The 58,267-nt window shown below is 46.6% G+C and overlaps 2 protein-coding genes across 2 annotated transcripts; both read left to right on the top strand.

The window, feature by feature from the left end:
- The first annotated feature begins 6,786 nt into the window (after window positions 1-6,786).
- On the top strand, window positions 6,787-43,189 carry ATP1A4 (ATPase Na+/K+ transporting subunit alpha 4). Its single transcript, XM_032154002.2, has 22 exons — window positions 6,787-7,382; window positions 8,373-8,432; window positions 10,555-10,758; window positions 11,554-11,667; window positions 14,517-14,651; window positions 14,924-15,041; window positions 19,692-19,960; window positions 22,084-22,282; window positions 22,524-22,633; window positions 22,834-22,968; window positions 26,796-26,985; window positions 27,128-27,300; window positions 29,442-29,578; window positions 29,972-30,122; window positions 30,441-30,609; window positions 31,968-32,122; window positions 32,355-32,478; window positions 33,398-33,543; window positions 37,864-37,994; window positions 38,111-38,212; window positions 42,487-42,578; window positions 42,882-43,189. Exons 1-22 carry the CDS (start codon window positions 7,236-7,238, stop codon window positions 42,908-42,910), a joined length of 3,090 nt encoding a protein of 1,029 aa, XP_032009893.1. The 5' UTR covers window positions 6,787-7,235; the 3' UTR covers window positions 42,911-43,189.
- Window positions 43,190-46,445: 3,256 nt separating this feature from the next.
- On the top strand, window positions 46,446-57,705 carry CASQ1 (calsequestrin 1). Its single transcript, XM_032154001.2, has 11 exons — window positions 46,446-47,243; window positions 49,032-49,116; window positions 49,985-50,085; window positions 50,793-50,904; window positions 51,241-51,314; window positions 51,672-51,802; window positions 53,346-53,391; window positions 54,434-54,488; window positions 54,710-54,810; window positions 55,601-55,675; window positions 56,983-57,705. The coding sequence occupies exons 1-11, from the start codon at window positions 46,965-46,967 to the stop codon at window positions 57,124-57,126; spliced, it is 1,203 nt and encodes a 400-aa protein (XP_032009892.1). The 5' UTR covers window positions 46,446-46,964; the 3' UTR covers window positions 57,127-57,705.
- Window positions 57,706-58,267: the final 562 nt, after the last annotated feature.

Genomic DNA, 58,267 nt, shown 5'->3' with positions numbered 1-58,267 from the left:
CGGAGCTTGCAGTGAGCCGAGATTGCGCCACTGCACTCTAGCCTGGGCGACAGAGCGAGACTCCGACTCGAAAAAAAAAAAAAAGAAAAGGAAGAAAGAAAAAGATCCAAAGAGATTTGATGGTCTGCTAGAGGATTTTAGCAAAAAGAAGAATCTTACTATTGAATGTAATCTGAGAAGCTAAGGCCAACTTTTGACCCGGGCAGACCCATGGCATTTTCTTTTTATCTGCAGAATAGGAAATGCGATCATGCATCAGAGATAATCAGAGATAGTCACTAAATATTCATAATGCTAAGAACGCAGTAAAAAATAGGAAGAAAGTGGTTAGATCAATATCAAAGGAAGACATTTAATACAAAGTGAGTCTTTCAAAAATATCCTTGGCTCCAGTGAATTCAGTGAAGGATTTTTTGCAAATTCCTCAAAGAATTTCCTTATATTATTTAAAATGTGTTGGAATATAAAAAATTATTTTGTGTTTTGTGTTGCCCAGCCTATTTTATGAGACAAGTACTATTTTGTTAAAATTTTATATTTAATATAGATAATAAATTGACTACCCCAAATGGTGGAATGCAAGGATAGCATATTACAAGGAAAATGTTACAAACGACTAACATTAACTAGACAAAGGATTAAATAATCATTTCAAAAAAGGTTGAGGAGGCTCTTAGTAAAATTCAGTATCTATTACTGATACAAATGTTAGAGGAAAAAGCGTATCAGAAAATATAATCATGGGCCAGGTGCAGTGGCTCACGCCTGTAGTCCTAGCACTTTGGGAGGCCGAGGTAGGTGGGTCACCTGAGGTCAGGAGTTTGAGACCAGCCTGGCCAATGTAGTGAAACCTTGTCTCTACTAAAAATGCAAAAATTTGCACAAGCTGGCACGCGCGCCTGTAATCCCAACTACTCGGGTGGCTGAGGAAGGAGAATCACTTGAACCTGGAAGGCAGAGGTTGCAATGAGCTGAGATCCCGCCATTGCACCTCCAGCCTGGGGTACAAGAGAGAAACTCGGTCTCAAAAAAAAAGAAAATGAGGCCGGGCGCAGTGGCTCACGCTTGTAATCCCAGCACTTTGGGAGGCCGAGGCAGGCGAATCACGAGGTCAGGAGATCGAGACCACGGTGAAACCCCGTCTCTACTAAAAATACAAAAAAATTAGCCGGGCGTCGTGGTGGGCGCCTGCAGTCCCAGCTACTCAGAGAGGCTGAGGCAGGAGAATGGCGTGAACCCGGGAGGCGGAGCTTGCAGTGAGCCGAGATTGCGCCACTGCACTCCAGCCTGGGCGACAGAGCGAGACTCCGTCTCAAAAAAAAAAAAAGAAAATGTAATCATGTTTAGAGAAGAGAGGAAAGGATATAGTAAGTCTAGAAAACCGATAACAGCAACTATAACAAATAATTGCAATAAAACATTTGAAATCCTCGATAAGGAGTTTGTGTCTAAAAGTTCTACAAAGGCCGGGCGCGGTGGCTGACGTCTGTAATCCCAGCACTTTGGGAAGCCGAGGTGGGCGGATCTCTTGAGGTCAGGAGTTTGAGACCAGCCTGGCCAACATGGTGAAACCCCGTCTCTACTAAAAATACAAAAAAAAATTAGCCAGGCATGGTGGTGGGTGCCTGTAATCCCAGTTACTTGAGATGCTGAGGTTCGAGTATCACTTGAACCCAGGAGGCAGAGGTTGCAATGAACCGAGATGGTGCCACAGCACTCCAGCCTGGGCAACAGAGACTCCATCTCAATAAAAAAAAAAAAGTTCTAAATAAGCCAGGTGCTATGGTTCACGTCTACAATCCCAGCACTTTGGGAAGCTGACACAGGAAGATTGCTTGAGCCCAGGAGTTTGAGACCAGCCTGGGCAACATAGTGAGACCTCATCTCTACTAAAAAAAAATAAAATAAAAATAAAATAAAATAAATAAATTAGCCTTGTGTGGTGGCCCACGCCTATGGTCCCAGCCACTCAGGAGGCTGAGGGAGGAGGATTGCTTGAGTCTGAGAGGTTGAAGCTGCAATGAGCCATGGTTGGACCACTGCACTCCAACCTGGGTAACAGAGCAAGACGCTGTTTCAAAAAATAAAAATAAATAAATAAAAGTTCTAAATAAATAAAACTTTGTTTTTTAGCGAGCATAACTCCCTAAAAATCCAAGAAATTCAGCGAAAACAAAGCAACAGCATCAATAACAAAAAAAATCCTAGAAGCAATAAATTCAAAGTTACAGGGTACATGGTATCAGTTTTCAAATAATTAAATGTGTCCCTAAATATTAGGGAGACAGAAAATACAGCATAAAGAGCTTCTATTTACAATAGAATGAAGACAAATTATGCTCAAGGTTTACTGTGTGCAGCATATAGTAATTATTAAAGAACATTTAAAAGTACAATGAGAGAAATAAAAAAACATGAATTCATAGAAAGCTAAACTTGACTGCCATTTGGGCAGGCAGAACATAGTAAAGATAAAAATAAGTTACTATGAAAGAGTCAATTCAATATCAATTAAAATCCTCGCTGCATTTTTATAAAGCATGACATATTGGTTGTGACATTCAGCTGCAAGAGTAATCAGGCAAGAATCTCAGAGGTTTTTTCTAGGTAATTATGAAGCAAATGAATAGATCACTGATGCTAACATATTTACCCCAACAGATTTTAAAACACATCAGACCACTGGCCAGGCACGGTGGCTCACGCCTGTAATCCCAGCACTTTGGGAGGCCAAGGTCGGCAGATCACAAGGTCAGGAGTTCAAGACCAGCCTGGCCAACATAGTGAAACCCTGTCTTTACTAAAAATACAAAAATTAGCCAGACATGGCGGCACATATCTGTAGTCCCAGCTACTCCGGAGGCTGAGTCAGGAGAATCTCTTGAACCTGGTAGGTGGAGGTTGCAGTGAGCTGAGATTGCGCCATTGCACTCCAGCTTGAGCAACAGAGTGAGACTTCGTCTCAAAAAAAAAAAAAAAAAATCAGACCAAAGTGGCAATTATCAAAACCTTGTAGCATTAAGATAAAACCTGAAAACTCATCAGTCATTCAACATCTATTCAGGGACTATTTGTGGACCAGCTGCCCTGTGCCAAGCACTATCCTAGAAGCCAGATATACAGCTGTGAAAAAAACAGGGAAGGTCCCTAGGGTCATGGAGAACCAGACAAGTCAACAAGACAAGTCAATCAGACAAGTCAACAGTTAACGGGCAGGAAAATTTCAGAGGGAGAGAAGTGTTGTGAAGACCAAAAGTGATAGAGAGAGGGCTGGCACCGGAGGGGCTGTTTTGGATTTAACTATGAGAGAAGGCCTCTCCGAAGAAGTGGACTTTTGAGCTAAGATCTCTAGAACAAAATGAGGTTTCTAAAAATAATTTCAATGGATTGTATCTCCATAAAGTTGCTTTTGGGCAATCCCCATCTGCAAGACTGAGCTAAGTGTTATTGTCACATAGATGATGCATAGAAAAACATAGGAATTTTAACTTTAATTCTAACCTTGTTCTTAAGAATTTTATGTTCATCTACATTAAACACAAAGACTGGGAGAAAACATTTGTAATATATATGACAAGGGTTTCCTACAAATCAATATAAAAAAGAAAACAATGGAAAATTGGGCAAATTGTAAGAATGACAATTCACAGGCCGGGCGTGGTGGCTCACGCTTGTAATCCCAGCACTTTGGGAGGCCGAGGCGGGCGGATCACGAGGTCAGGAGATCGAGATCACAGTGAAACCCCGTCTCTACTAAAAATACAAAAAACTTAGCCGGGCGTGGTGGCGGGAGCCTGTAGTCCCAGCTACTCGGAGAGGCTGAGGCAGGAGAATGGCATGAACCCGGGAGGCAGAGCTTGCAGTGAGCCGAGATTGCGCCACTGCACTCCAGCCTGGGCAACAGAGCGAGACTCCGTCTCAAAAAAAAAAAAAGAATGACAATTCACAAAATAAATAAATAAAGTCCAAGACCAGGCATGGTAGCTCATGCCTGTAATTCCAGCACTTTGGGAGGCCCAGGTGGGCGGATCACCCAAGGTCAGGAGTTTGAGATCAGCCTGGCCAACGTGGCAAAACCCCATCTCTACTAACAAATACAAAAAAATCAGCCAAGTATTGTGGTGCATGCCTGTAGTGTCAGCTACTTAGAAGGCTGAGGCAGGAGAATCGCTTGAACCCAGGTGGTGGAGGTTGCAGTGAGCTGAGATAGCACCACTGCACTCCAGCCTGTCGAAAGAGAAGAAAGGAAAGAAAGAAAGAAAGGAAAAAAAAAAAAAAAAAAAAAAAAAAAAAAAAAAAAAAAAAAAAAAAAGAAAGGAAGGAAGGAAGGAAGGAAGGAAGAAGAAGGAAGAAAACCAGAAAGCCAGTAAACATAAGAGAAAATGCTCACATTGACAATTTAAAAATGCAAATTAAAACTACAAGATATCAAAGTTCGCTGATTATAATAGTAAAAATCAAGGTCATCTAGCATAATCAAAGGTGTGGAGGGCAGACATTCTTGCATCCTGTTGTTGAGATATAGATAGATAAACCCTTTTAAAGACCAATTGGCAGAATCTTTTAAGATTGTTAATGAGTGTACTCCATGATTCAGCAACAGGAACTGATTCTACAGAAAATGAAGCTCAAGGGCCTAATGATATCTGTGTGCAGCAATGACACTCTAGCAATTTTATTAATGGTTAAAAACATGGAAAATATCTCAAATCCATCAGCAATGGGAATGATTGAATACCGCATGGTCAATACAGAATATGGAAGCCTCACAGCACTGAGAAAAATAAGCTTTATGTACATGACAGGTTGGTAGAGAGTTGAATGATTGTTTAAAAGTTGAAAAATATCTCCTTTTAGATATCTGTTTGTATAAACATAGAAAAAAGACTGGAAGGACATGCAGCACATTGTTACCAGCAGTAACTTCAGCAGTGGGGAGAATCTGAGTTTGGAGGGAGGGAAGGTGGGGCTTTCAATTTTTATCTTACACATTTTTAATAGAGAAGAAAAATCCAATCTGTTAAAGAAATAGACGATCATTTATCCCAGCTGGGAAGGGAACATTTCTATTTCTGAATATTCAAGGAGGATTGCATCAGCACCAAGATGAATGTTTCCAGATACAGTCATATTTTTAAAAAGCGTGCCCAACCAAAATGCAATTAAATAAATATCAGGCCAGGGTTGGTGGCTCACTTATGTAATCCCAACACTTTAGGAGGCCGAGGCCAAGGATTGCTTGAGCCCAGGAGTTTGAGACCAGCCTGGGCAACACAGGGGGACCCCGTCTTTACTAAAATTAAAAAAAAATTAGCCGGGCATGGTGGCACACGCCTGTGGTCCCAGCTACTTGGGAGGCTGAGGTGGGAGGATCACTTGGACCTGGGAGGTTGAGGCTGGAGTAAGCCATAATCACACCACTACACGCCAGCCTGGGCAACAAAGTGAGATCCTGTCTCAAAAAGTAAATAAACAAATATCAAACAACAGAATGGGAAAATCTATGTGACATGCATAATTGAAAAATATATATAATGGTTGATAGAAAAGTATAGATGCTTCAGATTATTCTCGGAAGGAGGTAGAATCCTATGGACATGCAAAACATATATACAGTTAATATAGTCAAAGCACTTACTGAGACACCAGAGAAGGTCAATGGAAGAGATGAGTACCTCATTTTAAAATGAGAAAATGCAACGCTATCACGTGGAAAAGCATATTTTTACTCTCACTGAGAAGAGCTGCATATTAATCCACAAATAAAACTTCTACTACTGAATTCAAGTTACCTATTGAGCACATACTATATATGTCATATAGTGCTTTTTGTAGAGCACCTTACTTAAGGTAGAAGGCATCCTCTTTTACAAATAAGAGAGGTACAGAGGTTGGGTAACTTGCTCAAAGCCACACAGCTGACAAGTGGAGGAGCCAGGATTGAAATCCAGAACTGGTTCCAGAGCCCAAGATCTGATCTATTCTGCTAGCTGATCTCCTAAAATTAAAAGATCAAACCCAATATTGGTGGAAAAGTGTGCCTTGCTAAAAAACACACTCACACACAGAGTACCTGCCTTTTTTTTTTTATTTTTGAGATGGAGTCTCAAAAACAGACTGGAGAATATTAGTCCAAACTGCAACTGGACGATTTTGTAAGCTCCCTGCTGTGGTGTTTGTTTGTTTGTTTGTTTGTTTGTTTGTTTGTTTGTTTGTTTGTTTGAGATGGGGTCACTCTGTCACCGAGGCTGGAGTGCAGTGATGCAATCTCAATTCACTGCAACCTCTGCCTTCTGGATTCAGATGTTTCTCCTGCCTCAGCCTCCCGAGCAGCAGGGATTACAGGTGCCCGCCACCACACCTGGCTAAATTTTGTATTTTTAGTAGAGATGGGGTTTCACCATATTGGCCAGGAAGGTCTCCATCTCAGCCTCCCAAAGTGCTGGGATTACAGGCATGAGCCACCGTGCCCGGCCGAATACCCGCTTTATTTTTGAGTCAGCTATTTGGGATACCTTTAAGCCTCCAAAGTCTACAGGACCACACAAGAACTTTGTTCTAGTTCTGCCCTCAGACTGAAACTCTCTCTGTAGCAGGGCCTGCTCCAATCATCCTCAAACCCAAAGACTGAGACTTCTAGGTTCTTGGTTAAAACCTTCATGAGGCCTTTGCAACAGCAGACCTGGACCATCGCCAAGGCAAGACTTCTGGATTCTTGGTTAGAACTTTCACGAGGCCTTTGTGATGCCAGACCTGGGTCATTGCCCCAGCAACCACAGGGCCTGGGACTGGGGGGTTTCCAGGTCCCTGAACCTCACTCCGCCTCCTAACTCTCACTGCATTTCCCACCTGCCTGTGGGTCCTGCAGCATCTTCATCACTGAGGCACCTGGTTACACTTCACCTCCTGTTTCCTGAGGCCCTCACTGCATTTCCTCACCTCTACCTTTTCATCCTTCCACCCTAGGCTCCTCTCCTCCCTCCTCCCTCACTCCTGACTCTTCCTCTTCCCAGTAGACGGCTCGAGGACTACTCAGTCTCTCCTCTCTCACTTCCCTTCCTCTCTCTCACCTTCACCACCCAACACCTCCCTCCCTGCCTCTTTCTTTCTTGTCCCTCATTCTCTCCCCACCACTCTCTTCTCGTGGCCGCCTTGCCCGCGTCCCCTTCCCCTTTCCTCACTCTCTCAGCTTTCTTCCCACAGTTGAGCTCGGGCAGCTCTTTCTGGGGATAGCTATGGGGCTTTGGGGGAAGAAAGGGACAGTGGCTCCCCATGACCAGAATCCAAGACGAAGACCTAAAAAGGGGCTTATCAAGAAAAAAATGGTGAAGAGGAAAAAACAGAAGCGCGATACGGAGGAACTGAAGAAGGAAGTGGTCATGGTGAGGTCACCCAAAGTGGGCGCTGACAGCCGCCCTCTGAAAACACTCCTCCACCTATCTTTAACATCTTACCTTGAGAATGAAACACACAGGCCAGAGCCACATCTCTTCTCTGTTAGGCTTTGGAGGGAAGGAGAGGGTTAAAAAAAAAAAAAAAAGATACACACAGAGAGACAGGGCAGCTCAACAGCAAGGACAGGTATATTGCAGACACCTGTGGAAGTGGGGGACCAGCTTAATTCCACAGTCCACTGCCGCTTACAGGCTGGGGTACTTATAGGGATGGGCGGGAGGGGTCTGGGCTGTATGGCCTGCTGCCTGGCAGGATATCGTTAAGATGTTCTCATGATGAGGTGATTTTGGGCCCTTGTTTCCACAGAATATAATCATGGTATTCCTTGGACCTTTGCCCAGCAGGATGTGATAGGGATGTTTCTTTAGTGGGGTCTTTGTCTTTAATTGGGTCTTTGTCTGCCCTGTGGTCAGGTGGTTAGGCAGGCTGTTTCTCCGGCCCGAACCCCAGTGAAATATTTCACTTTGACCAAGGCCTGTAAAATAGTGGGGAGCTAGGTCGGGCATGGTGGCTCACACCTGTAATCCCAGCACTTTGGGAGGCTGAGGCGGGCAGATCACCTGAGGTCAAGAGTTCGAGACCAGCCTGGCCAACATGGTGAAACCCCGCCTCTAAAAATACAAAAATTAGCTGGGCGTGGTGATGGGCCCCTGTAATCCCAGCTGCTTGGGAGGCTGAGGCAGGAGAAACACCTGAACCCGGGAGGCAGAGGTTGCAGTGAGTCGAGATCGCACCACTGTACTCTAGCCTGGGCGACAGAGTGACTCTATCTCAAAAAATATATATATATATAGCAGGGAGCTTACAAAATGGAGCAGTCGCAGTTTGGACTAACATTCTCCAGTCTGTTTCTCCCCCTCTCCCTGGAAATGACCTGGGCCACCCCCTGTCCTTCAATGCCTCTGCTGTCCCCTCAGGATGATCACAAATTAACCTTGGAAGAGCTGAGCACCAAGTACTCCGTGGACCTGACAAAGGTGAGTAAGAAGCTCCCTGAGGAGGCAGAGTGTCTCCAACTCTGACTGTGAGGCTGCCAGGACAACAGCTGAACTAGGAATCCAGCCCCCTAACTTCAAGTCCAATGTTCCCACCCCTCACCCTCTGCCTGGCGGTGTTCCATGGACACTACCTGGAAAAAGCCGAAAATGGTAACTACCCCCAAAGAGAGTCTAGGACTAGATAAGAGAATAAGAATGCTTTAGGGCAGTGCTGGTCAAACGTCTTGTCCTTAGGTCTCTTTTACACTCTTAGAATTTATCTAGGACCGCCAAGAGCTTGTGCTTATGTGGCTTAAGTCTGTCTATATTTACCATACTAGAAATTAAAATTGAGAGTTTTAAAATGTATTTCTCAATTCATTTAAAAATAACAAAAATAAAGTTATCATATATTCATATATAATATGTTTTGACAAATAACTATTTTTCGAAACAAAAAAAACAGCAGCATCTTACATTTTTGCAAACCTCTTCAATGTCTTGCTTTTTAATAGAAGATAACTGGATTCTCAAGTATTTTCTGTATAAAATCTGTTGTGATATTATGCCAGTTGGCCTTCAGAAAATTCCACTACATACTCTTAAGAAAATGAGAGTAAAAAAAGGCAAACAATGGTTTAGTATTACTATGAAAATTGACCTTGTGGACCCCATGAAAGGGTTTTGGGGCCCCTCGGGTGTTTCAGGCAGAGGTTGGGGAGTGGCTGATGGGGATTGGCAGGTTCTACTATCATTTTCATTAACAGGAAAAAGCACATAAGCTTGTGCACAAGAGTGGAATGAGAATCTATGCATTCATGTTTTTTGTTATTATTCTTTTCTATTTATGTTTTTTAAAAATTTATGGGCCAGGCCGGGCCCGGTGGCTCACGCTTGTAATCCTAGCACTTTGGGAGGCCGAGGCAGGCGGATCACGAGGTGAGGAGATCGAGACCACGGTGAAACCCCGTCTCTACTAAAAATACAAAAAATTAGCCGGGCGTGGTGGCGGGCGCCTGTAGTCCCAGCTACTCGGAGAGGCTGAGGCAGGAGAATGGCGTGAACCCAGGAGGCGGAGCTTGCAGTGAGCCGAGATCGCGCCACTGCACTCCAGCCTGGGTGACAGAGCGAGACTCCGTCTCAAAAAAAAAAAAAAAAAAATTTATGGGCCAAGTGCCGTGGCTGACACCTGTAATCCAAGGCAGGCAGATCACTTGAGGTCAGGAGTTCAAGACCAGCCTGGCCAACATGGTGAAACCCCATCTCTACTAAAAATACAAAAATTATCCAGGCATAGTGGCACACACCTGCAATCTCAGCTACTTGGGAGGCTGAGGCAGGAGAATCACTTGAATGCAGGAGAATCACTTGAACCCAGGAGATGAAGGTTGCAGTAAGCCGAGATCATGCCACTGCACTCCAGCCTGGGCGACAGAGCGAGACTCTGTCTCAAAAAAAAAATGGGTATGTAGATGTACATATTTATGGTATACATGTATTACTCTGATATAAGCATACAATGTGTAATGATCAAATCAGGGTATTTAGGATACCCATAACCTCAAACATTTATCATTTCTTTGCATGGGAACATTCCAAATCCACTCCTCTAATTATTTTGATACCTATAATAAATTATTAACTATAGTTGCCCTATTGTGCTACCAAACACTAGATCTTATTCCCTCTAAGTTGGAGAGTCAAAGAGTGGTATTAATATGTTATCAACATTAAGTATTATATTTCATCATGACATTGGCCCTGCACATTATAATTATCTGTATGTATTTATCTCCCCACTGGAGCACCTTAAGGGTAGGGACCATTCTTATTTGTGTTGGTATCCTCAGCACCTAGGACCCGAGATATGTTCTCAAGTTCAAAAAGGTTTGTGAATCAATCCATAAACAAAAACCTTCCTATGTAAGCATGCTAAATGACATCCCTCCTCTGATGCAAATTTTGAAACCTCACCTCATCCCGGAAGAACTTCCAGACTGATCTTCTGAAAGCGTCTTTAGTCTCTAGACCCACCCTGGGGCTCCAAATGTCAGGTTCCCCTTTGCTATGGCTGTTCCTCTTTTCACAGCTCTCTATCCAACCCTATTTCTTCTCTACACAGGGCCATAGCCACCAAAAGGCAAAGGAAATCCTGACTCGAGATGGACCCAATACTCTTACCCCACCCCCCACCACTCCAGAATGGGTCAAATTCTGTAAGCAACTGTTCGGAGGCTTCTCCCTCCTACTATGGACTGGGGCCATTCTCTGCTTTGTGGCCTACAGCATCCAGATATATTTCAATGAGGAGCCTACCAAAGACAACGTGAGTCTGTTCAGCTACTACTAGCCAGCCCTATCTCTGCTTAGCCCCAGACACTTCTTTTGCTCAGCAGCCTAGCACTCCTGAAGCCCTCTGGCCCAAATCCCTAATTACATTATTACATTAATGTAATAATGTAATAAATGTACGTTAATTGTAAATGTAATTGATTATAATTAATTGCAATGCAATTGATTAATTACATTGTAATGAATGTAATTAATTGTAAAATGTAATTATGTGTACATTAATGTAATAAATGTACATTACATAATAATGTAATAAATGTACATTAATGTGATAAACCAAAATCCCTAATACTCCACCTTCTAAGTGCCATCTTGGTTCCTCTCACCTTTTATCTAAAAAGCTTCTGGTCCAGTTCCCTGAGATGCACAATGTCCCCAAAAAACTTGCTGTTCTTTGACAACCTTCCCAGTTGATCCCCAAAGCACTTTGCAGTCCCTTTCTCTTCTCCACAATTTTAACCTCATCTCCTTCCTCCCAGCCTCCCTCACGATCCACCCCCTCCATCCAGAGATTAGCGTTCCCGGAGAGAAGATACAGGCCTTCTCTGACCAGGAATTTTGCTAACGGCTCACCATGGCTCAGGGTTCCTTCACCAGGAAGCCAAGTGTACTGGCCCCACCTCAGATTCTTCTCTACCCCTCTGCTCTCAACTCACTGTTATGGTATCTTACACCTGGTGAAACTGCTGTGCCCCTTGCAGACTGATTTTCTGAGGATGAAGAAGAAGACAAGACCCCACTGATAAACGCTTTCTTTCCCCACCCTCAGCTCTACCTGAGCATCGTACTCTCTGTCGTGGTCATCATCACTGGCTGCTTCTCCTATTATCAGGAGGCCAAGAGCTCCAAGATCATGGAGTCTTTTAAGAACATGGTGCCTCAGGTAGGATTGGAGTGGGAGGATCTAGTGGGAGCAGGAGCAGGATGTGGCCAAATACACAATGATGAAGTCCCGTGGAAAATTATATCCTACGATGAGTGAGCTGAGTGAGGTTGGTGATGAGGGGGTCAGGGTACTCTATCAGTCCTTAAAAGTACCTGGAAAAGCTGTGAAACCCTGAGAAAGACATAACGTCACCTATGAAGTGCTCTGATCTAGAAGGCAGAATCTGAATCTAAAGAAGAAACACCATACAAACCCCAAATAAGAACATTCTATTTTTTTAAAGAGACAAGTGTTGGTGGGGCTGGGAGGGGGTGTGGTGGGGCGGCTGGATTTTTCAAATGTCAATGACCTCAAAGACAAAGAACAGCTGTGGGGATGTTCCAGATTAAACAGACCAGGCATAGTGGCTCACGCCTGTAATCCCAGCACTCTGGGAGGCTGAGGCAACAGGATCACCCAGGAGTTTGAGATGCTATCTCTACAAAAATAAAATAAAATAAAATAGCTGGTCTACATCTGCAGTCCAAGCTACACAGGCGGCTGAGGTGGGAGGATTTCTTGAACCCAGGAATTTAAGTCTGCAGTGAACTATGACCAACCTGGGCAAGACCCTATCTCAAAAAAATGATAATAATAATAAAAAGAGGCTAAAGAGGCATGACAACTATTCCGAGGGTGGTGGCTCTTGCCTGTAATCCCAACCATTTGGGGGACCGAGGCAAGAGGACTACTTGAGTCCAGGAGTTCAAGACGGGCCTGAGTAGTATAGTGAGACCTTATCTCTACAAAAAAATTTAAAAATTAGCTGACTGTGCCTGTAGTGCCAGCTACTCAGGAGGCTGAGGTAGGAGGATTGCTTGAGCACGGAAGGCAGAGATTGCGTGCTGTTGCACTCCAGCCTGGTGACAGAGAGAGACGCGGTCTCAAAAAAAAGACAGGGACATGGCAACTAAATGCAATATCTAACCCTGGATCTGATTCTGTGCCAGAGGAGAAAGTAATGCTTTATTTTTACTTTTTATTTTGAGCTTTTATTTTAGGTTCGGGGATATATGTGCAGGTTTGTTATATAAGTAAATTGTGTGTCACAGGGATTTGGTGTACAAATTATTTCATCACCCAGGTAATAAGCATAGTACCTGATAGGTAGTTTTTCTATCCTCACCCTCCTCCCACCCTCCACCCTCAAGTAGGCCTTGGTGTCTGTTGTTCCCCTTCTTTGCGTCCATATGTACACAGTGTTTAGCTTCCAGTTATAAGTGAGAACATAAGGTATTTGGTTTTCTGTTCCTGTTAGTTTGCTTAGGACAATGTCCTCCAGCTCCACTGAAAATAATGCTTTAAAGGACTTATTGGGTCAATTGGCAAAACTGGAATACTGACAGATTAATACAGTAGATTAAAGTATCATTGTGAAACGTACTGAAATTGATAACTACATTGTGGTTATTTAAGATAATATCTTAATTCTTGGGAAATGCACAATGAAGTTTTTAGGATAAAAGATCATGATGTAGGTAACTTACCCTCAAGTAGTTCAGGAAAAGAGTATACACAGAGAGAGAGAGAGAGAGGGTGAAAACAAATGACAAAGTAACTGGGGTGAAATGTTAATAGGTGAATCTGGATAAAGGTTATATAGGTGTTCTTGGTACTATTTTTACTCTTGCAACTTTTCTGAAAGTTTAAAATTATTTTCAAGTTAATGTTTTTTAAAGGTACCTGGAAGGAATACGATGGTAGATAGAGGTTCCCAGGCACAGGGCTGGAAACTTGGGAATAGGCTCCACATTTTCCCAATAATATGATCATGTTCCAGGAGTTTAACCGAGGATTTCCTTCTCTCTTTGGTACCACTTAATTCCTTCCTTGGGTAAGAGTTTTGGGACAAAGTGGGAAGTTTTGGAGACTAGGAGTTTAGGGATGGTCGGTTAGCTTTTGCTACCTAACAAACTACCGTAAAACTTAGTGGCTTAAAATAGCAAACTCCTGTTTCTCATAATTCTGTGGCTGTGCTGTTGTTCTGGTCTAAGCTGACCTCAGCTGGGGCTGGATGGTCTTAGATGACCTCATTCACATGTCTGGGCCCTCAGCTGAGATGACTGGGACAGCTGGGGCCTTTTTCTTCGTGATCTCTCTTTTTACAGAGAGGTTAGCTTGGGCTTGTTCATAGGGTGGCAGAGGATTCTCAGAAACAGGAATGCAAGCCCCAGCATGAAAGCACTTTTTTTATAATTTTTTGAGACAGGGTCTCACTCTGTCACCCAGACTGAAGTGTAGTGATGTGATCGCGGCTCACTGCAGGCTTAACCTTCTGGGCTCAAGCGATCCTCCAACTTTAGCCTCCCAAACAGCTGGGACTACAGATGCATGCCACCACAACTGGCTACTTTTTTTTCAATTTTTGTAGAGACAGGGTCTCACTGTGTTGCCCAGTCTGGTCTTAAACTCCTGGGTTCAAGCAGTCCTCCCACCTTGGCCTCCCAATTGCTGGGATTATAGGTGTGAGCCACCAGTCCCGGCCTGAAAGCACTTTTTAAACACCTCTTTCCATCACATTCATTCTATGGGCCAAAGCAAGTCACATGGCCAAGCCCAGGTTTAGGGGTAGAGAGATAGACTCCACCTCTTAATGGGAAAAGCGTCAAAGTCACATTGCAAAGGGCTCTGCAAACAGCATCATGGGAATTTGCAATCTGCCAGAGACACCTTCAAGAATGATGTGGTGGGTGATAGTAAGAAAGGGGAGTAAGGAGGAAGGAGACCAGTAACAGAAGGTTTTAGGCTAAGAGCGGGATGGGGAAAGCCAAAAGTTTTGGAAATGATCCTGCACTATCCTCACATAGCAAGCTCTGGTAATTCGAGGAGGAGAGAAGATGCAAATTAATGTACAAGAGGTGGTGTTGGGAGACCTGGTGGAAATCAAGGGTGGAGACCGAGTCCCTGCTGACCTCCGGCTTATCTCTGCACAAGGATGTAAGGTGAGGGGATGCAGAAAGCTATGTGAGGGACCCAAGCGTGATCTCATGGCAGGGTAGACACCTGGGCTGTTAGAGAAAGTATAAGCTTATTACTCAGAGTCTTGAGAAGTTACAAGTGCAGATTTGATGTTAGAGACAACAGATGCGTAAATTTGTTTCTCTCAGTCTGTCAGTGATGATGTTGGTGACCAGATGAAGACATACTATTTTTGTAAACAAATCTGCCTTTTTTCCTATGCTCACCTTACAACGCATCCCCTCTCCCATCCCAGGTGGACAATTCATCCTTGACTGGGGAGTCAGAACCCCAGAGCCGCTCCCCTGACTTCACCCATGAGAACCCGCTGGAGACCCGAAACATCTGCTTCTTTTCCACCAACTGTGTGGAAGGTGAATATCGAACCATAAGTAGCATAGATTCAAAAGCAGGCACCAAAACATAAAGATTTTAATAACTCTCTTCTAAAGGTAGCGGGGTAGGTAAGAGCCGGTAAACAGTCAAGCTTCTCCATCATGAGCTGTATGACCTCTGGTGAAAAGTCAAGGTCATCATTTCCACATTTGCACAATGATGACAATAAAAGTCGTTACTCCGTAGATTTTTGTGTGAATTGAGATAATAAATATATGTAAAATGCCCAGCACAAGGCCTAATACATTGTAAGTGACCTACAATTATTAGCTATTATTTTAGCTTGTGAATGGACTATGCTGTATAAGCTGAAAATGGCATAGAAGGCAGGAAAATTGTTCAGCCCTGCTAAATCATTCTTCTCCTAAGGTAATCCCTAGCTTCTAACTATTCCCCTATCCAAGAGAAGATATTGGCATTGGAAACTCGAATTACCAGAGGTGCCACTTAGACTTTACCACTTAAACTTTGGCTTTGCTCCTAGAATCTAGGAATCCTTGAACTGGGAGACAGTTCTGGCAAAATGGTAATAAAAAGGGACTGAACATCATTCTGTCAATCTCTCCTTTGCCCTTTCCCCTTAAGGAGGCCTGAAGACTCCATGAAGCACACTTGAAAACCATTATTCATGCTTAAGAACAAATGTTTGGTTATCTAAAAATAGTTCTTTTATTTGTTTTGTGTTTTTTTGAGACAGTCTCTCTCTGTTTCCCAGGCTGGAATGCAGTGGTGTGATCTCAGCTCACTACAACCTCTGCCTCCCAGGTTCAAGCAATTATCCTGCCTCAGCCTCCCAAGTAGCTGGGATTACAGATGCCCACCACCGTGCCCAGTTATTTTTTGTATTTTTAGTAGAGATGGGTTTTCACCATGTTGGCCAGGCTGGTCTCGAACTACTGACCTCAAGCGATCCGCCCTCCTCGGCCTCCCAAAGTGCTGGGATTACAGGCGTGAACCACTGTACCCAGCCTAGAAATAGTTATTTTTTATTTGAATGCATAGTATTTGTTAAATATTATAAATATTATCTCTAGTTCCCACAATGTGCACAATACCAGATATTATCCCTATTTTACACGTAGCAGACTAAGGTTCAAAGAAATTAAGCACCATATCCAAGAGTACAACTCAATAGAAAGGAGGCGGGTCAGGGATTCTAATGTAGGTCTGTCTCCATATCTCATGCTCCTTCCACAGACCCTGCTCTGCACTGAAAGATTGCTATTTGATTTGAAAATACCTTAAAGAAGAAGAGTAATGTTAAGACAGAATAGACTATGACAAAGAATTCAACTAGAAAATAAAATACATATATTAAAAATATTTTAAAATTGATTGGACAGAAGCAAGTTAGCAAGCTTTCCCCAAAAACACTAGATGTCTACTATTAGATTTTAGGAAAACATTTGCCCAAATTTACCCTTACAAAGTAGGGTTTTCATCAGCTAAGTATATGTTCAGATAGAGGGTATGGGGGACAGTGGATGGTGGCATTTCGACTGGGAAGCAAGGGTCTGTTTAGATAGAAAATGGTTTTGTAGGAGACTAACAAAACCCAAGATGTGTCCAAGAAGGTGGAGCTAGGTTGAAGGAGCTGGGCCAAAGGACTTTCAGTTGAGGAATTTCTCAGCAATTCGCAGACCGATAGCATTTACCCTAGACCAATTTGCCCTTTAACCTTTACCCTAGACTTTTAACCTTTGCCTTAGACCAATTTGCAAATTAGTAGCATAACTTTAACCTTTACCCTTGCCTCCCATGTCTCATCACCGTAGACCTTGACATGGCTGTGGCACAGACTTCTCTTTGGGTTCTCACGCATCTTCAAGGGAGCCCAAGCTATTTCTCTGGCAATATATGGAAGGTGTATGAAGGAGACAGTCTGGCCTGGGGTGCCAGATGCTTGGCCTTCTCAGCCTTCCCCGAGGTTGACATCAACCCAACTCCATCTCTAGACACACTGAGATTAATTATTAAATCCCGTTTCTCCAAGCATGAGGAAACCATAGCAGAAGGAATAAAATAGAAAAATTAGACTAAACCATGACACAAGATATATATGTAGGTGACACCATACACTACCCACCTTCCTCCACCCGACCCAAAATAGGAAACTCCTCAGCATCTCTCAAGTATTTCAGCATCTTCATTCCACAGGACCCAATATATGCCTTTGGCAACCAGTTTGAAGCCCATCTGTAGAATGCCTCGGCCTGGGAACCTTTTCAGGATTCCTCCTCCACATAAACACTGACCTGACCTGTCTGCTCCTTGAGTAGGACCCTGCTCTCAGACTCATACAGCTAAAGGCAACCTTAGAAAACGGAGACCACCACGTGCAACAATGTTCATGGGAGCTCCCAGATTAGAGCTGCTCCTACTAAGTCACAAGTATGATTCTATATTGGTCCTACTGGAAACCCTAAGTTCATCTAAATGATGAAAAGAAAGAAACTAATTTTCAAGTGCCTGTGATGTGCCTAACCTTCTTCTAGACTCTTAAAAATATTCAGTCCTCACAGTTTAGTAAGTGTTTTCATTCCATTTTAAAGATGAAGAAGCCTGACTCTCAGCGTTTAAGTAACTTGCCCCAAGGAAAAGAGCTAGTAATTTAGAAAGCTGAACTTCCAGCCCTGAGTCTTTCTGCTTTTAAAATAAATGCAGTTTCAGTGATATGTTGCCTGTCTGAGTGATTCTGACTCTGATTTTAATGGCAGAAATTTCAGTCATTATGGTAAAGCAGGAAGAATTACTTTAAGAAAAGAATTTTGTCATGCCCCTCATTTCAAGGTGAGTGGCGTGCATCATGTGTGTGTAAAGCCAAACATGATGTCCAAGCTGCCCTTCTGACTGGGGCAGTGCTAGTGGAGAGGAGAGAGGGACCTCATAAGCACAGAAGCCCAGCTGTTATGGCCCGTGCTACCCAGCAGAGGTCAGACTGGCTCCAGCCAGCAAAGCAGGGAGGGGGCGCAGGTTAGAGCAGGATTTCTCAACCACTCACATTTGGGGCTGGATATTCTTTGTTGTGCGGGACAGGAGGGCTGTCCTCTGCATGGCAGGATGTTTAACAGCATCGCTGGCCTCTACCCACTGCATGCCAGTAGCAGCCTTCTTCCACCCCAGTTGTGACAACCAAAAATGTCTCCAAGCATTGCTAAATGTCCCCGGGGAAGGGGGTTGGTGGGTAGGGATTGCCTCCAATGGAGAACCACTGGGTTAGGGGATAAGGAGATGTTGGAACATAGGGCTCTACCAGAAGCGTAACCACTATTCCTGGGATCCAGAAACTCCTCAGCTGCTGAGGGGAGGATAAGAACTATATAAGCAATAGAAGATACTCAGATTAAGTATAATAAAGGCCTTCTTGACAGTGAAGGCAATTAGGCAATAAAATTGGGTATTTTTATAGGAGAACTGTGAGACCTCTTCAGAGATTTTTCAGACTAGAAGGCCTTTATTTGTATAAACTAAATATGAGGAGAGCAGAACGTAATGACCTCTCAGAGGGCCTTGAGTCTCCACTTTGTTTTTGACCATTGACAGCTTCCTCTTTGTAGGAACCAAACCAAACAGCTTCCTCAATTCAGACTTGGCATGTCTTGGGTGACCATCTCTGATGGAAAAAAAAAAAAAAAAGAAACAGCTTTTTTTTTTTTCTCTACACTCACACTGAACACAGAACACTTCCGTGTCCAACATGTGTAGACAGTTCTCCCCACCAACAACCAGTTCTCCAAAGGACGATGATTGGGTGTCTTATAATTCAATTTAGCTCTGACACAATCCACCTGGAGATAGCATCAGATCCCCCAGGTTAGGGCTCATCCCCACAAGACAGTCCCTAACTCTAGACCCCAATCGCAAGTCCTAGGTTATGGCCTGGCTATAAATTGGGGTTCCCACAACTCCCTCCTCAGGTTTGATTAATTTGCTAGGATGGCTTACAGAACTCAGGGAAACACCTTTCTTAGGTTTACCCATTATTATAAAGGATATTGCAAGGATACAGATGAACAGTCATATGGAAGAGACGCATAGGACAAGGCATATGGGAAGGAGCTTGGAGGAGCGTCCGCGCCCTCTCCTGTCCAGGCTGCCCTCCAGTAACCCTCCACATGGCTATACACGTAGACACTTTCCAAACCCAGTCCTTTGAGGTTTTTAATGGAGATTTCATTACATAGGTATAATCGATTACATTATTGGCCATTGGTGATCAACTCAACCTTCATCCCTCCTCCCCTCCAAAGAGGTCAGTCCATGAACTGCAAGTTCCAACTCTCTAATCACATGGTTATCTGCCCTGGCCACCAGCCCCATCCTGTGGCTATCCAGGAACCCACCAAGAGTCACCTCATTAGAACAAAGATACTCCTATCACCCAGGAAACTCCAAGGCATTTAAGAGTTCTGTGTCAGACACTCCTATCACTCAAGAAATTACAAAGGTCTCAGGAGCTCTGTGTCCAGAACTGGGTCAAAGACCAAATATTAGAACAAAAGATTCTCCTAGCACCCCTATCTTTAAGGGTTTTAGAAGTTCTATGTCAGGAAGTAGGGGCAGAGAACAATATCTATACTTCTTATCATATCAGAACATCACATTGCCCTCTCCTGCTTCATCCACAGGAACCGCCCGGGGTATTGTGATTGCTACGGGAGACTCCACGGTGATGGGCAGAATTGCCTCCCTGACATCAGGCCTGGCGGTTGGCCAGACACCTATCGCTGCTGAGATCGAACACTTCATCCATCTGATCACTGTGGTGGCCGTCTTCCTTGGTGTCACTTTTTTTGTGCTCTCACTTCTCTTGGGCTATGGCTGGCTGGAGGCTATCATTTTTCTCATTGGCATCATTGTGGCCAATGTGCCTGAGGGGCTGTTGGCCACGGTCACTGTGAGTAGACAGGGTGGAAAATGGCCTCAGGGCAGATAAACCACCCCAGGGAAAAGGGATCACTAGCATCTCTTTTGTTGTTGAACCTTTCAAGTGCAGAGTCTTCCTGATATAGACATAGGTATCAGGAATAATTTAGCTCTCAATATTATACTGACTCCTTCTGCCCATATGTTTTGGTGCCTTCTCTTTCCTCAATGAGAGAGGAAGCAAGTTTCAATGGAAAATGCATTGGATTATCAGTCACTGAGAGTGAGTTCTAGTATTGGCTAACTCACTTAACATCTCCAGACCTCAATTTATTCATCAGTTTATGGAAGAAGATTAATTTGGAATTATAGAATCTTACAGGAAAGGACTTCAAAGATCATATAAATTCAACCTTTCTACCAATGCTGAATATCCTCTGTAAAACCCATGGGAGATGATTATTATTTCTATTAATTGGGAAGCCCACCCCTTTCTGTCTCAATTCATTTCATTGTTGGCTTGCTCTGTTTAAATTTCATTGTGTTAAGCAGAATTATAAATCCCTGTTTGTCCTAAGTTTCCCAGCTGAAGAAACACAAAATAAGTCAATTCTTTCTCTTTTACAGACTAGCCCTTTAGATTTTTGATGGTAGCCATTATGTCCCCTCAAACTCTTGTGGTAGCAGGTGAAATAATCCCTCTTCCCTTAGCCATTCTTCCTATGACATGGTCTGTAGGCCACCTGTCTTGATGATCACCTATTGAGGGTATGCTCTAGTTTGTCAATATTCTTAAAAGAGAAATGACAATAATACTTGGGGTGTGTTTGGACTAGCACAAAAATGTAGGGACTAGTGATATTATGTAAATAAATTATAACCCCTAATCCTACTATTAGAAGTCCATACTTACATAACCACAGCCTAAGAATTCATTAGCTTTTAAAACAATCTTGCCTCACACTTGACTTACGTTGCCTTCACGACCAACAAAAGTCTTTTGGTTTAAATGATTTTTCAAGTCCTTTTCAATGCTGTGATATTATTTTTATCTCCTCCACATTCTTTGTTTAAACTATTGGTCCGCCGGGCGCGGTGGCTCACGCCTATAATCCCAGCACTTTGGGAGGCCGAGATGGGCGGATCACGAGGTCAGGAGATCGAGACCATCCTGGCTAACACAGTGAAACCCCGTCTCTACTAAAAATACAAAAAAAAAAATAGCCTGGCATGGTGGCTGGCACCTGTAGTCCCAGCTACTCGGGAGGATGAGGCAGGAGAATGGCTTGAACCCGGGACGCAGAGTTTGCAGTCAGCTGAGATCACACCACTGCACTCCAGCCTGGGCGACAGAATGAGACTCTGTCTTGAAAAAAAAAAAAAACTATTGGTCCAACACCCCCTCCACACCTAGCATCTTATACCACCATAAAAGATTAGCTATCTATGTGGTCCCTGGAAAGATTGGACTTAAAAAGGTGTGGCCTAAACTTGAATGAAAAAGAGATTGCTGAATAGAAAAGATGCAAAGATCCTGAGGGAGCAGAATATTCCAGGGGGGAATAAAGAGGATCCCTGTCTATGATACCCTGGCAAAGAAATACACTCTTTTTTGGCCAGGCACGGTGGCTCACATCTATAATCCCAGCACTTTGGGAGGCCAAGGCGCGCAGATCACTTGAGTCCAGGAGTTCGAGACCAGCCTGGACAACATGGTGAAACCCTGTCTCTACTAAAAATACAAAAAATTAGCTGAGCATGGTGGTGCATCCTGTAGTCCCAGCTACTTGGGAGCCTGAGGCAGAAGAATTGCTTTAACCTGGGAGATGGAGGTTGCAGTTAGCCAAGATCATACTCTGCACTCCAGTCTGGGTAACACAGAGTGAGACTCTGTCTCAAAAACAAAAACAGAAAAAGACATTTTTTTAAAATACACTCTTTTTTGAAACTCTTACCATAAAGCACAAACCGCAATCACTTTCCTAATTTCCTTTACCACAGCCAGAAATGAAATGTTTAAAGAGTAGGTGGGAACAAAAGGGAAATAAGCACAAAAAATTAAAATAGCATTAAAAATGATCAAATGTCCACAATGCAAAATGGTGTGAGTATTCCATCTCCCGTGTGTATTCTCTCCTCTCTTCTTGGCTTTAGGTGTGCCTGACCCTCACAGCCAAGCGCATGGCACGGAAGAACTGCCTGGTGAAGAACCTGGAGGCGGTGGAGACGCTGGGCTCCACGTCCACCATCTGCTCGGACAAGACGGGCACCCTCACCCAGAACCGCATGACCGTCGCCCACGTGTGGTTCGATAAGACCGTGTATGAGGCCGACATCACCGAAGAACAGACTGGTGACTAGTGGTATTGGTGGAACAAGAGTGGAGGGATTTGGGGGATGTGATGAGTGAGCTGAGAGAGAATGGTGAGTCCAGACAGAGAGGAGGGAGCCTGAAAGTGGAGTGGAGAAGAGGGAGGTGTGAAGGAAAAGAAATGCTGCTCCTGTGAAGTATCTGGGTGCCAAAGAGGATGTGAATAACCACTTGCTTAAAATTCTCATTCCCTGCTCACAATTCTTCTTTTCTTTCTCCCTAGGAAAAACATTTACCAAGAGCTCTGATACCTGGTTTATCCTGGCCCAAATCGCTGGCCTCTGCAACCGGGCTGACTTTAAGGCTAATCAGGAGATCTTGCCCATTGCTAAGGTGTCAGGCCCAAGGGGAAGAGGGTACCTCAGTGTCCAGGGTGTAACCTGCCCTCTCCCAAAAAATCCTCTCCTGGAGCTCAGTAATTTCCCCCCAGGTACCCGCCCTCCCCATTTGTCCGCTCTCCATGTTGCCACAGGTATGCCTCATGCCCAGGTAGCATGCCCCTGGGGCTTACTATACAAACCCCATCCTGGCAGAGGGCCACAACAGGTGATGCTTCCGAGTCAGCCCTCCTCAAGTTCATCGAGCAGTCTTACAGCTCTGTGGCAGAGATGAGAGAGAAAAACCCCAAGGTGGCAGAGATTCCCTTCAATTCTACCAACAAGTACCAGGTACAGAGCCCACAAAGGTAGGAGAATGGTGGTGGGGATGGGCTCATCACTGGGGCAAGGGGAGCTTTGCCTCTGCCTTCAACTTCACCTCTGAGCAGCAGAGGAGCTCAGTAGAACCTGCATCCCAATTAACAGAAGACTCACATCAAGAGAACGTGACAAACAGGTAAAGAGAGGCAAAACAGGTGATAAAGGAAGAGGCATCAGTCAGTCCTATGCAGAGCTCTGAGCTGTGCCACTTGGGAAAAAGTGAGTCATAAATCCTCTCTGAAATGTCTGTAGATAGCAGAAGCTGGTTGGTGAAAGTCATGTTAGAGTCACATGCAGCTGTTAGGAGGCCCCTCTGTGTCTACTAGGAGATTTGCCACTGCAGAATTAGATTGCATTTGCAAGACACTTTATTTCATTAGCCATCAAGTATTTCCTTTCACCCCACACTTGACTTGCAGTTCTAGTGGCTGCCAGCGGGTAGGCGATCAGGGGTCTCTGCCTCCATTGGCACCCGACCCTCTCCCCTGTGTGTCTTGTATCTTCTTTTCTGATAAGGACGAAAGTCATATTAGATTAGGGCCTCCCCTACTTCTATGTAACCTTAACTAATTACATGTGTTCGTGTTCGTGAAGTTTTTCATTTCCCAGGAACATTTTGGTCCACTCTCCGGGGAGGAGTGGACAAGAGCAGGGGAAACGCTGAGTGAGGGACTGTGAAGGGACAGGAAAGAGAGTATTTCTCTCCAAAGTAGAATCTGGGCAGACTGAAGAGAGGGTTATGGTAGGATGCAGGAACAGTGGCATTATCAGAACTGGAGCTTTGCCAGGAGTGAGCTGAGTTCCACAGGGCAATCATGATTTGCTCAGGGAAGTAGATTCTTCAACTCCATGCATTACTGAAAAGGCCAGACATTCAGGTGTGGGTAAAATGTCTCAGAGAACATGACAATGAGACTCCCAAGTCTGCTGGTATCTTTTTTTTTTTTTTTTTTGAGATGGAGTTTTGCTCTTGTTGTGCAGGCTGGAGTTCAATGGTGCGATCTTGGCTCACTGCAACCTCCACCTCCCGGGTTCAAGGGATTCTCCTGTCTCAGCCTCCCGAGTAGCTGGGATTACAGGCATGTGCCACCGCGCCCGGCTGATTTTTTGTATTTTTAGTAGAGACGGGATTTTACCATGTTGGCTATGCTGGTCCCGAACTCCTGACCTCAGGTGATCCACCCGCCTCAGCTTCCCAAAGTGCTAGGATTACAGGCGTGAGCAACCGTGCCTGGCCTCTATATAAATTTTTTTAAACTGAATTACTCATAGTTTTACACTGAAAACTGAGCAACTAAGGGTTAAATAGATCTATCCTTTTTTGTCTCAACTGGTTTTTAGTCAGTGTAATAAAATAGGTCTCTTAGGCCCAAATGGCAAACTTATTCCCATTTTTTTCTGATGTTTAGTGGCCTCACTAGTCAGACAGGAATTCTGTGGCTTGGCAGGGCCCTTGACAGCAGCATAGCCTTTAACTGGAAAGAATTAGGTACCTCTTCCTCCATGTGATTCAAAATAAAAGCAAAACACATTCACAACATTTGTTGGGGCATCCAACAAATAGTGACTTTCTCTCAAATGACTATGCTGGTGCTTCTTCTGAGCCACTGAACATGCGGCTCAAATGGCAGACTTGTCCTCAGTGGTTCACCGAGTGTGACAGGCTGTGCCACTGGCCACCAAGCTCTGGCAGGCACTTGCTCTGGGAGGCCCTCAGTTTGCTGCCTTCCTTAGCTTGCCCTAAAGGTGGAGACTCCAGTCTTTGCAAGAGACATCTCAGACCGCTGGCGGTTTGCAGAGCTTGGTCTGTTTCCCTCTGAGATAAAAATGAAACGAAGAAGATGCTCTGTTCCAGCATTTCCAAACTTCTCCCTCCGTCTCTTTTATTTGTAATTTTCTATCAAGATGTGATTTTCTTCCGTGACCAGATTACTAGTAGGTCTTGCCATCACCTCCTGGGCCCTTCACTTATTCAACACATTTTACTGAACGCTTAGAAAACTGAGCTCTTTAAACCTTTTCCAGCTTTCTGCTTAAGTGAGTTACGGTTCTTCCTCTTAATTGCTTAAGCATATTTTGAATGTAACTGAACAAACGAACAGAACAGTTGTAACCACGTTTTGTGCACTGGTTTCCCACCCTGCTTACCCTGTGGGCAGTACAGTCTGGCCTCCTCTGCACTCCCGCTGTTCCTTTCAATGCGTCGATTTTGTTCTCAACAGGCGACCTAGCGGGCATTTCCTGTCCATCACAAGAGGAACCCCATGGAGAGCTCCTTTTCATACATCAGAGATCAAGAGGAAATGCAAAACCCACATTTCTCTCTCCTTGCTGCGGGTTGTCCCCTCGGGTTCATTTCATGAATGTGCCCTTTCCCTCCCCCACCACAGCCACAAGGACCCCCATGCCCAACCACACAAGCTAGCCCCTCTCAGGAGACTTCTCACGCTTTTAGGAGACAGAGGCCCAGGGACTGGAATGACTAACTTATTTTTGGATTGTACTTCACAGTTTTCAAAGTATTTTCTACACTATCTCTTATAAAAACGCAATGAAGGGCCAGGTGTGGTGGCTCATGCCTGTAATCCCAGCAGTTTGGGAGGCCAAGGTGGGCAGATCACCTGAGGTCAGGAATTCAAGACCAGCCTGACCAACATGGTGAAATCCCCGTCTCTGCTAAAAATGCAAAAAATCAGCCAGGCATAATTGGCGGTGCCTGTAATCCCAGCAGTTTCGGAGGCCAAGGTGGGTAGATCACCTGAGGTCAGGAGTTCAAGACCAGCCCGACCAACATGGTGAAACCCCCGTGTCTGCTAAAAATGCAAAAAATCAGCCCAGCATAGTGGCAGTGCCTGTAATCCCAGCTACTCGGGAGGCTGAAGCAGGAGAATCACTTGAACCCAGAGGCAGAGGTTGCAGTGAGCTGAGATCACACCACTGCACTCCAGCCTGGGCGACAGAGTGAGACTCCATCTTCGAAAACAGAAACAAAACACAACAAAAAACCCCATGAAGGAGGCAAGGCAGAGGCTTTTATGTTTTGTCGCAGGAACTAAGATTTTGCAAGGTTAAATGGACTGAGCTGAGGTCATAATGCATTCTTGCTGGCCCCAGAACACAGGTCTTCAGACTCTTTTTTTTTTGAGATGGAGTCTGGCTCTGTCACCCAGGCTGGAGTGCAATAGCGCAATCTTGGCTCACTACAACCTCTGCTTCCAGGGTTCCAGCGATTCTCCTGCCTCAGCCTCCCAAGTGGCTGGGATTACAGGCACATGCCACCATGCCCAGCTAATTTTTGTATTTTTAGTAGAGACGGGGTTTTGCCATGCTGGCCAGGCTAGTCTTGAACTCCTGACCTCAAGCAATCCACCCGCCTCGGCCTCCCAAAGTGCTGGGATTACAGGCATGAGCCACTACACCTGGCCTTCAGACTCTTTTTCTTTCCTGTCTACTCTGCTGTCTTTCTTTGCCAGCCCCACTATTTCTGCTCTCTCGCCATCCAGTTGGCAAGGATGCAGGGGGAAAGTGAGAGTGCTGGTTCTGCCCCCAGGGAGCTTCCGGCTGAGAAGATAATAGAGATTCCTGTGCAAATAATACCAGGCTGCAGTTTCCTGGAAAAAGGAGGAGGGGCTGGGCTCAACCTGGGGCGAGATGTGACTGGGGAGGGGAGGGAACAAAAGAAATGGGGGTATGAAACACATTGTCTGTCTTTTTACCTTTGAAACCTTCCCCTCCTTTTTGCCCCTGATCCTTGGTCTCTCCTCCTGTCCCATCAGTGCTGCCTCTGCTCTCCCTAGATGTCCATCCACCTTCGGGAGGACAGCTCCCAGACCCACGTACTGATGATGAAGGGTGCTCCGGAGAGGATCTTGGAGTTTTGTTCTACTTTTCTTCTGAATGGGCAGGAGTACTCAATGAACGATGAAATGAAGGAAGCCTTCCAAAATGCCTATTTAGAACTGGGAGGTCTGGGGGAACGTGTGCTAGGTGAGGAGCTTTAGGAGAAGTTTTTAAAAGAATGGCATCAAAATGGTTATTATCCGTGGGGTGAGAAATCAAGGATGTTGGGGTAAGCAGATAGGAATGTAGAGTGCTGGATGACTACTGGTCCCTCCCTCTGTCTCTCCAGGCTTCTGCTTCTTGAATCTGCCTAGTAGCTTCTCCAAGGGATTCCCATTTAATACAGATGAAATAAATTTCCCCATGGACAACCTTTGTTTTGTGGGCCTCATATCCATGATTGACCCTCCCCGAGCTGCAGTGCCTGATGCTGTGAGCAAGTGTCGCAGCGCAGGAATTAAGGTAAATACTTGCCCAGCCCAGGAGCCCCTCACCTGTCACAAGTTGAAGCATCTACTAGAAGGCCTTGCGCAGAGTAGATGCTTAATAATCTTAGTTTAATTGAGCCAATTTATGTTTCCTTGGGCTTATGATTTTTACTTAATAGTAAGTTTCCTCTCTAGTTAGAATTCTACTTGCATTGAACATTAGAATCACCAGGGAGGCTTTAAAAATCGGATGTCTAGGACACACCCCAGACTGATTTAATTAGAAACTCTCAGGATAGGATCCTGGCAACAGTATTTTAAAAAACTTTCCTGGAGATTCCAATGAGCAGAGAAGTTTGAGAACCAGTGTCCAGCCCAGTGCTTCTCAGACCAACGTGCATGCAGATCCCTCAGGGATTGTTTTGAAATGCAGATCTGGCTTCAGAAGGTCCAGGGAAACCTGAGAGACTGCATTTTTAACGAGCCCCCAGGCGATGCTGTTGCTGCTGGTCTGCGGACCACACTAGGAATAGCAAAGTGCCAGAAGACGTCATGTAAAATGTGCTGCCGAAATGGGTCGTAAAAGGGTGAGGCTAGGAGGGCTGGGGCTCTGGACCAGGCAATAGTGAGAATGAGATATTGAGAGCTGAAGGATCTTCAATGGGTGTGAGCAGCTGCCCTAAGAGGTATATGCCCAGGTGTAAAAACTGGAAACCAAAAATCGGTCAGAGCAAGAGTGAAAGTCCAGCTTCAGAACAAACCCAGAGGTAGAAAATCCTCTTTGGTCAGGGTGGGCCTTGAACTTCATGGGATGGCAGCAATAGGATTCTTCAAATTCTGAGATGGTCAGTATCCCATGTTTCCCAGGTCAAATTCTAAGACTCATCATATACATCTTTACGGCTTAGATATAGACGCCTTCCCTGCTCATACCTTACATTCTGGATTACCTGTATATTCTGGCTCCTAGACTTGGGAGATTGGAGGTATTTAAGGAGAACTAGGTGTTCTCTGTTGGAACTGTTAGGTAACAAGAGCACCCTAATGGCGCTGGTTCCGGGTTCTTCTTCCTCAATGTAAACCCGCCAAAGGAAAAACCAATCAGAGAGAGGTGTTTTCCTGCCTCGCTCTAAGCCCCACCCCAACCCACGCAGCCCTCCTGGGCATAAAAGAAGCAAACCCCCACCGCTGTCTCTCTCTCTGTCTCCTGCCCAGCCTAGCCTGCTACCTCCAATAAAGATCACTTGGCCGAACTGGTGTAGCGTGGTCTGAGTCTGAGCCTACAGAGTCACTCTTTCAGGAACTGGCTTTATGTTAGACTTGTGACTGTTGGCAGGTTGTCCGGGGTCAGTCTGGGCCATGTGTGCTGGGAGGGACTTGGGAATCCTGGGCAGTGGTTTCCAGATAGTTATCATTCCTCCATTCCTTCATTCTGTGATTATTTGTTGACGGCTTACTATGTGCTAGGCATTGTGCTAGGGCAGGAAACTTTACAAGGAAGCCACCCTTGAAGAGCTCTCAGTCCAGTGAGGAAGAGAGATAAACAGGCAATCACCATACAGAGAAGTGTGGCAAGTGCTGAAATATGGCAGGAATGGAATGCTGTGAAAGCACGCAGCCTGGGTATTCATCTTTGGATAGAAATGGGACAGGACTAGGTACCAGGTATCCAAAACCAAGCTGAAACCAAGGCTCAGGGTGAGGCCACAGAAAGAAGACAGGTAGAGTGAGAATTTCAATGCACTGGGCCTTAGATGAAATTTTGCTAGGCAGATGGATTATTCCAGACATTCCTTTATTACCACTTGTTCTATGTGTAGGTGTTTCTGTCTTTGCACTTAAGGAAGCAGAATAGCTTCTGGAGCAATTAAATGAAATTCTGAATATAGTCAAATCTCTGGCTTATTCCTGGTAAATCTAGGACCCAAATTGTCCTGTTTTATGGTCTCATGGTCTTGACCCACTCCCAAGGGTTGAAATCACAGTAGCATGGTTTTTGGTCTATACCACAAGTTCTTGGGAATGAGCGACTAAAACCCTTGTTAAAAAAAGCAGTTTTTTTCAACAGAAAAAAGACGTTTTTTCAAAAGGGTCTGTGAGTTCTTAGAGGAGAAAAATGAAGCATCCAGGCTCTGAAGATGATTCTGCTCCTCTTCCCTCCCCTTCCCAACCCAGGTGATCATGGTAACAGGAGATCATCCCATTACAGCTAAGGCCATTGCCAAGGGTGTGGGTATCATCTCAGAAGGCACTGAGACAGCAGAGGAAGTTGCTGCCCGGCTTAAGATCCCTATCAGCAAGGTTGATGCCAGGTGAGATCACTAAAGAACTCAAGATCTGCCGTGTTCCCTCCATCCCCAGCCTGCCCCACCCAGATGCCACTTTACTAAAGTTCTTGGAGTCTCCTTCAATAGGTAGGATGTGTGGGGTTTACACTACAAAGTAAAACATAATAGGAAAATAAAGTGAATATGTCAGTGGGTTTTCAAAGGAAGCAAGATGAAGAAAGAGGTAAAGAAACGAGTGATTGGCAAAAGCGTGGGGAGAGAATAGGATGTGTCAATTTGGGGACAATATAGGGCTGGGGACAAGTGAGGAGACTAGGTTGAAAGAAGAAGCAATGAAGCTATAGTCAAGATTGGCGCCAAGATCCCTGGTGAATTCTCAGCACTCAAAACTAGCCTTTTGAAATTATTTTCCCTCAGTGCTGCCAAAGCCATTGTGGTGCATGGTGCAGAACTAAAGGACGTACAGTCCAAGCAGCTTGATCAGATCCTCCAGAACCACCCTGAGATTGTGTTTGCTCGGACCTCCCCTCAGCAGAAGCTCATCATTGTGGAGGGATGTCAGAGGCTGGTAAGGAAGGAAAAGGATCCCCAAGGAAACTGGCAGAACTCCTGTGGCTTAGCCCCATTCCAAACCAAGCAGAGGAACATGTGGGCTGGGCTAGAGGAGACTCCAGAGAGTACCCCATCTGGAACCTCCATGGTGGCCTTCAGTTTGGGGGCTCCCTGAAAGTTTAAATATCTCAGGAGGAGTGGGAGAAGGACAGGAGCCCTAGATCAAGCATGATTACATCAGGAAACAAGGGATGCAGAAAGCGTACTGATCTTTAGGACTAGTTCTGGATCTGATGCAATAAATTTTTCACTCCCTCTGTCTGGACTTCCTCAGGGAGCCATTGTGGCCGTGACGGGTGATGGGGTGAACGACTCCCCTGCGCTGAAGAAGGCTGACATTGGCATTGCCATGGGCATCTCTGGCTCTGACGTCTCTAAGCAGGCAGCTGACATGATCCTGCTGGACGACAACTTTGCCTCCATCGTCACGGGGGTGGAGGAAGGTGAGGAGGCAGGGTGCCCAGGGTGGAGACTTCAACCTTGGACTCATGTGGAGGTTGGTGTACATCCCCTCTTTCCGTTTTCCCATCATCCAACCTCCATGAGCCTGTACGGGCTCAGAAGAAAATCACTGTAAGACAAAATTTTGCAAATTAGATCAGCTGGTACATAGACCATCACTATCTGCAACCCCTTTTGATGAGATCGGAGAAAAGTTCCCTTTATTCATTTTATTTTCCTATCAGGGAGACTGAGACTCTGGTATAACATAGTGTCTTCATTGTCCTCTCACTGGAATTCAAGTAGGCCCACAGCCAGTTCCAAGATGTAGCCACACCCCTAGGACTATTCCATGCACTGAAATCTTTAGGAGGGTCCCCTAGAAACCTGTTGCCTAAATAATGGTGACACATCAGGATCAGCTGGAGCTTGACCCATGAATTGACTGCATGAGCCCAGTTACACACCTTCTTCCCCAGAGAACTGTGAAGAGAATGCCCTCCTGCGAACAGGAGGGACCAAGAATTCTGCATTCCAGGTTCCCTGCTTTCTGCCTGGAGCTATCTTACTAAAACATATGGCAATGCACATCATAATAATGATTACTATTTTATTGAAACCTTGTATAATCCTGACACTTTGCCTGGTATTTTATATCTACTCAATTCAATAAGTTCATTTGAACACTGATTATGTGGGAGACACTATGCTTGATGCTGGGGATACAACAGTAGGGAGAACAAAGACACAAATCCCTGCCCTCATGTAACTTAATTTCTAGTGGGGATGACAGACAATAAAATAAGTAAATTATGTAGTATGTTAAAAGAAGATAAGTGCCATGGGACAGACCAAGCAGAGAGTGCAGACAGGGATCCGATCTTTGAAAAGGCAGTCAGAGGTGGATGCAGCAATCTTGCAAGGCAGGAGGAATGAAGCTCACAGAGGTGAGGGTGCCCAAGGTCAGAGCTAGCTATGGCAGAAGATGGGATTTGAACACAAGCCAGTCCCAAGCCTTGGGTGAACTGGCTCTTTCCAGTTCAGCCTTAATCTTGTAAAGGCTTTTATACTGACATTCTCAAACATCGCAGGATTAACCAGGCCCAACCAACCCTGCTAATTTTCAGAGATCAGATAACGTTAGCTAGGGTGAATCTAAGAACAAAGAGTACACAGACGGCATGGCTCTGATTAAAAGGCACACAATTTAGAAACAATACTGGGACCCTGGGGGTCTAGGACCTCCAGACCCTTTCCTGGACTGTGACACTTCTTTGAGGTGGCCTGTCTGTCCCGGAGCTGGTTTGAGGGAGGCGTGTTCTCCCAGGGCTTCTCACAGGAGATTGACCATCCTCCCCAGGCCGCCTGATCTTTGACAACCTGAAGAAATCCATCATGTACACCCTGACTAGCAACATCCCCGAGATCACACCCTTCCTGATGTTCATCATCCTCGGTATACCCCTGCCTCTGGGAACCATAACCATCCTCTGCATTGATCTCGGCACTGACATGGTAAGGGCCAAGCTGGTGAGCAAGAGATTCCCAGAATTCTGTCTCCTAAGCTCCCTGCTTTCTGCCTGGAGCTATCTTACTAAAACTCATGACAACCCACTTATGACCCAGCTCTCGCACCTCCTGTGAGATGGATTGAGGCTGCGTCAAGACAGAATGGTAGAGCTTGAATTACTGCTGGGTTTCCTTCTGAACTTTGTGACCCCTGTCGTCCCCACCCTCCATCCTCCAGGTCCCTGCCATCTCCTTGGCTTATGAGTCAGCTGAAAGCGACATCATGAAGAGGCTTCCACGGAACCCAAAGACGGATAATCTGGTGAACCACCGTCTCATTGGCATGGCCTATGGACAGATTGGTGCGCCCAGAGGAATGAGGGGGTGGAGGGAGCAGGGAGTGGTTGCCCCTGCCTGGCAACGTGAGCCATCTCAGTTTGGAAGGCAGGGAGATATTTTCTCAGCAACAAACTGTGCTAGGCCCTGAAAACACAAAGAACCATTCATCTCTGATCTGCCCTTGACTTAGAGTCCAGTACAAAAGGAACAAACATACATAACATGATAGCATCTCCAAGTGCTAAGTAATGAGTATAGACAGAACATGCTGCAGGATTACAAAGCAAGCAGGCTCACCATGATGAGGATAGCCAGAGAGGCCTTATAGGAAATAGGACTTAAACTTGGTGTGGGAGAGTGGGGCTTAGACTAGTAAGTGTATGGTCAGGTGTGGGAGACCAAAGGAGTGGGGAATTTCATATGGCACAGTTAGAGAAGAGTGAATAAACCAGGTTGGTAGAGCCCTTCGTCTTTATAAAGTAGTGAAAAATAAGACTGTAGACAGAGATATCATTTGTATTGGGGTCAGCCTTGACAGACATTTGAGAGTCATTAGAAGTCTTTGTTCTTGAGTTTCCAGGTGCAATGGTATTTCAGAAAATAGGGTGAGTGACGAACAGAGTAAGATCCTGTCTCAAAAAAAAAAAAAAATTGGGAGAGGGAAACAGTGGCCTCTAAAGTCCTTTTTAGTTTTAAGATTATGTGATTCAAAGCTGACTCTGGGTCAGAGTTTAGAAACAAATGTCAAGGCTTAAAGGAAAGTCCCACAGAGATGAGAGATGACAGGCTCAGGCAGCTGATGGCAAGATTATTCCACATTACTCTTCAGACACACACCAGCCCAGCCAGAAGCAAGTCCCAACCCCCAGCCCTCCCCTGGCCTACCTTTTGGGGCCCTTCTCTGAACCAGGCTCCCCTGTCCTGCAACTCTGTCATTCACAGGGATGATCCAGGCTCTAGCTGGATTCTTTACCTACTTTGTAATCCTGGCTGAGAATGGTTTTAGGCCTGTTGATCTGCTGGGCATCCGCCTCCACTGGGAAGATAAATACTTGAATGACCTGGAGGACAGCTACGGACAGCAGTGGGTGAGTAGAAGGGATAAGGTAGGAGCTGAGACCAGTAAGAATGAGAGTGACAGGGGAGAGTGGGTGTAGCAAATTTTTTAAGACGGAAGAAGGGAAGCACCACACAAACAGAGCTGATGCCTTTTCTTCAGTCCTGTATGAGCCTTCTCACACTTGCCCTCAGTCTTCAGCCACAACAGTAAATCCTCTTCTGTTTAGCATAGGCTCACTCTGGTTAGCTCCTCCTGTCTGTTGTCTGGCCCTGCCTGTCTGGGTCCTTTGGCTCCTTGGAGTCTTTGTCATATCAACTTTTCTGAGCCGGTTTCTCTTTTCCCAGGTTTCAATCATGATTGCCCCAGAAATAGATGCTGGGTCCTCTCCTCTTATACTCTTCGTCCACGAGAGTTCAAATGATATGATTTAAAATTTGAGGCTGGGTGCAGTGGCTCACGCCTGTAATCCCAGCACTTTGGGAGGCCGAAGTGGGTGGATCACCTGAGGCTGGGAGTTGAGACCATCCCGGCCAACATGGAAATACCCCGTCTCTACTAAAAATACAAAATTAGCCGGGCGTGGTGGCGCATGCCTGTAATCCCAACCATTCGGGAGGCTGAGTCATGAGAATCACTTGAACCCGGGGAGCAAAGGTTGCAGTGAGCCAAGATCACGTCATTGCACTCCAGCCTGGGCAATAAGAGTAAAACTCTGTCTCAAAAAATAAATAAATATAAAATTTGAAAACCAGCTGGGCGCAGTGACTCATGCCTGTAATCCCAGCACTTAGGGAGGCTGAGGCAGGCGGATTACAAGGTCAAGAGATCGAGATCATCCTGGCCAACATGGTGAAACCCCATCTCTACTAAAAATACAAAAATAAGCTGGGCATGGTCACGGGTGCCTGTAATCCCAGCTACTCAGGAGGCTGAGGCAGGAGAATCGCTTGATCCCAGGAGGCAGAGATTGCAGTGAGCCAAGATTGCGCCATTGCACTCCAGCCTGGCGACAGAGCGAGACTCTATCTCAAAGAGAAAAAAAAAAAAAAACTCTGAAAACCTATTTTCTTTGTATATCCCTTCCTAATCATTCTAAACCTTTTTAACCTATATGATGCCTCCCTATAGTTGTCTTTTCTAACAACCAAGATGAATGAGGCTCAAACTGAAACCCTCTCCCCAACAATATGTATTCAAGAATTTTAGTAGGTATGCCTTTTTGGTATCTGTGAATACTCCTGTCCCAATTTCTAAGACAGTAGGACATGTGACATGTGACAGCAATTATTGCTAGAATTGTAGTGTCATAGAGTCAATTATCATCATTCTATAGATGAGGAAACTGATCTAGAAAGATTCTGTAACTTGCTCAAAGTCCCACAGTGAATCCCTAAAAGAGCTGGACTTGAATTCTGGACTCTTGATCCCTGCCCAGCATTTTCCCACTTCACCATGATGTCTCCAAACCAAGCCAATTGCAGGTTTCTCAAATTGTGTTCAAATCTGAATTGTTGGGAAGGTGCCCCTCACATACAGTTGGCTTCCACTAGCTGAGTCTTATAAGGCCATCAGATGTCAATATTCCCAGCTATCAACACTGCTGCAGGATCCAACGACACCCAAAGTTCTCATTGCTGTGCACCCTGCCGACATCTCAACTCCCAGCTCAAGCCCTTGTTTTCCATCTTGATACTTCCTCCCTGCTGCCAAGATGCAGCATGACATAAATTTACTGACAATAATAAATTAAAGGTAATTAAAAGTAATTTGAGGTAAAAAGTTAAGAATTCCCCCGTGCACACTGAAGACATCTTGAAGTATCACAAAAATGTGTTGAGAACAGTTGCCCTGAGCAACAAACTCTATAAAGGCGCGTCCGTGTCTCTTCTATGACTGTAATTTTCAGATAATCTAGTATAGAGCCACCCACCCGGGAAGTGCATGATGCACTGCTAGAAGCAAGGATTGTTCCTTACTTTCTAAATATCTTTCATTAATTCCAGTGATTCCCCCACTCATTTGTTCATTCAGACAATATTTACTGAGCATCTTCTATGTACCAGGTACTGTTCTAGGGCCTGGGGATATGACAGTGAACAAAAATCATCAAGTTATTGCTCTCATGGAGCTTATTTCTAGTTAGGGATGGGAAGACAGATAATAACCAAATACATAATATATTTAATCAAAATATTGTAAGTCCAAGGGGGTCCAAGAAGTGTTGGAACTAGGATATTAGAGTGAGATGGAATTATAAAAATGCTGGTCAGAGAGAGAAAGATGCTTGAAATTACAGAGAAATAATAGGTATTGGAAAGGATAATATCTAGAGTTTAAGGATGGGAGCAAGCAGCCCAGGTGGGGAGTGGAGGACAACATCATTGGAGGAGAAGATCAAGGAACTGTGAGGCCATGGCATTGGAAGGATCATCAACATGGACATTTCAATCTCCAAAAACAAGGACAGAAGTAATAGTGGAGTAACAGTGTCAGAAACTAAAATCTTCAAGAAATGATAGGGAGTGATGCAGGTAACGGCAGCGGACATTGGTCTTATTCTAAGTTCCATGCTCAGCTCATCAATTTCCAGCCTTCGTTTTCTATTGTTTAAGGCTCTATATTCCTCTCCAAGTACAACTTCACCACATCCCATGGGGTTTGATATGTAGTATTTCATTATTGTGCAGTCCTACAGATTTTCAAATTTATTTGATCTACGAGTTATTTATAAACATGCTGTTTTAGTTTTTAAAACATAGGCTTTTCTCTCCAGCCTAATTTATCTCTTTTTATTTTTTTTATTTTTTTTGAGACAGAGTCTGGCTCTGTCCCCCAGGCTGGAGTGCTGTGGCACCATCTTGGCTCACTGCAAGCTCCGCCTCCCAGGTTCACGCCATTCTCCTGCCTCAGCCTCCCGAGTAGCTGGGACTACAGGCGCCCACCACCACGCCCTGCTAATTTTTTTGTATTTTTAGTAGAGACAGGGTTTCACTATGTTGGCCAGGATGGTCTCGAACTCCTGACCTCGTGATCCACCCACCTCGGTCTCCCAAAGTGCTAGGATTACAGGCTTGAGCCACCGTGCCCGGCCTCTCTCCAGTCTAATTTAGATGCACCTCTTCTGTGTTCCCATGGCCCTCTGCGATCTCTCTTTTATAACCTATCTATTGTGCTGACATGGTTAGCATAATTATTTTCCCCACTAGACTCTAAGTTCCTTATGTGTAAAGTGTGAATGAAAGAACAAACGAATGAATGAATGTCTCCTATCTGATACCACTCTTTGGGGTATTTCTTTCCCCCCTGTATTCACATTGTCCTCTGGCCCCACCATCCTTTCTGACCTATATCCCCTGACTCTGCCTTCTTCCCTTTTTCTTTTTTTTTTGGGACGGAGTCTCACTCTGTCACCCAGGCTGGAGTGCAGTGGCATGATCTCAGCTCACTACAAGCTCCGCCTCCCGGGTTCACGCCATTCTCTTGCCTCAGCTTCCCCAGCAGCTGGGACTACAGGCAGCTGCCACCACGCCTGGGTAATTTTTTGTATTTTTAGTAGACACAGGGTTTCACCGTGTTAGCCAGGATGGTCTTGATCTCCCGACCTCGTGATCCTCCCGCCTCAGCCTCCCAAAGTGCTGGGATTACAGGCATGAGCCACCACACGCCCGGCCCTGCCTTCCTTTCTAACTCCACATTCTTCTCTTACCCTATCCTTCTTATTAATTCAATCCATATTTATTGAGCCATGCTACATGCCATCCACTGAACTAAGCACAGGGAGAGGACATAAAGCTAAATAAGGCAAGTGCTTGTTCTTGAGAAGCTCTCAGTCAGGCAAGGAAAACACAAACAAATCATAATACAACATGAAAAGCGCTAAAACAGAGACATCTGTGAAGTGCTGTGGGGTCTAAAGAGTGAGGACCTGGCCAGGCACAGTGGCTCACGCCTGTAATCCCAGCACTTTGGGAGGCCGAGGCGGTCAGATCACCTGAGGTCAGGAGTTCGAGACCAGTCTGGCCAACATGGTGAAACCCCATCTCTACTAAAAATACACAAATATTAGCTGGGTGTGGTGGCAGGCGCCTGTAGTCCCAGCTACTCGAGAGACTAAGGCAGGAGAATCGCTTGAACCCGGGAGGCAAAGGTTGCAGTAAGCAGAGACCACACCATTGCACTCCAGCCTGGGCAACAATAGTGAGACGTCTTCTCAAAAAAAAAAAAAAAAAAAAAAAAAGCATGAGGACCTGGCTCAGCCCAGGTGTCCTGAAAGGTGGGAGAGGAAAGAAGCCTTAGGGTGTACGGAATCCCCTTCTGACACTGTCTCCTCTCTCCCTGCCCTCTCTAGACCTATGAGCAACGAAAAGTTGTGGAGTTCACATGCCAAACGGCCTTTTTTGTCACCATCGTGGTTGTGCAGTGGGCGGATCTCATTATCTCCAAGACTCGCCGCAACTCAGTTTTCCAGCAGGGCATGAGGTGAACATCCCACAAAACGGCCCCAGCATTCTCCCAAGCCCCACACACCAGGACATACCATTTCCCTCTGCCTTTTCCTCTCCCTCACCGCCACACCCATGAATGTTTCTTCCCAGAAACAAAGTCCTAATATTTGGGATCCTGGAGGAGACACTTTTGGCTGCCTTTCTGTCCTACACTCCAGGCATGGACGTGGCCCTGAGAATGTACCCACTCAAGTGAGTAAGGGAAGAGATGCAAGCAGGGGATGTGCAGGCACGGGGGAGCATATAGAGGAAGGGTGTGTTTCACTAGGATTGTCATGAGCCAGGAGCTGCCTGGATACATGGAGCTACATGTACACTCAGTGATACAAGGAGAGTCATCTGTGCTCTGATAAGTGGATCTTATTTAGGGAGATATTAGAGACTGTGCCAAATGATCACAACCCACTAGACACACAAATTTAGCAGACTTACCAGTGTTTAACAGAGTGAAATCTTTTTCGTGATGATTGTGCTGTAGTTGTCCAAGGATACATATTGCTTGGAGCTGAAGTAACCATAAAAATAGCCTAATCTATGCTTAGCTAATTCTGTTGTACTTATGCAAATATGTTTTAATGTATATGTATGTGATCGTGCCTACTGAAATTCTCATTGTCTGGTGCCTTGTCTTGTTCAACTCCAGGTTTTTGCTTTGTTTTGCTTTGCATTAACATTAGTATATGCTTGATGTGGAAAAATTTATATTTAAAAATGTACAGAGAAAAAAGCAAATGTTCCATTCCACTCCCATCCCCATTACCCAACCCAACTTGCATAGGTAGCCTCAGTTAAGGATTTAGTATGTATTCTTCCAACACATTTCTTTATTTTATTTTATTTTATTTTTTATTTTGAGACGGAGTTTTGCTCTTATTGCTCAGGCTGGAGTGAAATGGCGCATTCTCGGCTTACTGCAACCTCCGCCTCCCGGGTTCAAGCTCCTGCCTCAGCCTTCCAAGTAGCTGGGATTACAGGCACCTGCCACCATGCCCAGCTAATTTTTTGTATTTTTAGTAGAGACGTGGTTTCACCATGTTGGTCAGGATGGTCTCGAACTCCCAACCTCAGGTGATCCACCCGCCTCTGCCTCCCAAAGTGCTGGGATTACAGGCATGAGCCACCACACCCGGCCTTCTTCCAACACATTTCTATGCATGTCTGTACTCTGCTCACCTTTCCATCCCTTGTAATGTTTTACACGAAGCTTTATACAATGTAGGCACTCAATTAATGTTCAATAGGAGACATTGGCACTGGCCTTAGACACTCACAATCCAAGGTGGAAATCTCAACTCTACTATGTATTATTCTGTGGCCTTGGACAAGTATGGAACCATTCTGAGCCTCAGCTACACCTGCAAAGTCTCAATAATATACTCCAGGGATGAACCTTGCAGGGTGTTGTGAGATTTACACGTAGAAATGAGCATAAAGCACCAAGCATGCTTAGGTCATGGTAGATGCCTTGTTACTAGTATTCTTGTTGTTATTAATGCCATTATAATGTTCTTGTTGTTATTAATGCCATTATAGACATAATAACAAATGTGGTTGAGTATTATCTATGCTTTCAAGCACTCTGTGTACACCTTAACCATAAAACTTAGCACCTAATATTGCGATTCTGTATTCTGTGTGTGTGTGTTCACCCTCTTTTCTCTGATTCCCCTGAGCTCCTTGAGAGCTACATGAGACCAACATGTTATTATTTTTATTTCCCCAATACCTAACACAGACACAGAGTACATAAAACAATTGTTTGTTGAATGAAGGGGTGAGGTGGCTATTTGTGTAGAAATGTTTATATTTGTGTAGAAATGTTTATATTTGTGTGTGTGTGTGGAATGAGCCATGGCCTAGGCTTGTACTGTCCAATACAGTGGCCACTATCCATATACGACTATTGTGCTTTTGACATATGAGTCTAGTGAGACTGGGGAAGTAAATTTGTAATTTTATTTAATTTTAATTAAAGTCAAAAACTAAAGCAATGTTTTTCTATATTATAACTTCATTATTTTGGCTGGACTACATTCCCCTTCAACTGTTGAAAATAATTTTGTATCTGAGTTCAGACATTCTGTCAGTGAAAAATATTCACTGAATTTCCAAGACTTAGGATGAGAAGAAGAATGTAAAATATCTTATTGATAATGCTGTTTGTTTTTTTTTTTTTTTGAGATGGAGTGTCACTGTGTTGCCCAGACTGGAGTGCAGTAGCGCAATCTCGGCTCACTGCAACCTCCGCCCCCCTGGTTCAAGCAATTCTCCTGCCTCAGTCTCCTGAGTAGCTGGGATTACAGGCATGTGTCACCACGCCCGGCTAATTTTTGTATTTTTAATAGAGACGGGGTTTCATCATGTCGGTCAGGCTGGTCTCGAACTCCTGACCTCATGATCTGCCTGCCTCGGCCTCCCAAAGTGCTGGGATTACAGGCGTGAGCCACCACGCCCAGCCTTGATAATGCTAATATTGAGGCCGAGGTGTAGTGGCTCCAATCACAGCACTTTGGGATGCCAAGGTGGGGGGATCGCTTAAGGCCAGGAGTTCAAGACCAGCCTGTACAACAAAGTGAGACATCGTCTCAATAAAAAAATTTAAAACTTAGCCAGGTGTAGCGGTGCACGCCGACGGTCCCAGCTACTCAGGAGGCTGAGGCAGTAGGATTGCTTGAGCCCAGGAGTTCAAGACTGCAGTGAGTTATGATTGTGCCACTGCACTCCAGCCTGGACGACAGAGCGAGTCCCTGTCTCTAAAAAAAACATTAAATGTAATTAAAATAAATAATGTTTATATTGATTACATATTTAACTGATAATGTTTTTGATATATTGGGTTAAATTAAAATATTATTAAAATTAATTTCATCTGTTTCATTTTACTTATGTTAATGTGGCTACTAGAAAATATTTTTACATGTGGCACACATTGTATTTCTATTGGACAGTGCTGGTCTAGGCCATTTCTTCTGTCACCCAAGGGAACAACTGCTGTCCTGATTCAACCCCTCCCCAGAATCCATCTTCCCGGTCTAATTATAAAAAGAGGTTGAGAAGGAAAACAATGTCCCCATCTTTGTAATGCAGAAGCATCAATATATTCGCTGACAAAGTATCTCCACACTAGATGTCTCAGACAGACCCCTCCTGCTCAGACAACCTCCCCTTTGTGGGCACAAGCCCTAGAGTATGCAGAGAGCACAGGGGTCTCCCTCAGCGGCTCCACAAAAGTTGGTAGAGAATCTTGTGAACATTGCATGTACCTCTAATATGACATTTATCATATTATATTATCATCGGCTTTTTTTTTTTTTTTCCCGACGAAGTCTCAGTCTCGCTCTGTCACCCAGGCTGGAATGCAGTGATGCGATCTTGGCTCACTGCAACCTCCGCCTCCTGGGTTCAAGCAATTCTCCTGCCTCAGCCTCCTGAGTAGCTGGGATTACAGGTGCACGCCACCATGCCCGGCTAATTTTTGTACTTTTAGTAGAGATGGCATTTCACCATGTTGGTCAGGCTGGTCTCAAACTCCTGACCTCGTGATCCGCCTGCCTTGGCCTCCCAAAGTCCTGGGATTACAGGCATGAGCCATCACGCGTGGCTATCACTGACTCTTTATGTTTCTGTCTCGTGCCTCTCCTCTCCACTCCTGATCACTAATCCCACAAGATTTGTCCTCCTCAAGGTAGGGCTCAGGCCGGGCACGATGGCTCATGCCTATAATCCTAGCACTTTGGGAGGCTGGGGCGGGCAGATTGCCTGAGCTCAACAGTTCAAGACCATCCTGGGCAACGTGGCGAAACCCCGTCTCTACTAAAAATACAAAAAAATTGGCCAGGCACTGTGGCTCATACCTGTAATCCCAGCACTTTGGGAGGCCGAGGCAGGCGGATCACAAGGTCTGGAGTTCGAGACCATCCTGACCAACACAGTGAAACCCCGCCTCTACTAAAAATACAAAAATTAGCTGGGCATGGTAGCAGGCGCCTGTAGTCCCAGCTACTCAGGAGGCTGAGGCAGGAGAATCACTTGAACCTGGGAGGCGGAGTTTGCAGTGAGCCGAGATCAAGGCACTGCACTCCAGCCTGGGTGACAGAGTGAGACTCCATCCCAAAAAAAAAAAAAAAAAATTGCAAAAGATTAGCTGGGCATGGTGGTGCACACCTGTAATCTCAGCTACTCAGGAGGCTAAGGCATGAGAATCGCTTAAATCCAGGAGGCAGAGGTTGCAGTGAGCCGAGATTGCACTCCAGCCTGGGCAACAGAACAAGACTCTGTCGCAAAAAAAAAAAAAAAGGAGGGATCAACCAGATCTTACTCAACTGCACTGTCTCCAGCACCCAGCACAGTCCCAGGCACACTGTAGACACAAGCAATGAAACATGCAATTCCTGTGCATTGCTCTCTGCACCTGTCCTCTTGCATCTGTCTCTCCTGCCATGCTGACTGGCTCTTGCTCTCTACAGGATAACCTGGTGGCTCTGTGCCATTCCCTACAGTATGGTCATCTTCATCTATGATGAAATCAGAAAACTCCTCATCCGTCAGCATCCGGGTGGTGAGGCTCCCCTGGGCCCCGCTCTGACTGAGTGGCCACCAGCCCCCTGACTAGCTCTCCCATCCCACCTAGTCCCTCCAGACCCACCACTGACTTTCTCCCCTCCTCGCTGCCAGCCTTGACTGCGCCTGGAGCCCAGACCTCTCTACCCCTTGGCTGCACCCCCCTGCTCCATCTGACCCTCAGTGCCCTGTGTTCCAGACCTCTTGCCTACAACCTTGTCCTTGCTTTCCCTTCTGCCTGTCTCCCCTGGATGCCTCTAATCCCTTCTCCCAGTTCATGCGGGCCTCTTCTCTTCCACAGGCTGGGTGGAGAGGGAGACGTACTACTAAACTCAGCAGAGGAAGAGCTTCATGTGACATAGGGGTGTCGTGAGAGCTGGGATGGGGCCAGAGATTATACGTTTGACACAACATCTGAGACACTAGGATGAATTATCTTGGATGAGAAAGATGGGCAATCCTGGGCTGGCTTGAGGGAATCACGGGCAGAGGATGAGGTGGGCTGAAGGGAAGCCCAGCGTGCATCTAGCTGGAGCCCGTCAGGGAGGGGTATGGTCCTGCCGAATCCCATAGCCAGTCTAGACAGTAAATGTCTGGAAAAGCCCTCACTGGCTGGATGTGTCAAATCTGATCTTAGGGGAGTGGGGATTACTGTGAAGCTCCCTCCACAGGTCTTCCTGATGACCAGGCTGGGGAAGTGTTTTAAGGAGCAGAGTCAAGGCTGGGATAGGTTCAGTATCAAGCATCCTTGCCCTTTAAAGTCACTCTCGGAGCCACTGGACAGCAAGGACAGGGCAAATGACTGCCTCAAAATTCCAGCTGAGATCAGAGAAATGGAAGGTGGGGGAGAAAGGAGCAGCTGAGCCACACGTGGCAGAGGGTCCACAGCATCTACACAGGGGGGCGGGTGGGGTGGAGTCATCTGACCCCACCTTGCACTTCCTGAGACCAGCTTGCAGACCACAGCGCTGTGGTGCTAGAAGAGATCAGATTGCATCAGTGAAAAGCCTGAAGTCCAGAGAGGTTAAATGACTTGGGAACGGCCATGTGCTGAGTGTTGTCCCTCATCTGAGAAAGGGACAGGTAGGAGGGACAGTCTCCAGGCATACTGGTGGTCCCTGCCCTCTACCCTCAGTCATCAGGGCTCCTCAACCCCATTCCGACTCTCAGCCTGTTTTCTCTGGTGTAGCCTTGAGATAGAGGCTATAACAAGACTTTCTGAATCCCTGTGGCCTTTACTGTGAAGCAGCCGCCCCCGCTCTGCAAGGGGTGATGGACTTTCCCAAGAGCCTGGCCTCTGTGCCTGGGCCCAGGTGCATTCTCAGATGAGTGAAAAGTCGTGGAGGGCCTTTCTCTCCTGCCCACCTTCGTCTCAGCATTTCTTCCTTCCCCTTCACCCGCTCATTCACTTTTGCTCTGTGAGCCCCTCCACTGTGCCATGTGGGTCAGTTCATTCTCAGGCCTCTTTCAGAGTAGAGCATTAGCTGTGCCCAAATGTGTACAGGGTGGAAGGGAAATGCTAAAGAAAGCTAAGGGAACACCATCAGCTATTACCAAAGCAAAACACATGTACTAGGTGTCTGCACACTACGCCTAACACTGGAACGAGGGCTTTATATACACCATCAAGTAAGTCACATAAATGTTTCCCTACCACCCATTCCATGTTACACAAGAAGAAACCAAGGTCTGTCCGTTTTCAGAACGTGGGCCGTTAATCACTTTCAGACTAGTCTTTCAGTGAGGGCTGGGCCAAAAATACACAAAAACAAAACAAAGCAAACAAAAAAAATAGGCTAGTGATGGGGAAGGATCCTGGGTGGGTCTGGAGGATGAGACGCCATGGGCTAGCAAAGAGAAGGCCATCATGAGTATCGCCCGCCATCTTCCCTACATCAGGCCCCTCCTCAGAGGTCTCTCTCCCTCTTCTCCTCCCTCTTCCATCACAAGGTCTCCTAGGGACAGTGCTATATCAGCCTGGGGTCCTTCCCCAATTGCTGACATGGCTGAACCAGACCCTGGAAGATCAATGGGCCAGGGTGTATGTGAGTGAGGTGGGAAGCAGGAGCACAGAGGGGCCAGCTCCTCGGGTTTCAGTAGCAGGAGCTTCAGGTGTCTGGTGGGTTAAAAATACAGAGGCCCCAACTCACGGTCATTTGATACCAGTGGCTGAGGCTTCTCAAGTCCAAGGGCCTGAAGGGAAGGAGACTGAGTAGAAAGTAGACAGAGTGAAGCATCGAGAGAGAGCAGTGAGGGCGGGCGCTGGAAAGGGGAAGTGTGGGACTGGAGCCAGAGAGGGCAACAAGAGGGAACGGGATGGATGGCAATGTCCGGTAGCTGTAGGAAAGGACCAGGAGATGGAGCAGACTCGCCACCAGAGTCCCATCTCACACTCTTGGGGGTACAAAAGGTCAGATTCAAGATGGAACAAGTTTTATGTTCCAGCGTTTCTGTCCCAGTGTCCCCCTCCTCCCCTGGAATGCAGAAGTGAGAAATCGGGGCTGGATATCACCTAGGTCATCTGCTTCTGGGCAGGCCTCCCCATCTCACCTGGCTGTCTTCACTCTGGCCGTGGGGCTTTCCCACATTCGTCACTCTTCAGGGAGACCAGGATATGGGCTTCTGAGGTCTCTTCAGCTCCAATGTGCTGTGCTCAGGCTAGCTCCGACCTCTCCTGCTACAGTGACAGCTGTCCCTCTTGGCCTCACTCCTGCCATGCTTTTGAGATTTTCTGTGGCCTTCCTTGTTTAGCTGTGTAAGGTCCACTACACAGACATGTGGAAAAGTTATTCTGTTAACATAATTACATGCCCCTCCCTGGATGCAAAAAAACAAACAAACAAACAAAAAACACCACTGTCCCTCTAGAATCAGAGATACCTCAGGGTGCGGTGGCAGCATGTGACTTTGATCTGACCCTCTATGGTCTCCCTCATGCCTCAGTTTACCTGTGCATAGTAAGAACCCTGGAGGGCCATGAAGAGGATCCTTCCTTCCTACGTATCCAGAGTTAAACTCACTACTCTGTCCTCACCCCCAAGCTGGATCTAGAAGTTTAAGCCCCTACCCGCCCATCTCTGCTTTGGATCTCGGGTGCACAGAATTAATCATCAGTCTTGGTTCAGGGCACAGGGTTCACTTCTTCATGCTTACCTAATGTTAATTTTTTTTGCCCTGGTGTCAATACCTGATCCTCTTTGTCTTGTCAAAGACATGGGAATAAATAGTAGCTATTCACTCTCCTTGGAAGCATGCAGCCTGGGAAAACCTCCCTTCCCACTGTGCCCCAGAAAACCGAGTCCCATAGGATCAGGGTAGGGAGTGCACACACAGGTGGCAACCAAATGACAGTCCCCTTCTCATTGTGGGCTTTATGGGCAGAGAAACCCCAAACCCACATCTCTACAGGACAGGATCCGGGCCAGCCCTGTCCTTCCCTGCATTCCCAAGTTAGGAGTGCTGAGTGAAGCAAAGGAAACTGGCTGGAGCTGAGCCAGGTCGCCAGTCTTGGACGCGGCTCCATCTTTTATTCAGAGAATGACCTCATCCTTGGTCCTGGTTCTTTAAAAGAAAGTGGAGGGGGTCTCTTTCCTGCAGCCTGGCTTGCACTTTTGTCGCTCCACTCTGCTACATAGGATCAAAGAATCAGAATCAGACTTCACCTACAGAAGATTCCCAGGCTTTAGGACATAGAGTCAATACCACATTTGTCCCCCTTTTGTCCTATATTATCAATTTAGCCTCTGACCCAGTTAGCTCCTCCTCTCCACTGCATTTAACTTCTAATTACCCTTGCCCTACCCTCGGCCCTCCCTAATTACCCTTATACCTCCCCTCCCCCAGCCCCAGCTTCATTTACCTCCGACTCATCTGGTCTTATTTTTAGCTCCGGCATCTCTCCTTTTCCTTTCTTAATATGGCGATGAGCTCTTAGGCCAGCATGGGGACCGGGGCTGAGGTGCTCTGGACACTGGAGGAGGGGGAGGGAAGGAGCCCCTGGAAGCCTGGGGGAGAAGTGTAGGAGGTGGGAGGATTCCGGCCCGCATGGAGCTGTCCTGGCCTCAGAAGGTTATCCGTCTCTCCTGCCAACCATGGAGACATATTTAGACAGGACCAGGTGGGGACTGAGGGGTGCCAATTTCAGGGGGCAGCTCCGGTTCCCTCCCCACCCCCTGCTCCTATTCCTCCTCCTGACCCTTTTTCCCTTGGCTCTGTCGGCAGTTTCTCCAGGACCCAGCAGTGTCCTCTGTCCACTGCTCTGGGCCATTCCCCAATCCCCCCTCCCACTTGAGCCCCTAACTCAGAATCTGGGACCCAGGGGCCCCTCCCTACCCCAGCTAACCTCTTCTGGACCAGGAGAGCCAACCCAGATCCCACTACCTCCATGAGTGCTACAGACAGGATGGGGCCCAGAGCTGTGCCGGGTCTGCGGCTGGCACTGCTGTTGCTGCTGGTGCTAGGGACACCCAAGTCAGGGGTACAGGGGGAGGAAGGGCTGGACTTCCCTGAGTACGATGGTGTGGACCGTGTGATCAATGTCAATGCAAAGAACTACAAGAATGTGTTCAAGAAGTATGAGGTGCTGGCACTCCTCTACCATGAACCCCCCGAGGATGACAAGGCCTCACAAAGACAATTTGAGATGGAGGAGCTGATCCTGGAGGTGAGTTGGGGGCACTGCAGGCCTGCAGAGCATGTCTAGCCCCTCTCTGGAATCCCCTATCCTACACCCATGTAGCTCTTTGAGGATGGGATCTGCGGGTGAGGGGCAGTGTGGTAGGACCCCTGTCTTGACCAACAGGACGCAAGTGGCATGTGGCTTTAGTCAAATGAGAAACAGAGTCTCAGGAACCCAAAAGTACTATCATCGTCAGGTAATCCTTTAGCGGGGGTGCTGCAGGAAGAGCTCCCCTCCCTGCTATAGGAGGCTGGTAGTATTTGACTTAGGTTTGGCTAGGACAGTGGGGGTGAAAAAGGGAGGTACTTGGAGGGCCAGGGGAGAACAGCAGTGTATATTGCACTCCCCTACCCCACCCATCTACTTAGCCAGAACACATCCTCTCCACATACTTCAGGGGCTGCACCCCAAAGAGATCTAAACTGAGTGTAAATGTAAATGTTATGATACTTGCATGCCATGTTTAAATATCTCCTAGAGATCATGCCTCCCATTGGACTCCCAGTCCCCTCTCTCTTCCTTTCCCCTCCCTAATTCCCCATTTGTCTCCATTGGATAAGCTGGATGCCCTCACTGGAAAATTCTTATGGTTGCAGGAGGTGTCAGAATGTCTTCCCCAATATTCTTTGTGGGAAAAGTCTTCTCACCTCCAAAATGACTTCAGGCCCAAAGGAGAAAGGGGTTATCATAAGAAAAGAAAAAAAACCTATGTTTGGGAATGTGGTCATACACACCGACCTTTAGGAGCTGGGATGTGTGAGTTTTCTTGTCCAAGCTCCTGCGGCCCCTTCTCTGGCTTGGTATTCAGATAGGCCTCAGCTTGTCCAGAGCTTGGAGCATTTCAGGGTGAGACACCGGAACCACAGGCTTTCATTTTGTGCACCCCTGCTGGGTGCTAGAACCTGCCATCTGATTAATGAGCCAAGTATTTTTATCCTGAGTGCTCAGTATCCCTGGCCATCCACCTGCCAACCGCCTCCCTTCCCCGCCCCTCTGAGAATCACAGTGCCTGAGTCTGTGCTGAGTGGGGGTAGAGCTGCAAGCTGTGCCCACAGCAGAGAGAATCAGGGTTGAACACTAAGCTGGAAGGCTTATGGAGGCAGGGACCTCCAGGTGTGACTGTCCACAGCCTAAGGACAGGCTAAAGTAGAGTGCGAAAGCGGAAAGTTGGGCCCTGATGGGGAGAACTGTCCAGTCGCTGTCAGTCTCTCTCCCTCTGAGGGGTAACAAATGGTGACCTCTTATCTCAGCTCTCTGGCCTTCCCCACTCCTCAACAACATGACCAGACCCACCACTACCCTCCCACCCTCCAAAATTCTTCCCATTGGGAGTCACTCTGAAGAATCTCAGGGACTTCCAAGATCAACCCCACACTGAGCTTGGCCCTTGACCAGGGACAGGGACCTCCAGGTGTGACTTGACCAGGATGGAATGCAGGACTCAACCCTGAAGGAGGGAAGGGGCCCTCAGTCACTCTGAAGCCAGACTCCTCAGCACCTCTCAGGCACTGGGAAGTATTGAGTGCAGTGTCTTCAAGTCCAACATAATAAGCACATTGCAAATGAGCAATCAATATTCATGAACTAAGTTGAGCCAAAAACAGAACTGTGTGGCTGTAGGGAATTTGGGGGATATTCTGGATCTTAGCAAAGGGTCAAGGTCAACTCTTATATCTCCTGCACCTCAACTGACCCAACTTGAAAGCAAGAGAGGGAGAATAGGGGACAATAAAAATTCCAGGGGCTAATTTTAATCATAATCCTTCTCTCCAGTTAGCAGCCCAAGTCCTAGAAGACAAGGGTGTTGGCTTCGGGCTGGTAGACTCTGAGAAGGATGCAGCTGTGGCCAAGAAACTAGGTAAGAGAAGGGAGGGCAGGGGAGGGGAAGGTGGCATTGAGACAAGGGGAGGTTTAGGGAGGAGGACCTGTCAGGCAGTCCTTGGGATCCAAGGGGCTTGGGAACCTCTCAGATTTATGTCTATTCTAAAAGAGGGGGTGAGAAAATATGAGGTTGGGAGGGTTATGGCTCGGTGACTCTGCCTCTCTGCCTCTCTAATCCTTATGAAGTTCCATGCTCAAATCCCAGAAAGAGGTGGGGGAGGCCTTCTTTATACTTACCTAAAAACATGGCTAGGTGCTGGAGGGAAGGGGAGTCAGGGAATACAGGCTGGGCTGGCCAGACCTCTGCAAACTCCGCTTCCAACCCCTCCCCTCCAGAGCCATGGTTGTTACAGCAGTCAGCCACTAGGGGGAAGCACAGGCTTGAGACGGGATTCTGGACATGAATGGGGGAGGGGTGGTCAGTAATAATGAAGTCATCTGGTCAGTAATAGCAATTAAAGAGCTTGACTGGGAACCAGCTACTAGAGTCCTCAGAGGGGGTGGCATGAATACTCATCTCTAGTCGTTGCACTCAGAGAAGGGGAGAAATACTGCTAGAATCTACACCTCTCTATTCCCTCCCCTCACCTTACCTGATCCCCCAGCTCCTCCCTAGAAAGCTCTGGGGCCAGGCTAGCCCCCTGGGCTTAATCCAGGGGCAGAGACATCAGGCCTGTCGACCTCTGGGTCAGAAGAGGTGGGTGGGGCAACGGGCCCATGAGGTGGAGCATATGGGGCCCCGGTGATTATCAAATGGGCTGTGGCCAAGGATTTGGACCTTGGATCTGCGGGAAGCCTGGGATCACAGCTCACCACCCCACCCCTGCGCCCGGCTCACTCCCTAGGCCTAACTGAAGTGGACAGCATGTATGTATTCAAGGGAGATGAAGTCATTGAGTACGATGGCGAGTTTTCTGCTGACACCATCGTGGAGTTTCTGCTTGATGTAAGGACTCCCCTGGACCTGACGGCCTTGCTTGAAAACTCCACTGCCTGCTCCCTAGTCCCTACCAACCCCAACCTGACACTGCACACACACACACATCACACACCACATGCACATACACCACACACACCACACACCACACATGCACACACACCACATCCATGCCACACAAATGCGCACACCACACACACACACATGTACACACACACTACACACATGTACACACATGCACACAATAGGCCACACATCACCTACATACCACACACTACGCATATGCACCACATGCACACCACACACACTACACACACCACACACACACCATCCATACACACCACACACACATCATATACATGCCACACACCCACCAGATATATCACATGCACACACACCATACATGCACACACACCACACATGCACACACACTACACACATGCACACACCACATGCACACTCCACACATGTACACACACCACACACGTTCACACACATAACACACTTGCCACACATGTACACAAATATCCATCATACATATAATATCACATAAACCACACACTGCACACATCACACACATAACACATATACCCCCCGCCATAACACTGTCAACATCTAGCCCCCTCCTCCAGTTCCCCAGCCTTCTTTTCCCTAGGTCCCTTTCTGGTTCTACTCGAGGATAGAAACTCTCTTCCTGCAATGTCCTCCTCTTTCAGGTCCTAGAGGACCCTGTGGAATTGATTGAAGGTGAACGAGAGCTGCAGGCATTTGAGAATATTGAGGATGAGATCAAACTCATTGGCTACTTCAAGAGCAAAGACTCAGAGCGTGGGTAACCCTCAGACTCCACTGTGCCCCTCTCTGGATTCCCATCTCACCCGTCCTCCCACCTCCCCACATCACCCAGTGTCTCAGCCTCTACCTCCACACTTCCCACCTCTTCCTCTGGCCGTGGTCAGCACCATCAACAGCTCTGACCTCCCTGTACTCTGGGGGTTCCCAGACAAGAACCTCCAGTATTCCACCTTCCCCTCACTCTCGAAGAACTAGAGGGGGTGGGTCTCAAAATGAACCCTGCCTGCAAAGAATTGGGGACGGTAGTGGGGGATGATTCCCGGGCAGACCCTGGTTTCCCCAGAGACCGACTCTGCATCCCCCCCCCAGATTACAAAGCCTTCGAGGATGCAGCTGAGGAGTTTCATCCCTACATCCCCTTCTTCGCCACCTTCGACAGCAAGGTTCTCCTCCCCGCGGCTGTATTGGTTCTGCCTCATGTCCTGAAGCTGTCCTCCAGTTTCCTCTCCCAGAATCCGATGGCTGACCTGGTCCCTTCCTACGCGCTGGCACTCCCTACCCCATCCTGGCTCCTCCCATTCCATAGATTTAGAGCTGAAGAGGGGCTTTAGATGATCTAACACCCCTCTCATGTTAAACCCAACCCCAGGGAAGTTAAGACACTTGTCAAGTGTCACAGTGGCAGTGACAAGGATCCCGGCTTTCTGACTCCCTTCCTAATATTTGTTCCCCCGTAATACTGCTTCTCGACATGACCCTGTGTCTCCTGCTCCACTCCCCTCCTACCCCCTCTCCCAAAGGTGGCAAAGAAGCTGACCCTGAAGCTGAATGAGATTGATTTCTATGAGGCCTTCATGGAAGAGCCTGTGACCATCCCAGACAAGCCCAATAGCGAAGAGGAGATTGTCAATTTCGTGGAGGAGCACAGGAGGTGGGGACCAAGGGCAACCCTCTCAGCGGGGTCGGCTCCTCCTTGGGCTAGAACATACTGTGTGAGATGGGCTGGGGAAAGCTTAGCCAACTGGGAAGTCAGTCTTGCCTGGAGATGAATACACTTTGGGCACCAGTGCTCTCTGATACACTGATAATTTTGCACAATATTTTACACCCCAGTACTTAGCCCTGAGCCCTACACAGAGAGGGTCCTTCATAAGTGTGTATAATTCAATGTGAGGTCGATTGAGACTTAAATAATCTCTGTCAACAAACGAGTGTTGACTGCCTGTGGTGGGGCAGGAACTGCAAGGTACTTTCCATCTCTTTGATTATATTAAATCCTTTTAACCTCAGTGAAAGGTTCTACAGGTAATAAGTGTCAGAGCTGGGATTTTAACCCTGATGCGTCCCATGTTTGTTCTTTTCTTCTTCTTCTTCTTTTTTTTTTTTTTTTTTTGAGACCGAGTCTTACTCTATTCCCTAGGCTGGAGTGCAGTGGCGCCATCTTGGCTCACTGCAGCCTCCGCCTCCTAGGTTCAAGCGATTCTCCTGCCTCAGCCTCCCAGGTAGCTGGAATTACAGGCACACCACCACACCTGGCTAATTTTTGTATTTTTAGTAGAGATGGGGTTTCACCATGTTAGCCAGGCTGGTCTCAAACTCCTGACCTCAAGTGATCCGCCTGCCTCGGTCTCCCAAAGTGCTGGGATTACAGGCATGAGCCACTGCACCCCGCCCCATGTTCTTTCTAATACAATACCCTACACCAATGGTTCTCTACAAGGTGGGAAGGAGTGGTGAGGTGGGCATAGGTTTTTGCCCTCCAAAGGATGTTTGGCAATGTCTAGACACATTTTTGGTTGTGCGGAGTGCTACTAGTATTTAGTGGCTAGAGGCCAGGGATACTGCTAAACATTCTACAGTGCACAGAACAGCCCCCTACTACAAAGAATTATCTGGCTCCAAATGGCAATAGTGCTGAGGTTGAATAACCCTGCCAGGCACTCACACATAATTCCCTTCCTTCATAGTAGTCCACAGCTGGAAATATCCAATCACTCTGTCCCCCAGGCTGGTGTGCAGTGGCGGATCACTGCAAGCTCCCTTGCAGTATATACAGTACTTACTCTCTCCCATACTACTGGCTCCCTTCATCAAGGCAGGAACATGCTTGCCTGGTTCAACTGTATGTACCCAGCACCTAGCATAGTGCTTAGAACATATCGGACACTCAATCATAGTGAGTGAATGAATGAATGAATGAATAAATTAATGAATATCCTGATGTCCAGTTCTTGCCTTTCTCCCCCAGAGTCTCTCTTCCAGTCCCTTTGCCCACCCTCCCCTCTCCCACCACTTTAACCATGCAAAGAGCTGGGCCTGGTGCCCAGAGTTGAGGCCTTGCCAGATGGCTTTGTTCTAGGCTACAAGCTGTCTGTGCCCTGGCTCTGACCTAGAGGCACCCTCTGCTACTGGACCCTCTGGAGGGGGTGTCCTTCTAACCCACTGAGTAATGACACTCTGTCTGTCTCTTCTAGATCAACCCTGAGGAAACTGAAGCCGGAGAGTATGTATGAGACCTGGGTGAGTGTCCCTGGCCAGGGTCAGGCCCTCAGGGAAGCATGGGTGCCAGAAGACTCAAGTCCTAGAAAAACCCCACCCTGCTGCTCCTCAGGCCCATTTGTAGAAAAAACAGTGCACTGACCGGCCGGGTGTGGTGGCTCACGCCTGTAATCCCAGCACTTTGGGAAGCCAAGGTGGGCGCATCACGAGGTCAGGAGATCAAGACCATCCTGGCTAACACAGTGAAACCCCATCTCTACTAAAAATACAAAAAAATTAACAGGGTGTGGTGGCAGGCGCCTGTAGTCCCGGCTACTTGGGAGGCTGAGGCAGGAGAGGCAGAGCTTGCAGTGATCCGCCACTGCACACCAGCCTGGGGGACAGAGTGAGACTCCGTCTCAAAAAAAAAGAAAAAAGAAAAAACAGTATACTAGCAGCAACTGAAGGATTTCTACGCTGAAGAATGTGTGAGAAAATGGGAGACAGACATAATTGAAGATGACAAGGGAAGAGCCTCAAGCCTGGGGATAAAGGGATTATCAGAGGAAGTGTGGGGCCTTGGAGCTGAAAGGAGTGTCACTTGGAAAAAGGTCACCATCACAAGAATATATCTGGCCAGGCGCAGTGGCTCATGCCTGTAATCCCAGCACTTTGGGAGGCCGAGGCAGGTGGATCATCTGAGGTCAGGAGTTTGAGACTAGCCTGACCAACATGGTGAAACAATGTTGTACTAAAAATACAAAATTAGCCAGGTGTGGTGGCGCATGCCTGTAATCCCAGCTACTCAGGAGGCTGAGGCAGGAGAATCGCTTGAACCCGGGAGGCAGAGTTTGCAGTAAGCCGAGATAGTGCCATTGCACTCCAGCCTGGGGGACAGAGCGAAACTCTGTCTCAGAAACAAACAAAAAACCCTAAAAAACAAAAGAATATATCTGGTCCTGAAGCGGGACTTCCACAAAATTGAGGTTCGATGAACATCTAGGATCTGTTCAGGGCTCCTCAACTTCAGGGAGTATAGTAAGGTCTTCTCCAAAACCCTGTTCTCCTTCTTACCCCCTGACAGGAGGATGATATGGATGGAATCCACATTGTGGCCTTTGCAGAGGAAGCTGATCCTGGTGAGGGAGGAATACCGGGTTGAACTGGAGGGAAGGCAGGGGGAGGTGGATGTGTTTATTGGAGCATGGGCCTCGCTAGGAGGCTTTCCTGGGAGTTTGCAAACAGCCTAGGGCTAAACATGTGAAGCTTGGGGAGCAGGGAGGTAGCTCTGCACTCTCGTTTCATCTGGGTCCCTTTCCTGTCTACACACCTCACACCTTGCACTTGTGTTCCCTCCAAGATGGTTTCGAGTTCTTAGAGACTCTCAAGTCTGTGGCCCAAGATAACACTGAAAACCCAGATCTTAGCATCATCTGGATTGACCCTGATGACTTCCCCTTGGTAAGAGGCACAGCTCAGGCACTGCTATCCTAAGGCGGGGCCTTGGACTATGACATCTTCTTAGTGAGGGCTTTGTTTCAGAGGCCCCATCCCCACCTCCTAGCTGGGGGGCCCTGGGAGGGTATGCATGTTGCATGCTTAAGGAGGCATGGAGGGCATCTTGAGCAAGGGGAAACAGGACGGGACATCACACACATTCCCAGAGCAGAGGCTGGATGGGTAGCTCAGGTGCTAGGGCTGACTCCTAAAGAAAACCAGTGTTTTGAGGCACAATAGCCCTGCACATGGGTATACACACTCAATCATAGAATCTTAGCACAGAAATTCCCTGTTTCAGGAGATGATTTTGTTCTCAGCTACATTCCTAACACCTAGCACTCACTGTTGAATGAGTAACTGAAAGAACAAAGAGAAACGTGAGAAACATTGGCACTTACCAGGTATACTTGCCTTATTTCAGAAATGTAAGATCTGAGGGCCAGAGAGAAGTGACTTGACCTTGAACACAAGGATCTGATCCAGGATCAGAACAGGGTTCCCTACCCAGTTTTACTCAGAAAAGAGGGGCCAGTGCGCCCGGCTGACCCTCCCAATGCTCTCCCTTTAGGATTTCTCCTCTTTTGCTGTTTAGTTCTACCCTTGCCTTGATGCCCTCACAGGTGGACCTGTCCCCATCCACTGCCAGTTCGCGCTGTCCCCTCTCCATCCCTGGGCTGACCCTCACACTCATCCTCCTGGATTCATGTGCTCCTAGCACCTATTAAGTTGCCATATTTGGATCTCTCTACAGCTGGTCCCATACTGGGAGAAGACGTTTGACATCGACTTGTCAGCCCCACAAATAGGAGTCGTCAATGTTACTGATGTGAGTTTCCTGTCCTCATCCCTGATTGACCCCAGACTCTACTTCCTAGCACAGCTAGCTCTCCTCCTCTCTGCTAACTAGGAGTTGGGCCCTTTTCACAGGACGCAGACATGCCCAGTCTAGTGGCTGCATGGAGGGGGAGACTTAGGATCTGAATGTGGCCCTGTCCCACATGTTGGAATCAGTGGCACATCCTTCAAGGCCCAGTTCAAATTCTTTCTCCTCTGTGAAGTCTTTCCAGATCTCCCATTTAGAATCATTCCCTCCCTGGCACTCCCAGGGCTCAATAGCCATTGAGAACATGACATTTAAATGGCTATTTATGTGTGTCTCTTCCAGTAGATTTTTGAGCTTGTTCAAGGCAGAAGTCTTCTCATGCACACACAGTAGGTGCTTCAAAACTGCTAAGTTGAACGGAATGAGCCACAGTCTCTGCTTTCATAGAATTCTCAGACTAATTGGAGAGGCAGGTATTCCATTAACTACAAGGCCAGAGCTGTTAAACTTTATAATAACGATACAAATAAGACACAGGAATCACATTGATTTCTGCTTGACAGAATCAGAGAAAAGTTTAAGAAAAAGTGACATTCAAAATGGAGATTCTACAATGTATATGATTTCAACAAGTGATGATTCAGGGAAGTCAGTTCCAAACTGAGGAAAAAGCAAGATCAAAAGTTAAAAACAGGAAAATGAATATCAGGTTCTCGGAAAAGGCAGGTAGATTTTTATGGTTGAGAGCCTAGAGATCACTGAGAATGGTACTAGAAAAGCAGGTTATGAAAAGCCCTGGGGCCAGGGTGCTGGCTCGGGCCTGTAATCCCAGCATTTTGGGAGGCCAATGTGGGAGAATCACTTGAGGCCAGGTGTTCAAGACTGCAGTGAGCCATGACTGCACCTCTGCACTTGAGCCTGGGCAATAGAGTGAGACCCTGTCTCTTTTAGAAAAGAAAGAAAGAAAGAAATGTCCTGAATGCTGAAGAGTTGCTAACTTTATTCTTATAGGCCATGAAGAGCTACCAGTGGTTTTGCACCAAAGGCATAATAGGGAAGTTCAGTGTGGCAAGAGCATGGAAGACAGATTGAAGGGAGAAGGTCTATTTGCCAATCCAACTTTTCTTCCCACTCTCACCTGTCACTATTCTAACCCATACCTTCACCTGGACAGTTTCCCTGGCCATTGGCAGATGAAAGGAAGGGACTGAGAATGTAGGGAAGGATGTACAGAGTCCAGTGAGTGGGAAGACAGATCCTAAGACCTGGGTTGGACTTAGCTTCTGTCCCCTGCCTGTGCCATCTCCTAGGCGGATAGCGTATGGATGGAAATGGACGATGAGGAGGACCTGCCTTCTGCTGAGGAGCTGGAGGACTGGCTGGAGGATGTGCTGGAGGGCGAGATCAACACAGAGGACGATGACGATGATGATGACGACGATGATGATGACTAGTTGCTATGGCAACCATCTTTCAGCCCCACTGGTCTTTTCATGCTCTCTCCTGCCTTCCCTTGTCCTTCCCTGAGTTCCTCCAGGGAGACTAGGTTATTCTCTGCCATAGAGCTAACTGGGGTCTATACGCCGGGTGCTGAGACCCTGATCCCCCTCATTTGATGAGGAAATGAGCTACTTTCCGCTAGACACCAGCCCAGCTCTCTCTTATCTGACTTCTGTTTCTTATCCCATAACTTACTTATATCTTTTATGTGTCTCTTTCATCACTCTCCATACTCTTTCTTGTGATTCTCCTCTAGCCATATATATGGGCCCCATCTCTGTTCTGTTCCCTCCATCTATGCACAGCTTTCCCCCACTCTCTCTAATCCTGTATCTTTCTGACTGTCCTGTCCTTGGCCAGAAGGAAGGGAGAACACTGTGTTTGGGACTGTATCTCAGCAATCACTTGTTAATGTATTTGGGTCAAATAAGAGGCCTCAATAAAGACATTTGGGGCAACATGAACAAGTGTATGTTGGTGAAGTCTCACCCTTATGGCAGGAGGAGGTGGCCTCTGATGGGGAATTCAGACGTGGGTGCCTTGCTAGGGATGAGCTGGGGGACTCTTATAGTGGGGGCTGGGGTTCCTCCAGGCAGCTTTCCCAGAGAAGCCTGGATTGTTTATCTGCTTCAAGTCAACAAGCCTTTTCTGAACACATGGTGTTTGTCCAGGGCCACTGTTAGGCTCTGGGAGAACAGAGAGTGCCAGGCCTGTCCCTGCTCTTGAGCTGATTAGCCTCACCGAGAAGTCAAGACAAGCATACTAAACAATCAAAGAAGAATACAAAGCAATATGTAATTAAGTGATTATGTGCTGCTCGATAGCACCCTCTCTGCAGCTCTTATTTGAACATCAAGACAGAGCTCCAATTATACTTCCGTGGTGAAGCCTTCCCAGAGGTGGCCCCTCCAGCGATGACCTCTTCTGAGTTCCTGCTGCACTTCCATTCCAGTACTCAGCACAGTGTATTATTGCTCTTCATTTACATGTCTGTCTTCCCCACTCAACTGTGAGCCCCTTGAAGGCAGGAACCCAAGCTTTTTCTTTGTGTCCACAGGGCCTGACACTCAAAAGTTGTCCCTAATAAATGTTTTT

This window comes from Hylobates moloch, unplaced genomic scaffold (assembly GCF_009828535.3).
Source record: "Hylobates moloch isolate HMO894 unplaced genomic scaffold, HMol_V3 SCAFFOLD_5, whole genome shotgun sequence".
NCBI classification, from domain to species: Eukaryota; Metazoa; Chordata; class Mammalia; order Primates; family Hylobatidae; genus Hylobates; species Hylobates moloch.
Note: the sequence above shows the minus strand (reverse complement) of the source record. Positions and strands in the feature narration are given on the sequence as shown.

Bases quoted from the DNA above. Each gene is read 5' to 3' on its own strand.
- ATP1A4 (XM_032154002.2), top strand. From the start codon at position 7,236: ATGGGGCTTTGGGGGAAGAAAGGGACAGTGGCTCCCCATGACCAGAAT. The intron at 30,123-30,440 runs GTAAGGAAGGAA...GGACTTCCTCAG, and splicing joins TGGAGGGATGTCAGAGGCTG to GGAGCCATTGTGGCCGTGAC. The intron at 33,544-37,863 runs GTGAGTAGAAGG...TGCCCTCTCTAG, and splicing joins ACAGCTACGGACAGCAGTGG to ACCTATGAGCAACGAAAAGT.
- CASQ1 (XM_032154001.2), top strand. From the start codon at position 46,965: ATGAGTGCTACAGACAGGATGGGGCCCAGAGCTGTGCCGGGTCTGCGG. The intron at 47,244-49,031 runs GTGAGTTGGGGG...CCTTCTCTCCAG, and splicing joins TGGAGGAGCTGATCCTGGAG to TTAGCAGCCCAAGTCCTAGA. The intron at 54,489-54,709 runs GTGAGGGAGGAA...GTTCCCTCCAAG, and splicing joins TGCAGAGGAAGCTGATCCTG to ATGGTTTCGAGTTCTTAGAG.